We start from the raw sequence: 72,089 nt of genomic DNA, 5'->3' as shown, positions 1-72,089 counted from the left end.
CAAAATGGATAGAGGCATGGCTAGTTTCACTTCCGACAGAGAAGCTCGATAGAAACAACTACGCGTCTTGCTCTTACAAGATGCATTAGTACCTGCTCAGGCACAGTTACTGGAGCTACGACGACAGAGCAAATAACACAGCACCCGATTCGACACACAAAGACTTCCCAGCTTGGGAACAATCAATGAGTAGAGTTCTCTACTGCTTCGCGTCTTGTGTGGGTGAACAACTTCTAAGCTACATTCGGGATGCGAAAACGCCAAAAGATGTTTGGGGAAATCTGAAGAAGATTTTCACCACAACCACCACAGCCACGAAGCTCCAACTCCGACAAGAGTTGAGCAACTTATGACAACGCGACTTGTCGGTGGCTGATTACACCTCGAAGATCAAAGAGATATGCGACTCCTTAGCCTCCATCGATGTGAACGTCGAGGAAGGGGAGATGGTGCAGATCTGATGTATGGGGCCGGCATAGAACGTTTGTCTTGGCACGAGTCGATATTTTGTCTCCTTCATCGACAACTATATGCGACACACGTGGATCTACCTCATTAAGAAGAAGAGTGAAGTCTTCGACTGTTTCCAAGACCTCAAGAGTTTCGTCGAAAGGGAAATAGGAAGAAAGATCAAGTGTCTGCGGTTGGATGACGGAAAAGAGTACTTTTCTGGTCAATTCAACGGGTATCTGCAACAGATGGGAATTCGGTGCGAATTCAATTGCAGATATACGCCAGAACAGAACGGCGTGGCCGAAAGGAAGAATCGATCGATTGTAGAAGTGGCGTGGGCAATGCTGGAAGAAAGGAGCTTGCCCAAGTTCTATTGGGCCGAAGCGGTACGAACCGTTGTGTACATCCAGAATCGGATCGTAGACAAAGTGTCAGCGCATGAGTTGTATTTCGGAAGGAAGCCGAATCTACGACGCGTGAGAGTTTTCGGTAGCATTGCGTATGTGCATGTGCCAAAGGAGAAACTGAGGAAGTTGGATGCAAAAGACGATCGGATGTAGGTGGGTGTACAAGGTCAAGTACAACACTAACGGCTCGGTCAACCGATACAAGGCCTATTTAGTAGCGAAAGGCTACGCGTAGAAGCACAATGTGGACTACGACGAGACCTTTGCGCCTGTCGCGAAGATGACGACTGTCCGCGTTTTGCTCGCAGTAGCTGCAGCGAAGGGGTGGCAGTTACATCAAATGGATGTAAAGAATGTGTTCTTGCAAGTGAGCTTGAGGAACAGGTGTACATGGTACATCCCCCCGGATTTCACTCCGGAATGAACACCTTGGCAGTGTGCCGGTTGAAGAAGCCCCGCGTGCCTGGAACGCAAATATCATGCAACGATTGCATCGGGATGGGCTTTGCGACGTCAAAATCGGACTCCTCACTGTTCATCCGGAAATGTCGACTCGGGCCGGTTAGTATTTTTCTTTATGTTCATGACTTGGTCATCACCGACACCGACCTAGGTGAGATTGACCACGTAAAGCTCCAGCTTGCAGCATCATTCAACATGAAGGATCTGGGGGACCTTCATTACTTCCACGGGATCGTAGTGATCTGCACCCCGAAGGCATACTGATCAACCAACGACATTACGTGCTGAGTATGCTCTTCAAATTCGGGATGGCTGATTGTAAGTCCATCTCGACTCCTCTGGATAGAACCATCAAGCTTCGCCCTGATTCTGGAAAGGTATGGTTCCCGACAAGGTTCCAACAGATAATCAGAAGCCTTATATACTTGACTACCACCCGACCAGATCTCAGCAACCCGGTCGGGGTGATTAGTCAGTTCATTGCGTGATCTACCGAGGAGCACCTTCAGTGTGCGTAACGCGTACTGCGGTACGTAAGCGGCCCTAAGGACCGGGGGACACTTTATCGGACCGGTACAACCCCGCACTTGGTAGGCTACACCGATGCCGATTGGGCCGGCAAAGTCGTTGATTGCTGATCCATGTCCAGGTTCATGTTCTCTCTTGGGAGTGCCGCGATCGCGTGGAGTAGCAAGAAGTAGCTGCCAGTTAAGTTGTCAAGCACTAAAGCCAAGTATAGAGGAGCGGCTGTCGCGACATGCGAAGCCATATGGTTGATGCGGCAACTTAAGGATCTATAGGTGGAGGTATCTGATCCAACAAAATCTACTGCGACAACCTCAACAACATCCAGCTAGCAAAGTACCCCATCTTCCACGCTTGGACTAAGCACATTAAGGTGCACTACCATTTCGTCCAGGAGCGTGTCCTCTCCAGTGAAGTCGAACTTTAGTATGTTCCGACGGATCGGCAGACAGCCGACATCTTCACCAAGCCTCTTGGTCTGGACAAGTTGCGGCAATTCTCGGGTGCGCTTCAGTTGCGTCACCTCAACGTGCCAAACTTGAGGGGGAGAGACGTTCCGAATGACCACGGAAGGGGGAGAGAAGTTCCGGAAGACCGCGAAACGAGTCGGATGACGAATTCAATTTCGGATCAGCTGAAGAAGCCGAGGGCGGATCTGTGGAAGATTCTGAAAGCGGACATAAGGGGAGCAATCAAAAGAAAGAGCCGAAGCCAACCAAGCATGGGGGAGACGAAGCCATCAAGGGCAAGAAGGCCGAAGATGAGTTAGAGACAGCCAACTCGGACGAAAGAGAAAACCGATCAGAGGAAGCCGAGTCAGTTTAGATGTTTGATTCGGATACGCCGAATCAACTGAGGGCCAAGCGGAAGAGAAGGTAGCAGAAGAAGCGCCAACACCGCAATGGCAAGGGAGCTGAGAAGGGCCACACAAGCATGCAAGCTGACCGGAAGGGTCGAGGCACGCGGAATCGAACAGGTCAAGGAGCGCGAGCAAGGCGTGAAGCCAAAAGGAACCAAAGCGTAGATCCGGAAGAGTGGATGGAACCTCAAGTTGAGCTTCAGGGATAGTGTTGAGATACAAGCTCAACATTGGCCAGATCGGCTATGCAAGCCGAGAACTAGATTGGTTGGGATCGATCGGTTAGGCCGGACCGGTGCGTAATCCGGGTGTGTAAACCGGTGCGCAGCAAGAAGTCGTAGCGGTGTGTAAACCGTGAGGTCATTGGAAAAATATTCCGCGTAGGAATATATTTTGGGAGTTAGTGTAGAGCTCATTTATTAGCATTGAAGTACATGTCAGTACTTCTGTCAGTCCATATGGACTTGTATAAAAGTGCTCACTGAGCACATTCTATTTACAGATTGAGTATTATTTTTGAATTTAGTTTTGTGTGTTGTCTCTCTGTCTCTCCGGCGTACTGTCTGTGTGTCCAAGCTCTCCATTAAACATGTGTTTTCCTACGTTCTGTTTTCTATTGCTTCCGCACGCTATTCTTTTTACAGTGTCCCGTATTGACAATGCTCGCAGAAGTCCGTCCTCGCTTGGATTTTAGGGATGTAGCCGAACGCCATCAGCCGATCGATTCTGACTTGAGAAATATGGCCGAGTTGGCCATTCCATAAGTTCGGGTCAGTCTTTTCAACTACATTTACGGCCCCTTCTCGATTTGATCGCCATCATTGAGTACAAATTGTTGTACTTGTGCCCGCTTTCAATCTTCATATTTCCACGGCTAATCATCCATGTTGACTCACTCAGAGTCGTTCGGTACCCGTTTTCGGCTAACATGGTTATGGAGACTAGACTCCTTTTCAGATAAGGTACATGCCGGACTTGGTGTAGGGTGATCATGTTGCCATTGGGCAATCAAATGGGAACCTCTTTGGTCGATGTGATTCTGCACTCCTACCCATTGCCTAGTCAAACTATGCCGTTGCTGTCGGCTGAATAGTTCGAAAACCATTCAATATTAGGGTTCACGTGGAATGCGGCACTGGAATCTAGTAACCACGTGTGTGCATCTTGTGTACTGTATAGGACTCCTCCGATCATTGAATCATATAAGGAGAGAATTTCTTCTGATTGGGTGTCGGCAACGTTGATTTGGTTGCTAGCTGAAGAGTGGTCTGAGTCGGTTCGTCCTTGATTTCGCTCGGATCGCCTACCACTCTCTTTCCTCTTGATCGACCAGCAGTCGGAAACATTGTGGCCAACTTTTCTGCAATGTTTGCAGAATTCACTTGCTTAGCCCATTTTCGACTTCGGCCTCTATCGATGTCCCCTCGTTCTTGATCAGTTGGTGTACCGACTGGTTCTGTCGGCTTGTTCTCTCGATCGACTCAATCAAGTATTAGGCTTCTACCAACTCTTCGATGGTGAGTCCCATCGATTTTTGCCAAATGTCCTCGGTGAGAACGATATTGTCTCTTTTGCCATGCTGAACTAGACGTTTTCGGCTAGGTGCATTCGAATGGTGGAGCGATCAATGTCGTCCATAGATCTCCATTCTTCAGTTGTCATTGAGGCAGGCTTTTCGGTGTGTCGAATAGCTTCGACTTGTCTTCAAATAATCAATATGTCCTGCATCATCTCCTTCCATAGGGCAAAAGTTTTGCCGTTGAATTTTCTGATTTCAACATGTATTGATTTTTTATTTCAGGTGGCTTGTTCCTCCATATCCTAGAGTGTTGAACTTTGCAAAGGTTTGTGAGACAAAGGAGGACTTTAACAATATATATGGTCTGTCGCTAGAGGGTATTGACCTTGCTATTCTAAAAGATAAATTGATTAGTGATGTAGACTGGTTGTTAGTGTATAAAGTGTCTAGAGTGAAAGGCAAGGTGAAGCTCAAGCATGTACGATCAGAGTTGTATGACGACTCGATGAGGCTCCACCAGAAAGTACATCAACAGATCTAGGTCAACAACGAGTTGTCCGTTGCATTCGTCGGAGCTTTTGCATACAAGTATTGCAAAACCACGAAGGAAGCAACAAACCCTGAAATGTACAGGGTAGCTTGGGATATTTATGGTGAGGCGTTGATAGAACAATATTGGAAGATGGGGAGCTTGCAACAAAAAGTGGCAAGATTCTGGAGCATGGCAGTTGATGATGCAACTGCCAACTCCCAACAAATCCACAAGTTTACACTACACTGAAACACAATGACAGCCAATGTCGATGATACAACTGAGACATTGATTAGCTATATGTTGAAAAATGTCCATGATGCCTGTGAGACATTGGAGGCGAAAAAGACTGATTTAGAGAAAACAACATTGGGTGTTGTGATGGAGAGCAAAGTCATTTTGGCAATGACAACAATCAGAAATAAGATTTAGGTAGCTTTAGTTTTGCTAGTATGTAACATGTTATAAATAACTTGTACATGAAAATGTGCTTAGTGAGGCATTATTTGGAACAGGTTCCTCAACATGAGCTCGAAATTGAGGGGCCGTTGGATCCCCAGTGGAAAAATACAACTATAGATAGAGATCCAAGTTCTTTCAATGAACCTGAACCTTCTAGGTGTAATAATACTATCGTTGATTACAATTTGGAGAGCCTCCAAGTAAGTTAATGATTCTTGTTGTTCTTTCTGCCTCATTTAGGAATGATAAATCGGTAAATTTCTCGGCTGCATTCTAAGAACAATACTCCTGTCAAGAACAGGTAATTAGTTTCCTTAAGAAGCAACTACATTTTGTGGAGGGCATGGTAAGGAGCAGACAAGAATTGGACCTCAACATTCTTGCTCCCTTACCAAACGAAGGAGAACCAGGCAACGATATATTGACTATTCAAGCATGTTGCATCGCTTGCAGCTTAGGCGTAGAGGGCAAAACTGCTACTCTGTTGGTACACCTACAACCATGCCAACACACATACCATATCGTTTATTTTCAATATGCTTGTCACATTGCTGCAGTCTGTTTGGGGGATTGCAATACATCTCTCCCAGATGAATGGAGAAAACTGACAGATAAAATTGCTGCTTGTCTCTATAGTGTAGTAGCTAACTAGTTACATCTTAGCTAATTAGCTAAGTCATATCAAGTGTGGTAGCTATTTACTTGTTATGGTTCAATAGTGTAGTAGTTAATTAGCTACAACATAGGTAATTAGCTAAGCGGTATAAAGTGTAGTCGCTAATTAGCTAAGCGGTATAAAGTGTAGTAGCAAATTCGTTACAATGTAATGCTATACTACTTAGCTAAATAGTATCAAGAGTGATAGCTAATTAGCTATTGCCATACTTAAGTACAATAGCTAATTAGCCAAGGTGTAGCTAATTAGCTACTGTCATACTTAAGTAGAATAGCTAATTAGCCAAGACGTAGCTAATTAGCTATTGCCAATCTATAGTCTAGCAACTAATTAGCTAAGCAGTATCAAGAGTGGTAGCTAATTAGCTATTGCCATAGTTAAGAAGAATAGCCAATTAGCTAAGATGTAGCTAATTAGCTACTGCCAGCCTATAGTCTAGCAGCTAATTAGCTACAATGTAGCTAATTCGCTAAGTGGTAGCTAATTCACTACTACCATACTTAAGTAGAATAGCTAATTAGCTATGATGTAACTAATTAGCTATGTAGTATCAAGAGTGGTAGCTAATTAGCTACTGCCATAGTTAAGAAGAATAGCCAATTAGCTAAGATGTAGCTAATTAGCTACTACCAGCCTATAGTCTAGCAGCTAATTAGCTACAATGTAGCTAATTAGCTAAGTGCTAGCTAATTCGCTACTACCATACTTAAGTACAATAGCTAATTAACTCAGATGTAGCTAATTAGCTACTACCGATCTATAGTCTAGCAACTAATTAGCTAAGTAGTATCAAGAGTGGTAGCTAATTAGCTACTACCGATCTATAGTCTAGCAACTAATTAGCTAAGTAGTATCAAGAGTGGTAGCTAATTAGCTACTACCGATCTATAGTCTAGCAACTAATTAGCTAAGTAGTATCAAGAGTGGTAGCTAATTAGCTACTGGCATAGTTAAGAAGAATAACTAATTAGCTAAGATGTAGCTAATTAGCTAAGTGGTAGTTAATTCTCTATTACCATACTTAAGTAGAATAGCTAATTAGGTAAGATGTAGTTAATTAGCTAAGTAGTATCAAGAGTGGTAGCTAATTAACTATTGCCATAGTTAAGAAGAATAGCTAATTAGCTAAGATATAGCTAATTAGCTAAGATATAGCTAATTAGCTACTACTAGCCTATAGTCTGAGCGCTAATTAGCTACAATGTAGCTAATTAGTTAAGTGGTAGAAAAACACAAGTAACTACACCTAACTACAAAAAGTAGTAGCTAAAGAGAAGCCACTAATTAGCTGACATGTTGTTGTAGAATCTCATGGATTAAGTAGGTTGCATGAGGTGTCCGGTGCCGATGATGCAGCAACCGATGAGGAGATAGCTGGCAACGTGGCTAAAAGTAAGAGTCCTGCAATCACATCTCCTTCAGATAAGCTCCACCCTACTTTTTTGGAAGATTGTACTGAATTAGGCAACATTGTGAAAAGCCATGAAATATTGGAAACAACATCAGATTCTAAATCTGAGGTTCATAACAACAATGTTTTTGACACTTGATACAACATTTCTTCAAATCCCAAAACCTTGATTAAACCCCACTAAGCCCAACTACTGATGATGTCCCACTAGATCCCACTGTATTTGAAAAGCTAGCATAAGACGCGGCTGACGTGCAAGCCGTTGTTGAGGCGATGGAAAGGTTGTCGAAGGAGGACACACTTGCGCAATGGGTGAAAGACACAAGGCTAAATGGGCAACCGGCTAGAAAAAGGCTAAAGAAGGGGCCACGATCGAGGACATGACTAGTTACTCGGTCAAGGGGCTCTTGAATTGGAGCGAATTACTACCAATTACTGATTAGTGGGATATGACTATTAGCTATTTTCCTAGAAAATTATGAAGATTTTCTATGATCTATTTGGACAAGTAAAACCTCAGATTGGTTGTTGCTTGATCCACATTATGTAATGGAACTCTATGATGGATATTAAGATAATATTATTATTTTGTTGTAGAATATTTCATGTTCATTACGTTGTTTTGTGAGACTGTTAGCTACTTTGTGAGTGTGAATATGTTGGTGTTTTCCGATGTGGCAGAGTCTAAAGGGTTTGAATCTATTGCTCCTAAAGACGATGGCAGTTTGGAAACTGTTAATGTTGTTGCATGTTTACAGGGCCCCATCTTGAAAGTAGATGTAGCACCTGATAGAAATGATCTGACACGCAAGTGGATCAAGCATGTTGCACAAATGATCTGATTTTGCAGGTAGATGGAGCATGTGATACTAGTGGGTTGATATCGACTAGAGAAGTATCTACATGCACAGAGGTAATGCCAGGACCAATGACATTGTCAACTATACAAGAGTAAAACAGTGTGAAGCTAGACCTAATAATTGCACAACAATAATACAAGGTGAAGGACATAGTCGACCAGGGGACACCAATTGTGTCAACAGAACTTGAGTTGATTGAAATTGATCGTGTGCTACCAATAGTTGGTGTAACATAGGCTCAGTTATAGGAATGGAAACCTAAACCATTACAAGGCAAAAGAAGAGCCTTGATCTTGGAGCTTGATAAACTCTTGATGAGTGTGCGATATATGCAGGCAAGGAGGGACACGAATCAATTTCTAGAGTGGGTTGTGGAATACTTTGATTTGTTTTTTTGGAGTGAAAAACCACCTACAGATGTGTGGAAGTGTGTAAAAAGATTCTTCCCAAAGTGGCGACAACATTTCAAGGGTCAGTGGACACGAGAAAAATGTGAGCAAAAGGATAATGCAAGATTCAAAAGATTTTCTGATTTTTGGGATACTTGGCCCAAATATAATGTCGACAATATGTTGATTGTGGATACAAAACATGTTTGGCATTACTTCAACCTTCGCAGATGTTGTCTCATTGTACCCAAGGAAATGCCTGATAACTACTTGGTGAAAACATTGAGTTCTCAACTAACTGCATGGTTGTGGACTCCATACCGAGCTCGGTATGCAAATCATATATGTAGAGAAATTCCATTGACTAGCAAAAGCTTAGTTGTTTATAGGCACTTTCTAGACATTGCCAATGGTGTATTATAAATATGTAATTTGATGATAGATTAATCAATGAAGAGTTAAATAACTTGTTTCGAGTAATTATCTACTGTGTAATTTTAAGAGTAGGTACATGATTTCTGATTTCATGTTGTTGCTTTTTCTTCAAAGTAGGAAAACTATTTAAACTTGTACATGGTTCACTTGAGAGTAATAAAACCATTGCCAAAATGTATTCCAAACAATATATCAAAAAGACTATATATAAGAAAGAAGAAACACGTTCGTGTTCAGAAGTGGAAGGATCACACAAAAATGGAAGGATAAGGAATATTCACTCAAATTTTGGGGTTTAGATACTCTATTCACAAAACGTAATGATACCAGTATCACATGTTCTCAAAATGTCGTTGGAAAACCTCAAAAAATCATCATTTCCTAAACTTGGAAAAATGCTAAAATTATGCTATAATCGAAATGGTACAATGTTCACTATCACTAAGAAGTCAAGAAGTAATATATTTTGTAACAAACAATGTCTGTACACAACAATAATATTTCTAAACATAATTTACGCATATTTCGAGTATTACAAACGACACTCTCTTACATTAGATACCAAAATATCATTGAGGAGTGTAAAGTTTACAAAAATCACTTGTATCATGATCCAGAGTCGCTACGATAACTAATATACAATAGAGATTGTTCCTTGTCATCTTCGGATGTACCTATTAAGGCATTGTCTTCATCTAAAACTAGATGTTGACTTTCCATGTTATGTATAGACGATCTTGTTTGCCTTCGACATGAGACCCCTTGTAGAATAGGTAATTTCTCCTTGATAATATCTATTGTAGACTTCCTTAGACGTCTAGCTTTTGTTAGTGTGAAGTCGTAAACAATAATATCTATGTCACCAATGTCTAGGCATGAAGTGCTACGAATATTTCTTTTCCTCTTTCTATTCCCCCTTGATCGTGGACATTCCATCATCTCTAAAGCATACTTGCCGGTAAAGGCATTTTTGCTTTTACTGTTGTACCAATGCACCTTTATAGACTGGATTTGGCTTTGGTTCTCATGCATCACCACATCTAAAACCTTACCAATCCAAAATTGATCTCCCAACTCATTATCATCAGCAGGCGTAGCAATTAACATACCCACCTTCAATTCCTGCAAGTTCCCTTGCCACCTTGCTTCCGTTGTTTTTGTCGGCCTAGGTCCAACATATATGTCCCTTTGTGGTGGATGGAGCAAGCTATCATTAATCACATTAGGTGTAAGAGGAGAAGTCTGAGAATTACGACATTGTTGTATATTCACAGGTGAAGGGAATTTGCACGATCCAAGTACCAAGGACACCAATTGTCAACAATTTGTTCTCGATCTTTAAAGAACACATCCCACCATGATGTGTCTTGTTCCCTAGCATACTTCTTCGCATTGTCAATGTGATTGCGTTTGTCTTTGCAGCGCTTGCATCCAAACATCCTTTGGATTATCAGCTAGTACATTGGTGACAACTTTCTTAGTGTCAATCGACATTTGTCCTACACCATAAACAAAAGTTGAAGGCATATGAAGTAGAAACTGACACCCGCCTTCAGGCTCCCATTGGGGGGAGGATGAATACTGCTTTGCATATAATAATGTACAACCACTATGATCATTTTTATTTATTAAGAATACGTGGTTGAAACTTATATTATTTAATGGCGCTAACACTTTGGCATTTCGCTCACCACCATCTAATATGTATCTCTTGAAATCATATATTTCCTTCAAGTGTTCCACGATCGAGCATGGCGTATATGCATCACAAATGATGTCGAACAACTTAGGTAACGTAAAAGCATCATATCGTGATAACTACCTCGAGAAGTTACTGAACATCTGATCGATATGGTCATGTGTATGACCAACAAATAGAAAGTTAACTTTCACTTTCCTAAAAATTCCTTGGTTCACCAACATACTTAAATAACCAAGCACAATAGAATTTTTGTTTTCCCGAGCAGTATTGTTTAGTTGAATATATAAAACCAGTGGCAAAGACTGCCCCCAAGACATCAATACTTTTTGAATCACAATGACTATCAAATTAGGGTCATTGTGGACATTTGGGTAGGTGACGAAGACATGAGGCTTCACACTTCCATTATAGGCTAAACAGCCCACCAAGTGCATCTGCACGAGACAATCGTAGTTGACATCTTTTGGAAGACGTTTAAGATGAGGTAGACACGTCTTCTTTTGGTCCATTCCACAAAGCTCACCTTTAGACACCATAAAGATCCTTGTTGTGACATATCCACAAAAGGGAAAGAAACTCATGTTTGAAGACGAAGTCGTGAGGCAGCCTTCTCACGAGGTTAGTCAGAAAACATCGGCTATAGTTGGAGGAAGTGAGGACCAGTTAGACATAGACTTAACTGGATATGAGTGGGTAATGCAATATGTAGACTCGAAAAAGAAAGTAGTATTGTTAGTTACCAGACTACCTGGATGTGGTATGCTTGCTCAAGATCGTGCATTTAGTTATGGAAAAATCTTGTTGCTGGACTATGAAGATGCAGACTCAACTAATTTGATTGTATTAGTCAACTATACAAAAGGAGTCTGACAGATGATGGTCTCCGAAGACTACTTGTTGAAGGACTCATGCAAGCCAAAATCCTTCCGACATGCTATTGAGACAAGTACTAACTTAATAACAACACTGAGGCCATATATTCAAGGTCATGTTAATTTGAAGATAGCCTCCTTATCGCCTATTAAAGCACGAATAAGGAAATCTGCGGTGTAGTCCAGGCCACCAAAAAAGAAGGTGACGAGAATGTCAAATTCTGAGTCATCGAGTTCAACAGAGGATGAAGAGGCTCAAGCTACACTAGGAGCAGAGCTGGCATCTGGTGTGTTCTCATCAGAACAAAATAAAATTAGAAGGACTTAATACATAGAAAACTTGTGCAAAAGGGGCAAGTTTTTAACCTTCCGATAACCCATATTCATCGCCCCCCTCTGGATGAGAATACAGGACATCGCCCTTTGGAGATCAAGGAACCACATAAGCTACGCGTCCAAAACTTAAAGAAGAAGATGAAAATCAACCCTCATGCAATGGTGGTGCCTTTTATTATGATGGTGGATCCTCTTGAGTGCTCTAAGCTAGAGGATTTTGATATTAAGAAGCACGACCAATACAATTATTTTGTGATTGGAGGATCTCACTCGGCGGAGGCAAGAAGACAATGAGTCCGCGAGCATCCAAAAACGTTCTTCTTCAAATATAGGGAATGCAAAATTTATGTGGGGTTCACAACTGAGGAGGCGAAGTTGTTAGCATGGGACCACAATAATGGCAATGACTACTGGCAAAAGATGTCCTCCATCGAACGCATTAGAGTTTTTCACCACGAGTACCTCGACGGGAAAACCAAATTTGGAGCAAAATTATATCCAGATCTACGACGTCAATGTCTCCACGAAGTGGGAATTGTGGTGGACGATGTTGTGAAGTCTGATGGAATCAGAAAGTATGAGTCGTGGTTTCAACTTGCATTTAGGGATGGAGGAGTCTGGGATCTTCAAGATCAAATATTTACGATGTGGGAGAATAAGGAAGTGAAGGGTCAAAGACAAAAGAAGTCAAAAGTTGACCCTCAATTAGAACTGAAGAGTTCAACTGCGAAGAAGATTGAGCTTACCATTGAGGAAGCGGCAACTGATATGAAGCTGTCTTTATGGAGGGCAATGCAAGGGATCAAAGATGAGGAACTTCTTATATCTATGCTTTCAAGAGTTGTAGCAAAGGAGCTGAGCCTAGAGGAAATGGTTACGGAGTTCAACAAGTAAGGTCTTACTAAATTTTTTATGGTTTATCTTGTTTTAAGAAATGAATTTTTAATGTTGGTTTATAAATTTTCAGTCACAAAGTCTATATGAAAATACAAGGAGTAATGATGAAGCAACTAGGTTGCTTATCATGGGAACAAGTGACTGAAGAATATTCGATAACATCTTCGTACAAGGCGTTATCGGAATATTTCATTGCATTTAAGGATTGGGTGAGTATAACTCTTTGTTTGATCAATTTGTGGTGGTCCATCCCTTGTATCACTATAACTTTGTTGATGTCTTATTTTTTTTAGAAACCATGTCGGAGTAAGAGGCCTGGCGAAATAAAGGATATACATGACTTTCCAACATCCTTTCTTGCGCATCTTGAAAGGGCCAGAAAAGAGAAGGATCGACGCTTGGTAAGGGCGTTTGAGGTGGAAGATGGCGGCACCTTCAAGAAGTTCAACCACAAAAAAGACATCACCAGAGATCTGTACTACAATGTTTATTGTGGTGATCTAGCTAACATGATCCAGAAGCTGCCAAAGAAAGAGTATACGTTAATGGTACCTGATATTCCATACGGTTTTCGTATGGCTGGTTCAATCTACGATGACGAACCTTTTAGGTTCAAGCAGTTGGAAAAAATGGTAAAAGATTTCGCCGACTTGACCACCGCTTCCTTGTGGAGAATTGTAATATTTCATAGCATGGATCAGGGATATTCTGTGGCTCAAGCGTTGAGATCTCGTTGTCATGGAATTGAGAACCTTGCTTGGTAATGATTTTATTGAAAGCACTATATTTCAATAGGAATTATATATTGTAATTTAAACTACTTATAACTTTTTTCTCAATGATCAGGATTAAAACCAACGTAAATAGGGAACCGACTTTTTGGTTCGTCAACGCAATGGAATATATAACAGTTGGTTATTATGACGAGATCAAGAAGCAAAGAATCAAGGAGCATTCGAATGAGGTGGGATGCTCAAACCTGCTCGTATATCCAACCATGACACGGAAGCTTCGACATGTGACCACGACTGAGCGTGGGCTTGTGAATCCCTACAAGAAGGCCCAACGTTTAATGATGCGCCTTGTGGAGATGTTTTCGAATGAAGATGACTGGATATTGGACTTGTTTTCTGGCACAGGTAAATGGTCGAATATTTTTCCCAATGTGTTGAAGGTTTTATTTATATTTAGACCTATGATAATACTCATTATTTCTTATTTATGGTGTTTAGGCACCACTTCGGCATGTGCTTTGAAGCTTTTCTGAAATTCGGTCGCATTGGAGAAAGATGAGCAGGTGAACTTCATCAACATGAGGCTTCGTGCGCTTTGGGAATGCCCTGATCAAGATGAGGAGGTAGGGTCCAAACATATGGCAGATACCGAACGTTTTCAGCTTGCCCCCTGTGAACCGATCCCTCCTTTGGCTAGTGAACCTGGGGAACTCATAGAGCTTGACAATGACTTAACGGAGGACCCCACGATAGCGAGTCTATCTAGAGTGGATACTATTGTGCTAAATGTGGATGATAGTTCACCGACTAATGATGAATCCAATGATATGGATACTCTCCTAGCGATGTAGTTAGAGTTTATAAAAAAACTTTTAATGTATTTACTTCTAATCAACGATCTTTTAATCAATTCTATTTCCTAATATGATCCAATTTATTTGTTTATATGGTGTTATATTATGTTTTAATTAATGTGTTGCTATGTTTATATCTTGTGGCACATATTTATTAAATTTGTTGGACTATCATCTAAGTATATAGTTAAGATCAAAGAAAATGTATGTTCATTCTTCATATTTACCCATCAATTGTGTTTAGAAAACTTAGTTCCATGTTTGCTATTGCCAATCACTTTTTGAATTTATTATACTTATAGAATAACTATGATAAATAACATTTACTGGGACTGAAGGAGGCATTTGTAGATATTGGGGAGTATTTGCTTTATTAGAGGGGATTGTACAACAATAATCATGTTTCTATGGTTGATGGTTGTCTGGACTGGAGGTATGGAGGGCTATCAATGTGTGATATGTATAGATTATTATTACTCCATTTGTATATATGTGTTTAACCTCTTGATTTAGTGTTTATGTGTAGACAATCAAATGAAAATTTTAATACATGCTTTAATGTTAATACCAGAGAGTTATCTCTATGATGGTACCCAAAAATTTAGCATTGCCTATACCTTAATAATAGTCATATATGTTTTGGGTATATTCTTGTATGTCTAATGTAATGTAAACTAATAGTTATGAGTACGCTTTCTACTTCTAATTTTCATGTGTTGTCATGAACATATACATTTGGTATTATATCCTAATGATCTTTACTAACTATTAATCATTATGTATTGTATTCAATAATATGTAAATATCAATTTCTCAAATAGCATATACACCTCTCTTGGAAAGTTTAACCACTGTAAACCTATGTACTTTACATCTCACAAAAATGGAATTCTTGTTTGTTAATGCTTTAGTCAAATAATTAATTTGTATAAAATGAATGCGCGGTAAAAACCAACCCTAAATTTGTAAACATTGCAAGAATAAATCTAGTACATTTATATTTTCTCCAATAAATAGCATGTTCTCTCGGAATAGAGATGTATCCGATTAATAAATCAATAAATTCACCCTCTGTGGTTTATCATGTGATACTGGTGCACGTCATATTTCACAACAAGCTAAAATTGTGTAACTATAAAGGGAATCTAAAAGTGGAATGCGCGATCCTTCCATTTCTGAACGCGAACGTGTTAAGAATAGAAAGAAGACTGGATGTCAAAAAGAAGACTCCCAAATGATTTTATTAAGAAACAATAACAGAAAGAAAATTGTATATCAGAAAGAAGACAGTCTCCCAAACGATTTTATTGAACAGTTTTTCTGCAATACATGTGCTCTACTTGTTTTACAAGAAAATTGGTATGATCTCCTTGTAGCTACAAATTCCATGGCATATTGTTGTAAATACATTCATAAACAGTAGCACTAACTGTGTATAAACCTGAGCAATTATTGTATTTACAACGAAAATATCCCCAACGTTTAAGACATCACTTAGAGTATCTCCACGTCCTTGATATGTGAAGTCAGCACTTTTTTCTATTTCTCCATCAACGGCTTCCTTATCATTCAATGTATGGTACTCCCAATTCTGAATATATGCTTTGATTAAACAATAGCTCCAATTTCCCTGCACACAATGGAAGCAAAAACAAGTTAATTCTCTAACCGCAATACAATCACCATCCAACCGCGCGGCTTCGGTAATGAAACCCCAATCAATTTTTTCTCCCTCATAAGTCGCTATGATGAATCATGCCTTGTTCTTTGGCATGCAGTAATTTGTGGATTCATACAGACGATCTCCAATAAACAAATCGCAACCTCTCTGAAGAAAATATCTGGACCTCCTTGAGTCCTATATACTTTTGCCGAAGTCGAATATTTGCCAAATTAAGAGTCGAGGATTTCTATCTCCACCGACTCTATTTGATTGGTCTCCTCATTTTGAAGATTCAATATCTATCACACCCGCTTATTTGTGAGTTTGTCAATGTTGATCTTGCGAGCAACCCCCGTATCTTGTTGATGAGGTAGGGCTTCGGCTACTCTGATAAATCCTCACAACCCATTGGTTTGCAACCAAATTCTAAGATCGTCAGAGATTTTGATTGGCATATTTTCTATTGATTCATTGTCTTAGGTGAGGGTGCTAGTCTCTTTGCAGGATTTTAAGCTCTGAGATGTGTGTGTGCTCTGTTGTGACGAAAGTTCACTTCTCTATGCTTTTTTGTGTAAGAAAAATGGGAAAAAGACAGTTTTGTATCTTTGTAATACTGGTCCATATCTCGAAATGAAAAGGCTTCAAGAATAGAATATTTTGCTTTAATGACCTTTTGAAGAGCCACTTGTTATATTTGATCTTAATGGGTGGCGTGCCCTTCTATAAATAGGTGTGATAGGAATAGTACCAAGAAAGTACTATGCCAAGAAATTGTTTTGTGTTTTTTTATATATTTATTTTATTTTAAAAGTACTAGTCTATAGTACATGGTATTTACAATAATTGTCCTTTTAATTGATTATGGTCAATTGACCAAAATTGGGCTAGTCAATCGACTATCCAAGGAAGTGTCGATTGTTCAACCAACCTGGTCGTTAAAACCTATTATAGTTAAAAATGGATTAGTCGGAGTCGGCCCTTGGTATGGTTTTAGTCCAAAACCATTAACCCATTTTGGCAATATTTCACCTGTGAGTGTGCGTAACTTATATGTGCCATTCTTGTTGTTGACAATCCAAGACAACCCGGTCCATCAAAACCATAGTTTCCCTGGCATGGAGCCCATTTTTCTTTGAAACACATGTCGATAAAAACTTCTTTGTCATGTCGATGATGATCGAAAAAGGCTTTTGGTTTCCGTTGCTTTTGTTCCACGTACCGTAGAGATTGAAGTCGACTTCCCTCTAACTCCAAGAGTTGTTTCCTTTTTATTCTTTCGGAGTGCTCCACATCAAGTCTTTCTACCACTTGCACTCATAAACTAGGAATTTGAAATTTGATTGGCATAACAGCTTCCAATCCAAATCCCAATCGCAATGGTGTTGATCGAATAACTATCTTGGAAGTGGTAGGATATGCCCATAGTGTACTATGCAACTTCTTGATCCTAGTCGATGCGATTTTTGTTGAAAAATTTTCTCAAAATCATCTGAAGCGTTTTATTAGTTAATTTGACCAATCCATTGGCCTGAGGATAGTAGGGCGTACTCTTCTTATGAACTACTACATAATGATTTGTTAATTCATGAATTACTTTATTAATGAAATGACTTCCCTAATTACTAACTAGCTCGAGAGTCGATTGGGCACTCAAACCTACACCAAATGGATTCATATACAAATTTTGCAGTCGAGGCCGTTGTATTATCTCGTAGGTCTTTCGCTTCTACCCACTTAGTATAATAATCAGTAGTGACAATAACATACCAAATTCTTGATCTTGCTGCAACAGGTTTCCCCGTTCCGCAAAGAATATGGTTTTGTAGTTAGGTGCAACATGTGTAGTATAATGTGTGAAGCGTGAGCCTCCACATTTGTCCCTTGTCATGATACATTGGCATTGCAAAAAGGCCTCATTTATAGAGGAATCTAGTGATGCATCATGAAGCAACTATTTTGCATCCCATCTACCAAACCATTTTTCTATATCTTGCATCCAACCGGAACACAAAATTTTGCCTTTATGCGTCTCTTGGATCTTTTTTTTGCTTCCCATGCAATTCTAGGAAGTCGATGTGAGGGACTTTTTTGAACCGTAAGCATGTATTCAACAACCCTTTCCATGGCCATGATCTCAATGGGAAGCGATCCTGTCTCAAGGAGGAGGAATGTGTAGGGCGTTTGTTTCTTCACTTGTAGAAACTTTGTAAGAAAATGTTTTTGGACATTTTCAAACTCTTTCCACGTAGATCTAGGGATGCTACCGCCCCATACTTCCACCCCGTAGAGAAGAACCAGCGTCACGAAAGTGTCGGAAAGATATTTCTTGAGGACCCAACACTTAATATCTCCAAGATTGCATGTGTTATCAAATCCATAGTACGCTCACTTTCCCGCCTCTAAGCGGCATGTAGCACATTCATTCCATCTATGATTTGAAGGAACTTCAAGGCCAAGATATTTGAAGCTTCTCACACATTCAAGTGGCTCATTGTTGTACGTAATGCATGGTTTATCTCTTTTTTGTCTCTTCACAACCATAATCTTTGTTTTAGAGCTATTGACACTTAATTTAGTATGCATGCAAAAAATTTCCAATGCCTTAATAAGCTTTTGTGCATCTCCTAAAGTATTTGCAAAAAGCACTACATCATCTCCATATATCAAAAGCATAATCACAACATTCCCAATAGCAACTTCTTCAACACATACTTCCTTTGAAAACTTGGTAACCATTTCTTCTGATTCATCAATGCATAGACCAAAGAGAGAGAGAGAGAGAGTACTATCAGAATTAGTACGAGATGTAGAGAGAAGTGTATGGAATAGTGCTCGGCCACAACTGAGTCTCAATGTCACAATGGAAGAAATAGAAAAATAAAACAGTAGATAGAATGCACTTACACAGTCAAAACAAGGTGACATGGGATATTAACATCAAAACCCTAATCGGAAAAAACCACAGGAGCCCATAGACTCCAACTATCACTATGAGGGAGGAAGGGTACAATGGGAGACTTAGTGGCAACGACCTCGAGCTCTATCTTCGCCTACCGGCGGTTACAACAAAAAATGCTTTTTGTTTCTCTTTCTCTGTCTCTCTCTCTCTCTCTACAACTCAGGCTATCACACTAAGAATGACAATTTTGTACTATCATATTTTCCCTAAGTTATATTTATACTTATATAACTTACAGGCTATTTACAAATGTGGCCTCAACCGCCCATAAGAAACATATTTACATATTTGTCTCTCTTTCGGTTGATACCGGATCCAGCCGGACCCCTTCTAGGTTCATCCAATCCGGTTTCGAGATATCCTTCCAAATACTCTGATCCAGATCATTCTTCTTTGGCTTCTCTGATGCCCATCTGGAGGGACCGATATCTCAACAATCTCCCCCTTCACTCCCATATGGGGTCTTCTTCAGTCTGATTCGTTTCTAGCATGTGTTTAGCTTGTTGGCTGACAACACTTTAGTCAGCATATCTGATCTATTCTCCTCTATGTGGATCTTTGTCAGGACAAAATCTTGGTCTTCTACCTTTTCTCGAAGCCAGTGATATCTTCTCTGGATGTGTTTGGTGTGGGAGTGGTAGGCTATGTTCTTTGCAAGAAGGATGGCACTTTGACTATCGAAGTAGAGTCGGTATTCCTTTTGTCGGGTCCCTAGCTCTCCCATGAAGTCCTACATCTAGATTACTTCCTTGCCGACTTCTACAGCTGCCATGTATTCAACTTCCCTTGTCGACAATGCCACCGATTCCTGCAGTCTTGACTGCCATGATACCGCTCCCCTTGCATAAGTCATGATGTATCCGGACGTGGACCGGATGGTATCTACATCAACCGACATGTCTGAATCCGTAAAGCCTTCTAAACTCGAACCTCTGACTTTTAACACATTCTAGACTCAAACCTCTGACTTTTAACACACAGAGTACATTGTGTTGTGTTAACCATATGGAAATTCATGTGATCTGTCCACATGCGATTGTAAACTTCGATATATTGTAGAGTCTCCTGTATAGTACATTCGAGAATATTCTAGTCGTTAGTATATTCTAGAATTATTTTGTGGTATATTCTAAACTGGTATATTCTCGAGATATTTCTTAAGTATATTCTCGAGATATTTCTTAAGTATATTCTAGAAATATTCTATCTTAGAAATTATAGAAATACTTGTAACATCCTTGGTCCCTTTCAAGAGATTCAACACCAGTAATTGACACATCAATCTAGTATTCTCATTTCGCCTCATCTTTGTCTCCTTGATATTTATTTCTGTCTTCATGCCCTCATGTCGCTCACAACGTCTAGAATTCCTAGCCTCGTCACATCTAGCTCCAAGTTCATCCGTCACTCGTAGCACCATCATTTGTGCTCCATCCTAGTTCGTGCTTGGTGTGTCCGTGACAGGTTTACCGGAGCCAAACCAGAGGCACATGCTCGAGATCGTCATGTAGGAATGTCTTCTTGACGTCTAGTTGCTTGACCTCGAGGTCCATGCTTGCCTTTATGCTCAACACCGTCCGAATGGATTTCATCTTGACTACCGAGGCAAAAATCTCATTGAAATCCACTCCCTTCTTCCACTGGAAGCCCTTCACCACAATGCGGACTTTGTATCTCGGTGGATTTCCGACGTCTCCCGATTTCAGCTTGTACACCCACTTGTTCTGGAGCGCTCTCTTTCCTTTCAGCAGCTCCGTCAATTCATATGTGTGGTTCTCATGCAGGGAATCCATCTCATCCTACATGACACTTAACCACTTGTGGTTGTGGGTGTCTTTCTTTGCTTCTTCAAAGCTTTTTGGCTTCCCCTCGTCTGTCAATAAAACATGTTTTGCATCCGGAAATCTCCGAGGGGCCTTCTCTCTCTTAGAGGTATCTACGTCCTTGGTTTTCGACCATCGGTTCTTCTGTCCATTCTTCATCTGAATCCGATTCGAGGTCTTGTCCAGTTCCGGTGTCTGATTCTTCTTCTTTAGTCAATTCGGTTCTCAGTCTGAAGGCGGCCGGTTCATCATGGTCTTCGGTGGACATCCGGCTTCCGACCGGATATGTCCTAGAATCTTCCAACCGATTTCTATCGATCAACCTGGAGTCCACTATCTTCTTCTCTGACTCCCAGTCGACAATGGTCTTGTCTTCCATGAAGACTGTGTCTCGACTCCGGAAAACCTTCTTGTCGACCAAGTCCCACACTCGGTAGCCAAACTCATCATCGTCATATCCAAGGAATATGAATAGTCGGGACTTCGGATCCAATTTCTCTCTCTTGTCCTTTGCTACATGCACATAGGCGAGACAACCAAACACCTTCAGATGTCGATAAGACATGCCTTTACCGGTCTATACTTTCTGTGGTGTCTCCGTCCAAAGGTGATGAGGGTGATCGGTTGATTACGTAGGTCGCCATCATCAGTGCCTTAGCCCAAAACATCTTCGACAACATAGTATTTGTCGGCATGCTCCGGTGTCCTGTGGTTCTTCACACATGATTAGGCTAATGTCTTGGTATGAAAAGAGGGATGTGTTCAAGAGCTTCTGAACGCATTTTATTATATATGAAATGGACAACTAAGTATCAAGTTATGTGAGTAGGAAGTTTGAGAAGATGGGGGAAACAAAACTGTAAGATATCCCACATAGATAGGATAACATCGGATCCAACAGTATATAACTAGACCCAGAACCCATTGATACATATGTGTGTGTTTGGAGCATAGAATGATTAGGGTGATCTTGCTTGAAATGTGCGGTGGATGTGGCTGAATTGTCTGGATGGATGAGAGTGGATGAATTACCTGAAACCATTTTGAAACAGTTAAGAACGTCCGAAACGGGATGCACGGATCGGTCGCGGGTCGGTCGGGACACACGGATCGGTTGAATCATGCATGGACCGAACTTTACGTTTTTAACTAAAGTAAAGGTCATGTGTGGACGCATGCAACTGAACGTAGAGGCCATGCAACTAAAGTAAAGGTCGAATTGCTCGAAAGAATTTTGGAACGGTTCGGAATGGGACGCACGAATCGGTCGGGTCGCATGGGTCGGTTGCGGGTCGATCGGGACACACGGATCGGTTGGATCATGCACGGGCCGACCTTTATGTTTTTAACTAAAGTAAAGGTCATGTGTGGACGCATGAAATTGAACGTAGAGGCCATGCAACTAAAGTAAAGGTCATGTGCGGACGCATGCAACTGAACGTAGAGGCCATTCAACTAAAGTAACGGCCATGTGTGGACGCATGCAACTGAACATAGAGGCCATGCAACTAAAGTAAAGGACATGTGTGGACGCATGTAACGGGGGGAGAAAAGGAGAGGCAATTGTTTTCTCATGGAAGGGAAGGAAAAAACTATCATGAAAAACGCTAACCCTAATTTTTTCTTATGGAAGCCATCTCTCGAATAGACCCTAATTTTCCTTATCTAAGTTATCATTCAGAAACCCAAACTCTAATTATTTTTTCCTAAGTTATCAAAGCCATATCAATCAAGAACCCTTAATTTTTCTTTACAGAAGTTATCTCTCGCATAAACCGTAATTTTTCCTTAGGGATCGAAGAGATCTCTAGAAAAACCCTAATTTTCCTTACAGAAGCCATATCTCAAAAAAACCCTAATTTTCCTTACTGAAGCCATATCAAAGCCATATCTCTAAAAAAACTTAATTTCCCTTACGGATGCCATATCTCTCAAAAACCCTAATTTTTCTTATCTATTCATCTCTTTAAGCCTAAACTTTTGTAATCCCAATCTTGGGATAGATTGTAATTTTCTTTTCTTTGTAATTAAAATGATCAAACTTTCTCATTTCCGTTAATTCGTAAAACACAAACGCACGAATATCTATCCTCTAGCCGGAGGCCCTGCGATCCTGCCTCAAGTTCACGTGTCTTTGTCGTATTTTCGAGACACCAAACTCTCTCCATCACAGTTCGGTTCATCCTTCCGGCCAATCCATTCAGCTCCGGTGTCTTCAGTACGGCAAATTCGAGTCAGATTCCTTTTGACCGGCAATATTCCTAGAACTGCCCATGGTACTCTCTACCATTGTCTGATTGGACTGCCTTCAGCTTCCAACCGGTTTTTCTTTCCACTCTCACGTAGAGCTCCTTGAAGACAATCAGTACCTGATCCTTCGTCTTCAACAGTGAGACCCACAAATTCCAGCTATGGTCATCTATGAATGTCTTGAAGTATTGTGACCTGGCCTGGGACTTCGTGTCAACTTGGCATACATCGATATGCACAAAGCTCCAGTCGTTCTTTCCATCTTGTCGATGGCCAAGCAATCGGTGCACTTCTCTAGCTGCACGTTTTTCACCTCCGGAATGAGCTTATCCTTGGCAAGTTTACCCATCCCTTTTTGGCTCATGTGCCACAACTCACCGACAATGTCGGTTGCCACGTTTACTTTCTGGCAAAGCCGGGCATGCGTGAGGTACAAGGTGTTGATCTTCTAGGCCTAGACCACGATCAGGCCCCCTTTACTGAACTTCAGAACTCCGCTCTAGATGCTACTAGTGTAGCCTTCATCATCTAGCCGATCGGCTGATATCAGGTTCAGTTGGACATCCGAAACGTGTCAAACATCCTTCAGCAGCAACTTGCACCTGATTGACATCGCCAGCTGTCATGATATGGCAAGAATCAAACCCATGACCGTATGTTACATGGGTCGAGCTCTTACCATTAGGCTATGTATTGTAATACAAAGGATATTATTTTCATTTAAGTTTTACTATAGAAAATTGATGTATATTCCAGATTTCTCTGGAACATTCTAGAAACTTCAGGAGTACTCCAGAGAACACTATAAAAGGAGGCACAAGGCATTATTTCAAACCAAATCAGTTCAACGCCAGTCTTAAGCCTCCTAGCTATCCTTGTACATTCTTTCGCTTAATATATTGTTATTATCATCATTCTCTCTCTCTCTCTCTCTCTCTCTCTCTCTCTCTCTCTCTCTCTCTCTCCTTATCTCGACTGTTCTACACCCTCTTTTCTTCTTAGAACTAATCTGCATCTCTTAGTACTAATTTATCTCTATTTTAGTATTATTCTTGACACCAACCACACGTCTCCTATGTCGACAATTTGACATGCACCTTCATTCCCCATCCTCACACAACCGTCATCTCCCACTCTATAGGATGCGAAGCATTTCCGGTCGGGAGTCAGATGGAACGACGTTCCGGAGTCGTCTACCCATGTTGTCTCGTCGCTGACAAGGTGTAGCTTACTCTCCTCGGTGATTAGCAGTAGTTCCTCTTCACTTGTCGTGATTGCCAATGTTCCTCTTCTTTCCGAAATCTTCTTCGGTTCTGGATTGTCAGGTCCCCCTTTGGCTTTCCGGAAGTTTTGACAATTCTTTTGGAAGTGCCCCAGCTTTCCGCAATAAAAGCAAGTGGGTCTCCCTCTTGACTTCGACCTCGTCCCCAACTTCTCCCGGTTCTATTGACTTTGATTCCGGCCTTGTTGAGAATCAAGATCAACATAGTGCAACGTGTGAACACACCCTTTGAGAATCTATGATCCGTCAAAGGTCAAGGGTCACACTGCTACTCTCTACACATTAACTATGTGTCATAGAATCATATTCTATGACACATAACTAATGAGTTCTATATTCCCCATGACTATGAGTCTTCACATTCCCCAATAGAGAGTTGTTGTTGTAGTGAGTTAATGAAGAGAGAGGGTGACTTTATATAAAACACCCTTCTCCTACTTCATACTAAGTCGGTTGTGACTCCTTGTAATGCTACATTTTGTATTTGTTATTTTACTTGTGAATATACATCTTCTTCTTGAGTACTTCATTATTCATTCATCTATTCATCCTTTGTTTTCTCTTCTCTCATCTCCTTCCTCTCACACATACACATAACACACATCTCTTCTGCTGCAGAAGTATCATATCTGATTCTTTATATGGTATTAGAACGGTTTAGTAGCTCGATCTAGCGCATTCGCGTGTGTTCTGTTCTATGCCGATGTTCGAGAAGAACCGGCTCATCGCTATCGTAGTGTCGCTACATAGCTTGTATTGAAGAGAGAAGAAGAACGAAGACATCTACATCAAACACCATGAATACTCAAATGGGGAGCGCTCTCCCTAGCGAGAAGTTGGACCGAAACAACTTCTCATCTTTGGAGTACAAGATGCACAAATACCTTGTCAGCCAAGGCTATTGGAGTTACATCAAAGGAGCACAAGAAAATCGACCCAACCCGAAAGACGTCGAATACGCAACATGGGAGCAAGTGGCAAGCCAAGTAATGTATTGTTTGGTGACATGTGTTCACGACTACATGCTCGGCTACATTCGAGAAGCCGAGATGCCAAACGAAGCGTGAGAGAATCTACGAAAGATTTTCGCCGCCAACACGACCGCGAGAAAGCTTCAAGTCTGCCAAGAGTTGAACAACATAACAAAGGGATATGTCCATCACAAGATATACCTTGAAGATCAAGGAACTTTGTGACTCACTCGGCTCAATAAGCGTAAACGTGGAGGATGACGAAATGGTTCAAATATGCCTGAGCGGCCTTGCACCACGGTTCGGCATGATGAGAACCATCGTACTAGCACAAGAGAATCCTCCCTCTTTCTTTGAGCTTCAATCCATGTTGTTGGTCGAAGAAAACCCCGTTTGGACAAGGAGCAATGCCTTAGAAGGCCACATGCTTTACTCACACTTGGACTGAGGAAGAGGACGCGGTCGTGCAAGAAGAGGTTGTTTCGGCCGAGCACGAGGCGGACGAGGCCCAACTTACAAAAACAACTCTCAATTTCGGCAACAAGACGGAAACCATCGAGGAACCTTCGGAAGAAGGGGGAGATTCCATTCTAGTCTGAGCCGAAAAAACTCGGTCAAATGCGGATATTGCGGAAAAATTGGTCACCACAAAGAAGAATGTCGTAAGAAGATGTGCGAGTCGACTTCCACAAGTTGACAATTCACCAATTATGCCACCAACTTTGACTATGACAATCATGGCGTAATGTTCGTGATGACACATAGAGAAAATTCTATGTTGGCTTCTACTTCAACTAGTGCCTCTAGTTCGGAAGACGTATGGTTCGTCGACTCCAGTGCCTTGAACCATATGGTGTCTCATGAAGAATGGTTCCGAGAACTTCGAGAGTTGGAACAACCCGGCTATGTCGAAACTGGAGACGACACTATTCATCGTATTCAGCACATCGGCAATCTTCTATTCAGAAAAGAAGGTAAGAAAACTTATACTAAGAATGTCTTGTATGTACCTACCATTACGAAGAATTTGGTCTCTGTCAGCCAAATTGTTGAGCAAGGGATGCAAGTTCGATTTAATCAAGGCGGTTGCTTCATCGAGAAAGAGGGTCGACTCATTGCTTGTGGATGAAGAGAGGGCCGAAAATTCATTCTCAACTCGCACGAGATGAAATCGGCCATGTTTGCAAAAGGCACCAAGGCCGACACCGACATAGAGTTGTGGCGCAAGCGGATTGGCCACATCAACCTCCAAAAGCTCAAGGCAATGCAATCGAAAGAGATTGAAGGCATATATGCAGCATGCCAATTCGGCAAGCAACATCGGGACCCGTTTTTGAAGGAGAGGAACGTGAGCAAAGGCGTACTCGACGTAATTCATTCCAATGTATGGGGATCGGCTCAAACGGCTACATTCGGTGAATGTCGATACTACGTGGCCTTCATCGACGACTTCTCCAGACACACCTGGATCTACCCAATTCGGCAAAAGAGCGAAGTGTTCGAACACTTCCAAAAATTTAAGAATGAAGTCGAGAAAGCCACGGGCCGACATGTACGATGGCTTCGGTCAGATGGAGGAAAAGAGTACTTCTCCGACGAATTTTCGGTTTTTCTTTGGAAAGAAGGAATCAAGCAGGAGTTTTCGTGTCGATACACACCGCAACCAAACGGAGTAGCCGAACGAAAGAATCGGCACATCCTCGAAACAACACGGGTGATGCTTAACGAGAAGCACATGCTAAAGTCGTACTGGGCTACCAACACAGGCATCTATCTCATGAATTGGTGTACGACATCGGCTGTGCACGAACTTACTCCGGATGAGAAGTTTTCGGGAAGAAGCCGGATCTATCACATGTTTGGATATTCGGCTCCATTGCATACATGCACATCCCAGATGAGAAGCGACAAAATCTTGACCCGAAGTTGGAGAAATGTATCCTCGTAGGATACTCACTGGAGCAAAAGGGGTACAAGTGCTATAACCCCTTAACGCGAAAAGCTTGAGTAATTCGAGACGTCATTTTGGACGAGTCCGCATCCTGGTACGCATCAGAGACAAATTTGACTCTGATTCCGCTCGACCTGAAATCCGTTGAAATAGAGATAGAAGCCTATAAAAGTTAGCGTGCGGAAGCTTGACAAAACCAATTTAGCCGGGCAACAACAGAGAATAGAAAAAACAGGTTCAATGGAAGCTTCAGAATATTTAGCATATATGGGAGAGATAGAGAGAGACGATTATAAACTCAATTAAAAAATAACACTCTATAACTCTATACATACAATCGTGCTCAACAACACTATTTATACAAATCCTCAAAAGGACTGACAGAAGTGCTATATACTTCAATGCTCATACGAGCGGCTGACACTAACTATGAGGACTTTGACTACCTAGTAGTCTAGGAGTATAGGCTACTACTAGCCTTCCAGTTCACATTTGAATCCGTCTCCCCGATCCAGCTCCTGGTTCCGGATATCATCTAGCTCTTCGTTCCGGATACTGATCCGGCTCCGGCTTATCCAAACGATCCGGATCCAGTTGAGCTTCCTCGCTCAACACTCCCCCTCAAGCTCAACTTGAGATAGGATCGTGATGTCAGTGTCTGCAGTAACTGGTCCTTTCCTCCGGCTCCTTTTGACGTCCTCCCGCATTGCTCGCGCTCCTCGTTCAATCCAGTTCCGCTTCTCGTGACCCGTCCGGTACTGCGCACCTCGACCTCCTTGTTCGGCTTGTTTGCTCAGTGGGCCCATCTCAGCTCCTTCACTGTTATGACTACGGCACTTGTCGATCCATCGGTTCCTCCGTGTCGGTGTCAACTTCCGATGCCTTCTCGTCTGCTTGGCCTTTTGTTGATCCGTCTACTCCGAATCTTGAACTAAATCGGCTTCCTCCGATTCGTTCCAACTCTTGTCCGAGTTGGTAGTCTCCAACCGTCTTCCGTTTTTAGGCCGTTCACAACATCAGACCATGTCCGGGTCTTGGCCTTCTTCTTCCGGTCGGCTCTGTCCTTCTTGACTCTGTCGCCGTTATCGTTTACTCCGACTTGTTCGGATGTGCCGACTACTTTGGTCTACTTGGCTTCCTTTTTCTGCTCATCTCCCCATGTTTGAGCTCTTCCTAACTCTCCGACTCCTTGTCTGGTGCCATTACCTGTTTCCGTTCTTCCCCTCAAGTGCGGCACGTCAAGATGCTGAATGCCAAGCATCTCCGAAAAATGTTGCAACTTGTCTGATCCAAGCGGCTTGGTGAAGATGTCGGCTACCTGCTAATTCGTGTGAACATATCGAAGTTCAACTGCACCACTCAGAACCCGCTCACGCACAAAGTGAAGTCGACGAAAGAGGGCATGTGCACAACGTTTCCTTGATCCTACACCTGGAAATACATGCACAAAATCCAATAACATTGACCTCGACCTTGCTGTCTCAGGACATGCCCAATGAAGTGTCACCGAGTAGAAGCCCTTTAGACTACTATTTGACCAGCCATCAAAAGTTATGGAAAATCTTGATTCTCATGTAGATAGCAAATCTATCACCTTATGGCACAACACCACATACATTTCTAAGATGGAACGTTTAATCGTGTGCCTTGTCTTCACTTGATATCTAGGCACAATTTGATGTATGAACTCCTTAAATTCAAGTGATTCCACATGTGCATGGGGCAATGTTCCCTTGACAATATACTTCGTGATGGTACCATCAATTTTATTCTCTAAAACACGAGATACTTTAGCAGACTCAATAGAAGATTGAATGTGTCGCAATATACCTGAATTTTGGTTTGAATCGCTTGATAGACGATGCTTTTCTGCTAAATGCTTTGCTATAGTACCTGTGGACGTTGTAGAAGACCAACAAACAGCACAATGATGGCATCATCGTCGAGGTGTGCCATTATCCATATAATATATGATGTGAGCATTTGTCCATGATGTGTGTTGCTTTTTTCTTGAGCTGCTTGTAGTTGTTGGCCCATGGCTAACATTATCTGAAGATGACTCCATTGTTGCATGAGTTTGAGATGATGATTCCATTTAATGTTGTTCCTATAAACTCAATCAGCTCATATCAATCACTCAAATAGCACATATCATTCCTTCTTTGCTATAAGATGCTATATAGAATTGAATTAGATTACTAAAAATTCACGCACAGAATTTCCTGATTTAATCAACACATGAAGGTCATCATGCATCAAAAGATTAAAGAGAGACCATCTGTTTTAACGCATGACAAGGAAAGATACACTAGACTATTGAAATTGGCAAACATAATAGATAGATTTCATGGACACATTCTATAATTACATGATCCAAAGATCTTATTATATATCCATTAAAATGACATTTCTGTCTGACAATATCAATCCATTGTCCATATAGTTAAAAACAAAGACCAATTAAACACCACATTTCTATTTGATAATATCAACCCATTATCTAAGTTGCATGAAAAAAATGTATGTTTACTCTCACCAATATATATTATAATCATGAAAAGGATATTATAATAATATGCAAGGCATACGATGGGATACAATGCTATATATTAATGGTATACATTGTCTATCCCAATTTCATGAACTTGCATTTATTGATTGTGTACAATCCTGAACATTGATTTGTCATCACAAAAATCCCAAATTTCAATTAACGTATGCAAATGGCCACCAAATGAAATAGCAAGACATCCTTTTGTTACATTGCCTTATAACACTCATTGTGCATTTCATCTAATGTCTAGACATATACATGTGTGACATGGTCGCAAGAGTAAGTATTTTTATTACAGTCTCATAACTTGAGAATGGAGGTTTACCACCATAAGCATTATGAATTCCCCCCATTCCTAAATATTCAGAGATCTCAGAAGTATAATGTTGGAAAATTAAATGTTTTGGAAAAACAAATAGAGATAAGCCTATATTTTGTAGGTTTTCACCCTCTCCATGAACAACATTTGTTAGTTAGAGCATATAATAAAAACCTTTAAACATTATTAATATTGGAACACTCCAATCTCCTTATCATTAATTCCACACATTTTTCACCCTCTTACTTTACTTTTTTATTTCACAAAAATCTCACTATTTTGTACATCAAATCATCTTCATATTTTTGGTCTCAATCGAATACTAGAGTCCAAAAATAATGTAGATAACGTTCACAAACATTTCCAATGTGTAGCTCAGGCATGTCTAGCATGCAGCTAATGTCTATCCAAGTGTGCAGCTAAGATGTTCATCGAACATCCTCTACAAGTCAGTGGCATTAGCTCAAAAATGTGAGGGAAGGTTAATGTACCAAAAATTAGTGCAAGAATGTCCTGAAATTAGTGCAATAACAAGCATGTGGTGGCCCCTCTTATTGCCAAATGATAACGAAAAGCTTAGCCCAGGTAGGTTATGCTAAAAAACTGTATAATTGAGCCTAGTTACCAAGCATGTGGTAAAATGTTCTTGAATATTGTTTGCTAGAAGCAATGGCCCCTCTGATTCCCAAATGATAACAGAAAACATAGCCCAGGTAGGTTTCACTAAAAAGCTATGTATGTGAGTAGGTTTCACTAAAAAGGTGTGTAACTGAGCCTGGTTATCTTTGAATTTCTAGAATCTCCACTATATGGGTTTCTGTTAAATTATTTACATACTATGCAAGAATTAACAAGAAAGATATCTCCATCACTATTAGCGATTATAGTTAACCTAGTAATTCCTGATGAGGTGATTCATTTGTTTGACATTTTGACAATGGAGGATTCAGTGATTCATACCACGAAAAGAGGGTACAAACAAGTTTTGGCAGTTACCTAAAACAAAGATAGGTACAAACAATTGCTAATTTCTTCACTTTTGGTTATTTGCCATATTATATGAGACTAGTAAATCAAAGAATGGAGCACAAACAAACTTGAACATGTTTTTTGAGACTAGCAGACAGCACACTCGTACATAAAAATGTAAGCAGACAAAACTGATATATTTCCCATAGTCCAAAATTTGTCTCTAGATGTTGGGACCCACATACCAAAAATAGAGTTAACGAAGCTTGAAGAAAGAACTTTGATGCATAAAAGAAATGGACGAACAAATCCATTTAAGTTGTAACACAACCAAACAAGTCAGACTTCAATCATTATTAGATTATATCTTCTAATAGTTAATTCAACGATATATTGTAGGAAATCAAATAGCAAATACATTATCTCTACATATCTCTATAGCTCACATACATCTAAAATAGATGATACATCCTCATCTATATCAAGTTTACCTTGGGAATCTTTCTAGAAGCAGGTGGTCCTTCAGAAAGAGTAAAGGATCACATCATGGATATGTACACACGAGCTCACGAAAAGCTAACAAATCAGAATGTATCTTAGGTAGTATTGAGTACAAAATACACATCCATCCCAGCATATCATAAAGAAATCATTCAAATACATTGTTTCCTCCTTCAATAATAATATTCTTGAATATTTCCAAGATACAGAACCTATGTGTGTGAGAGAGGGTGTTTGATTGATACCTGTGTTATAATAGTAACAATAAGAGGTTGAGGTAGAAGAGTGTAGTGGAGTGGAGTATGGAGGTATGATACTTGAGGAAGATAGAATGATAGGAAGAGGGATGAAGTGGATGTTAGCCTGTTGCCGCCAGCACAATGCACTTCCATTTCGAACTTCTTGCATTGTGCACAGATGAGTCGGTGAGTCATGACAGTCTGACAGAGGGATGAGGTTTAATTTTTAAAATTAAAACTTGAAAGTGAGCACTGAGAAGTGGGAACTTAGAGAATGGTTTGAAAAATTAGGGCCCAAGGGCTAGGGGTATGTATGAACCTATAAACCTATAAACTGAACCACATATATAAGGAACCGATAAACTGCATAAACGGATAAACCATCAAATTTAAAACCGAACCGAACCAAAACCAAACCGACCTAACACTTTTTTAACCAAACCAAACTGTGTATTTATATTTGAACCGATAAATTGTTAAGCCACGGTTTAATGGTTCGGTTCGGTTTGAGCCGAAACCGTGCCCATTGCTATGTATATTCCAGATTTCTCTAGAACATTTTAGAAACTTCAGGAGTACTCCTGAAAACACTATATAAGGATGCACAAGGCATTATTTCGAACCAAATCGGTTCAACTTTAGTCTTAAGCCTCCTAACTATCCTTGTATATTCTTTCTACATAATATATCTTTTGTCATCATCAATCTCTCTCTCTCTCTCTCTCTCTCTCTCTCTCTCTCTCTCTCTCGTGTTCTACACCCTCTTTTCCTCTTAGTACTAATCTTCATCTCTTCATACTAATCTCCTCTCTATCTCAGTGCTATTCCTAACAACAGTGTCGTAGTGTAGTCCACACACTACGTGAAAACCATAAAATAATATATCCGATTTTAGATACATATAAATAAATAAATAATATATCAAAATATTTATCACGTGCATAGGGCAAGATTTGAACCCTACACCTCCACATAGATAAACCTCAACTTTACCATTGTAATAACTTATCTTTAGTGTTATACATATAGATTTAATATATATAAGACCTTTATTTACACATACCTTTATTAAAAGGTAAAAATCATGTATTCTTTAGGGTGTGAATATTTTATTTACACGTGACATTAAAAGTGACTCATGCACATCTAGAGTGCATGAGCCCTATACTTAGGAAATGACAAAGCATCACATGCACATTTAGTGTGCATGGACACTTTTGGTGAAAATCATGAAGCCATGCTTAGCCTCTTCCATCTTTATATAAGGAGGAGAGAAATATGTATAAGGTTGTTGATTAATATACAAGGATTGATCAATCTAATATATTCGTGGGATTCACGAATTTTGCCATCTAAATTACTCTTATAATCTAAATATTTTTTTAAATACACTAAACTCGTGGGATTCATGAGATTGCTCTCTTACTTCTCTTTCTACTATTCATAACTAGCCTTAAGTTGTATTCCTCTTCCTCCTAGTCCAAAACCTCGGCGGTTCCCACCCGACTCACGCAACGATCCGGAGCCGAAAGGCACGACAACGGTACTTCAAGCGAGGAAGTCTGGTTTATCACCCCTTGGAAGGCGTTCATATGCTCTACCATGTTGGCGTCGTCTTGATACCAGAGCGTCACTATCTTTCAGAATACCGAGACCCTATTTACGGCGTTCTTGTTCTCCAACATTGTGCCAATCTCCTCCCAAAGCTCCTTGGCCTTGTTCTCTTCATTAAAGTTATTGTAAAGGCTCATATCGATGATGCATTGAATGTGTGTCATCATTTTCATGTGCATTATCTCCCAGTTCACGGCATCGATCTTATCCGGTCTTTTATCCCCAAACTATACCGACAGCCAAAGATCTTTCACCACTAACATGTCCCTCATCTTCAACTTCCACACTGGATAGTTGGAGCCGATGAGCTGGAACATGCTACTGAATGTCTCTTCCTTTTTTTCTTCCCTTTGTTGTTTGCTCTAATACTAGTTTGTACGGAATAGTGCTCGGCCACAACCAAGTCTCAATGTCACAATGGAATAAATAGAAAAATAAAACTGTAGATAGAATGCACTTACACAGTCAAAACAAGGTGACACAGGATATTAACGTGGAAACCCTGATTAGGAAAAACCATGGGAGCCCACAAGACTCCAACTATCACTCCACAGGAGCCCACGAACATATTTGTTATTTTATTTTACTAGCACTATTTAGCTTAAAACTCTATTTTTATTTTTATTTTTTACTTTCGATGAATGGGTAAATATCCCATTTTGTTGTAAATCATTTGTCTCATGGGCCAATTTTGGCCTTAGAAGACATTAATATTTCTTTCTTTCTTTCTTTCTTTCTTTCTTTCTTTCTTTCTTTCTGAGGGAGGAAGGGTACAATGGGAGACTTAGAGGCAATGACCTCGAGCTCTATCTTCACCTACTAGCGGTTACAACAGGAAATGCTTTCTGTTTCTCTCACTCTCTCTCTCTCTCTGTACAACTGAGACTATCGCACTAAGAATGACAATTTTGCACTATTATATTTGCCCTAAGTTATATTTATACTTATATAACTTACGCCCTATTTACAAATGTGGCCTCAATGGCCCATAAGAAACATATTTACATATTTGTCTCTCTTTCGGTTGATACTGGACCCCTTCCGGGTCCATCCGATCCAGTTTCCAGGTATCCTTCCGGACGCTCCGATCCAGATCATTCTTCTTCGGCTTCTCTAATCCCCATTCGGAGGGACCGATATCTCAACAATCTCCCCCTTCACTCCGGTATGGGGTCTTCTTCAGTCCGATTCGTTTTCGGCACGCGTTTAGCTTGTCAGCTGACAACACTTTGGTTTCTCAACAAGAAGGGACAGAGATTGTGAGAGAATCATGATAGAGAGAGAGAGAGAGAGAGAGAGAGAGAGAGTGTGTGTGTGTGTGTGGAAGAGAGAAGTATGATAACATAGAATTATATTATATGAAAAGAGTACAAGGATAGCTAAGAGGCTTAAGACTAGCGTTGAACCGAATTGGTTCTAAATAGTGCCATGTGCCTCTATTTATAGTATTATCAGGAGTATTCCTGAAGTTTCTAGAATGTTCTTGAGTAATCTAGAATATGCATGAATTTTCTGTAATGAAATGAAAATGAAAATAATATTTTTTGTACTACAATTGTTATCCTAATAGTATGGCCTCAACCCGCGTAACATAAGGTCGCAGGTTCATTTTTTTGGGGGGCTATATCATGACACTATCCCCCCTTTTGAATGACGAGTTTTATGAATCGTGACACTATCCCCCTTTTTGAACGACGAGTTTTACTAATCGTGTTTGACTAAGGACCTAGTTTATTTGGATACTGCTCATGGAAATCCTCAAGAAGTGCTCGATCGTTTGCCACATTCTCATCTAGTTCCCAAGTACGATCGCTTGGACTATATCCTAACCAATCCACCAATATAGTAGAGCTTATACGAACTATCTTGGAATGGAGGATGGCAGCAACTTTGTACTCATGTTATTGGTTTAGGGTTAGGGTTAATAATTATGATGATTGATGATGATTGATGATGAAGATAGAAATGGTGGGTGTGATGATGAGCATTGTGGGGTTGATGGCGATAGAGATGGCGAAGATGTTGCATTGCAGGGTGGGGGGTGGTGCCTAGAATGGCTCCACCCCCCTCCCATGGGGGTTCAACATAAGGGAGAGAGAAAGAGAAAGACACGTCAAGAGAGAGAGATTGAGAGAGAACTTCATATTCATTCATTCCCCATAAGGGGTTAAATAATACAATGGCATTATATACATAGGGGTACATGCCCCTTTAGCCATACACACTTATGACTCATTCACACCCTTTCCTATCTGTCCACACTCATGCATATACTCACACTCGTACTCATATACATTACACATTGACACAACACTATAATCTTTCACCCTCACTCATCACACTCAAATCTTTGTATGGTGACACATGGCACGCCCGTGGGACAGTGCATTGCACGTTGATCCCACATGCCTTGATCATCATCTTTATTTGGTTGACTCCCTCGATCACAAAACTTGACCTAAACATCTCCTTCGGGTAGCAAATCTTCATCGACATAAACATTCCCGTTCTGTCAGCACATGAACTTCATCATTGGTCCAAAATTATGTTGTGTGTATGTGTGTTCTTCCTTTTATTTTGTGAGTTGTTGTGAGTTGATCTCGTCCATTTCGTCCAGATTGATGAATTTTTAAAATTAGGTATTATTCCCCCAAGTTTTTAAATTTTTGTTTGGTACCCTCAAGGTTTTGAAATTTCGTTGATGCCCTTCGGTTTTGAAAATTATATTACACTCGAGTTTTTGAAATTCGATCCAGTACCCTCAGGTTTTGAAATTTGTCGCATACCCCTATTTTTCTCTTTTTCCCTCTCTTTTTATTTATTTATTTATTTATTTATATTCCTCCATTCCTCGTTTTCTTCCCGCCCTGATTTCTTCTTTATACTCTTTTTTTCTCTCCTTCCACAATTTCTTCTTCTGTCTTCATTCTTCTATCTTTCTTCTTCTTTGTCTTCCTTCTTCCTTCTTCTTCTTCCTATGTTTTCTTTCTTCGTTTAGGCTTTAGGCTTTAGGCTTCTTTCTCTTTGTCTTTGTTTCTCTCTTCGATGAAAGGGTGAATACCCCATTTTTATTGTAAACCAATTGTCTCATGGGCCAATTTTGGTCTTAGAAGACGTTAATATATCTTTCTTTCTTTCTTCTCTTGTTCTTGCGTTCTTTGTTTCCTTCTCCTTCTCCATTTCTCTTAGTTGGTGTGGCTAGGGTTTAGGTCGGTCCATTCATCTCTATTTGGTTGTCCGTCGCTCGTCGTCGTCGTCGTCATCATCCATTGTTGTCGCCCGTCATCCGGTCATCGCCACTATTGTCTCTATCTAGCCCGTCTGACCGTCGCACTTGGTATCTCATTCTTGCTTGTCCAGCCGTCCTCTGTTCAGCCATCAATTGTTTGTCCGGCCCGTCTGGTTGTGTCTTCCCAACCATGTTTCCGGACGTTGTCGTTCGGCCTTTGTCTGGTCAATACCGCTTTGTCCATCAATGTCATTGTCGCTTAGTTTCTGTCTCCGTCGTTTTTCCTTATCATTGTCATTGTTTGGCACCACCGGCACCGTCATTGTATGACTCCATCTGCGTTCAGCCCGTCTATCGCTTTCTCAGTCGCGTAGTCCATCGTTGTTCGACCATTGTCCAGTCGGCGCTCCTTCGTCACTAACCGGCCATGTCCGGTCATCATCATTGTCGTTCGTCTTTGTCCAGCCCTTTCAGCCATCTCTCCACACTCTATACGGCCCATCCGGCAACCTCTGTGCCTTCCGACCACTCTTTGCCTACTCTTCAACTGTTGTGTAGGGTTTAGGGTTGCAGTCTCCCGCCGTTGTCCAACCTCCACCATCTAGCGTTGTCCAGCTGTCCGGTCGTTTGTCATGTATTCTGGCATTGCAATCGTTTTGTTGTTTGGCCACTACCGTCATTTCACCCATCTCTGTTGCTATTTTATCCATTTTCTCTGTCTTCGTCATTGTCCATCTCTTTCATCGCCGCTCAGCCGTCGTTCGTCTTCGTTGTCTAGTAGCGGCTATCCGACCATCAGTTGTTTAGCCACCACTCTTTATCTGCTGATTTTCGTTGTCGCATCTCACACCATGCTTTCTGGCACACGCATGTTGTTGCTAACTGGCCACTCACACATACATCATGTTATTCTCGCACTCTCACATAATGTCATCATTTCCCACACTCGCGCACATACATCGTTGCCATTTCTCCCTCTACTTCATCTTCTCCTTCTCTGCGCACATCGTTGTCATTTTCCACTTCTCTTTCAAATATGTTTGGGGATGGTAGTCAGAAGAGAGGTTGCAGGTGACCTTGAGCATTGTGAAGAGATGCTTCCAAATTTTGGATATTAATTGAGGTCTGCAATGACTGATGATGGTGTCGGGAAGACCATGGTGTTAAAAAACTTCATGCATAATGATACTTGTGGTGTCTTCACTAGTGATCTCTTTAGTGCAGGGCAAGAAATGTGTCAACAAAAAGTATATCGATCAACCACTATTAAGATAGCGTTGAAGCCCTTAGAATTCAGAAGATCTATGAGAAAATCCAAAGAAATAGATTGCTACGGCTTGATTGGTGTTGAGCAAGCAAGCTCAACATGGGCTGGACCGGCTAGACAAGCAGGTAGGCCAAACCGGAATCGATCCGGTTGGCCAGGCCCACTTAGGTTGATAAGCCTAAGCTCTAGCCTGGGTTTCAAACCGAATGACGGAGCGGTTGTGGAAGCCGTCCGGAACGTCGCACGTCCCAAGTAGACCTATTTTATTAAATACATCCTACATAGGAAATTAGTGTTAGATGCTTTTTAAGAGCATTGAAGTACATGTCAGTACTTCTTAATAGCCTTGACAGAGGGGCTTGTATATATAAAGTGCAGATAAACACTATGTATGTAAGTGAGTCTTTTTTTAAATTAAAAACTTTTTGAGTCTACTCACTCAAACTCTCTCTCTCTCACCTTTAGTCTGTGTTTACCTAATTGTTATACTTCCGAATACCGATTGTGTTCTCTGTGTCTTTTGCACGTTTCCTTTTACACTTGGAATCAGTAATGGCTCCAATAAACCATACAGATGATGTCTAGGCATCTTTGCCCTGCAACATGTATCAGATGTCCGAACATAGTCTTCGACAAATCTTCACATATGGGGTCACTAGAATGATCAGGTTACTAAATCCAAGGTTTTAGTACCACCAAAATGTCTAACCGTATATGTATCATGAAAATTTTGTATGAGGGTGAAAGCATGCGAGTGGAAACACTATTATAGCTAATTAGCTACTAAAATGGTCACAGCTAATTAGCTATTTGTTTAGCTAGTCTTTTTGTGGGAAAATCATAAGGATGGTTTACGAAATTTTATGTCTTATTAGTTAAATACATGTCATTTAATTGATGAGAATACTCAAATATTTGAACTTTGGTTTCTGACGTAGTGGAACATGGGGAATAGTGCCATCATCTAAGGTCGACTTGAATGTCATCAAATTCTTGATAATCCTGAGTTCGAGTTCGAACTCCAAACAGATGGAGTACTCTAAGCATGAACGCAGATGAAGCCCCCGCAGCAGCACAAAAACTCTGAGATCGACATTGCACCTTCAGAGCTACAACACACGAGCTAGTCGATCCTCATCCAGGTATGTATCAGTTACATATTAAAAAAACTTTTTTTTTCCTAATTTAAGGATGTCTCGAAGATCGGGGTGTAGCAGTAGGTGGGTTTCTGATTGACAGAATTTCGTAGTACGGTTGATTTCTGCCTTCAGTGATGATTAGGGTTTGTGTTTCCCTTAAGTGGTTTAGGGTTTCTAATTACAAATTTCAGATTGCAAGTATCTGGTTACAAATTTCTAATTACAAATTTCTTATTACTGTCGCAATCTGTTGTAATTTTGCACCAATTCTCATGACAAATTCTGATTAGGGTTTCTGATTTTTTTAAGTGGTTGATTTCTGATACATGTTGAAAAGAACAAATTACAAATTTCAGATTACTGTCTCAAAGTGTTGTAATATTGCACCAAATTCACATTAAAAATTCTGTTTTTGCACCAATTCTGATTATTGATTTTCTATTTCAGGTGGCTCGTTCCTCCCTATCCTAGAGTGCTGAACTTCGCAAAATTTTGCGAGACAAAGGAGGACTTTCACAACATATATGGTCTGTCGCTCGAGGGTATTGACCCTACTGTTCTAACAAATAGATTGATTAGTGAAAGGCAAGGTCAAGCTCAAGCATGTACGACCGGACCTGTACGACGACTACATGATACTGCACCAGAAAGTACATCAAGAGATCCCAGTCAACAACGAGTTGTCCGTTTCATTTGCCAGAGCTTTTGCATACGAGTATTGCAAAACACCGAAGGAATCTCGTGACCCTAATATGTGCAGGGTAGCTTGGGCAATTTATGGTGAGGCATCGGTAGAAAGATGTTGGAAGATGGGGAGCTTGCAACAAAAAATGGCAAGATTTTGGAGCATGGCAGTTGACGATGCAACTGCTTACTCCCAACAAACCCGCAAGTATACGCCACACCGACACACAATGAAAGCCAATGTCGATGATACAGGTGAGACATTGATTAGCTATATGCTAAAAAATGTCCATGAAGCCTGTGAGACATTGGAGTTTTTTAAGACTAATTTAGAGAAAGCAACATTGCCTGCTGCGATGGAGAGCAAAGTCACTTTGGCAGTTACAACAATCAGAAATAAGATTCAAGTACCTATTGTTTTGCTAGTATGTAATATGTTATAAATAACTTGCACATGAAAATGTGCTACTAAGGCATTATCTGGAACAGGTTGCTCAACATGAACTTGAAATTGAGGGGTCGTTGGATCCCCAGCGGAAAATTCAACTGCAGACAGAGATCTAGGTTCTTTCAATGAACCTGGACCTTCTAGGTGTAAATACTGTCGATGATTACAATTTGGAAAAGCTACAAGTAAGTTAATGATTCTTGTTTCTTGTTGTTGTATCTTCCACATTAAGGAATAATTAATCGGTAAATTTCTCGGCTACGTAAGGAACAATACTCCCGTCAAGAACAGGTAGTTAGCTGCCTTAAGAAGCAGCTACATTTTGAAGAGGGGATGGTAAGGAGAAGACAAGAATTGGACCTGAACATTCTTGCTCCCTTACCAAATGAAGGAGAACCAGGAAACGATATATTGATTGTTCAAGCACGTTGCATCGCTTGTGGATTACGTGTAGAGGACAAATCTGCTACTCTGTTGGTTCACCTACAACCATGCCAGCACACATACCATATCATTTGTTTTAAATATGCATGTCGCATTGCTGCATTCTGTTTGGGGGATTGTAGTATAGCTCTCCTAGATGAGTGGAGAAAACACACAAGTAAAATTGTTGCTTGTGACCATAGTGTAACTAATTAGTTCCATTATTGCGAATTAGGTAAGCTGTATAAAGTGTGGAAACTATTTAGCTATTATGGTTGTAGTGTAGCAGCTAATTACCTAACATGTAGTTAATTAGCTAAGTGGTAGCTAATTAGCTACTACCATACTTTAGCTGAGTAGCTAATTAGCTACCACTTAGCTAATTAGCTGCTATCATAGTTTACTACAATAGCTAATTAGCTACTGCCATACTTCAGCTGAGTAGCTAATTAGCTAAGTGGAAGCTAATTAGCTACTACCATAGTTTAGTGCAGTAGCTAATTAGCTACTACCATAGTTTAGTACAGTAGCTAATTAGCTAACTGGTAGCTAATTAGCTACTACCATAGTTTAGTACAATAGCTAATTAGCTAATTGGTAGCTAATTAGCTACTACCATAGTTTAGTACAATCGTTAATTAGCTAAGTGGTAGCTAATTAGCTACTACCATAGTTTAGTGCAATAGCTAATTAGGTAAGTGGTAGCTAATTAGCTACTATCATAGTTTAGTGTAGTAGCTAATTAGCTACCACTTCGCTAATTAGCTACTACCATAGTTTAATACAATAGCTAATTAGCTACTACCATAGTTTTGTACAATAGCTAATTAGCTAAGTGGTAGATAATTAGCTACTACCATTGTTTAGTACAGTAGCTAATTAGCTACCAGTTAGCTAATTAGCTACTACCATACTTTAGCAAAGTAACTAATTATGTAAGTGGTAGTTATTTAGCTACTACCATAGTTTAGTACATTAGCTAATTAGTTACTACCATAGTTTAGTATAGTAGCTAATTAGCTGAGTGGTAGCTAATTAGTGACTACCATAGTTTAGTACAATAGCTAATTAGCTGAGAGGTAGCTAATTAGCGACTACCATAGTTTAGTACAGTAGCTAATTAGCAAAGTGGTAGCTAATTAGGGACTACCATAGTTTAGTACAATAGCTAATTAGCTAAGTGGTAGCTAATTAGGTACTACCATAGTTTAGTACAATAGCTAATTAGCTAAGTGGTAGCTAATTAGGGACTACCATACTTTAGTTGAGTAGCTAATTAGCAAAGTGGTAGCTAATTAGCTACTACCATAGTTTCGTATAGTAGCTAATTAGCTACTATCAAACTTTAGTTGAGTAGCTAATTAGCTAAGTGGTAGCTAATTAGCTACTATCAAACTTTAGTTGAGTAGCTAATTAGCTACTACCATAGTTTAATACATTAGCTAAGTGGTAGCTAATTAGCTACTACCATAGTTTAGTACAGTAGCTAAGTGGTAGCTAATTAGCTAATACCATACTCCGCTAATTAGCTATTTTGATATACTTAGGGAGCTAATTAGCTATTACTGGTAGCTAGTTAGCTATGGGCATATTCTGAGGTAGGTAATTAGCTATTCGGTTATGGTCATATTCAAGGGTAACTAATAAGCTAACTAACTAAGCTCAAAAGTCAAAACAAATGTTGAGATAAATGTAAGTACCTGAGGTACATCAAGAAGATGAATGGGATGCTCCTCGTATTGACTCCTTCCAACACGTTTCCTGCATAAATCCTTCTTATTGGGTGAAACCCTACTCTCATTAGTCCAAAATATTGTGATTATATCCTTGATTTCTGATGTTATGGGTGTCGTTGGCTTACATCTTGTTGTTAGCTTTAGCAGACTGGTTCCTTCACCCGAGGAAACTATTCGGCTCAATGTATTGTACACACTTTTTCTACTAACACCAATTACCTTAGATTAGATAGCACACTGATAATATCGTCAACATCACTATTAAGTAACATCATTAGACTAGACCTTTTTAAGACAAGATCATCTTCTGACCTGCTCATGGATATGAAACTATTACGGAGATTATTTACTAGTACAGATGTTATGTTTCCATTAAGACCATCACAATCAACTAAGTCCTTTATCGATGGATCATTCAATATTCCATAAAGTATTACCTTCTTGTCTTCATTGTTGATGTGCTTGGTTTGAACATTGAAATTGTCTACAACCTTTCTCTCTATGATAGTAGTCTCATTACTTCCATTCTCAGTGATATTTAGACCTATATCCCAACCAATACTATCTTTACCTTTAGTGAGTGTGGCTTTCATATCCTTCAACAATTGACGATGTTTTCTTTTTTTTTCTGCCCAATACTTTCGTATCACTTGTTGTGTCCTGATAGCATCATCCCTATCCTGATGATCATTGAGGGGTAATTCTAAACACCCTCCTTCCCCTTCCATTTGGCTTGACGGGTTTAAACCCTAATTTTCCCGAAAAAAAGACACGTATTAAAGATGGCTATGGGCAACAACTATACACAAAAATATTCCGCAATACACAAGATTATATAGAACAATACACAAGATAATCAATAGACAGAATAGTTATTCAAATCCAAGACTAAACAATGGCGGTAATCTAGGGCCGAATAGTGGCGGCAACTGAGTGTAGAATGGCGGTAGTGGAGGAGTGAACTCCGTTTGATCGAACAGTTTTGACGATCCAGGACCGAACAATGGCGGCAACTGAGTGTAGAAGGATGGCAATGGAGGAGTGAATTCTGTCGGATCGAATAGTGGCAAATGGTGCTTGGAACGCACAATGACAACAACTGAGAGTAGAATGGCAGTAGTGGAGAAGGAGTGAACTCCTTCGGATCGAAAAGTGGCAGCAATACACCACCGAACAGTAGCGGCAACTAAGTGTAGAATGATGGCAATGGATGAGTGAACTCCGTCAAATCAAACTATGGCAGATGATGCTTAGAATGCACAGTGACGACAATTGAGAGTACAATGGCGGAAATGGAGAAGTAGTGAACTCCCTCAGATCGAAAAGTGGCAACAATACACGATCGAACAGTAGCGGCAACTAAGTGTAGAATGATCGCAATGGATGACTAAACTCTGTCAAATCGAAAAGTGCCAGCAATCCAGGACCGGTCACCGAATAGTAGCGGCAACTGAGTGTAGAATGATGGCAATGGAGGAGTGAACTTCGTCAGATCGAACAGTGGTAGATGATGCTTGGAACGCACAGTGATGGCAACTGAGAGTAGAATGGTGGCAGTGGAGAAGGAGTTAACTCCGTCAGATCGAAAAGTGGCAGCAATATACGACCTTCACAGTAGCGGCAACTGAGTGTACAATGGCGGCAATGGAGGAGTGAACTCCGTCAAATCAAACAGTGGCAGATGATACTTGGACCACTCAGTGTCGGTAACTGAGTGTAGAATGGCGGCTATGGAGGAGTGGACTCAATAGGGTTTAGCAACAGTGGTAGTAATCTAAGCCAGAATACTCAACCAAAGATGGCCCACGTGATGTGGCAAAGGATCATGCATAATGGACCTAGGAATTCAATATATAATTTATGGTGCACATATCAATTTATGTTGCACGTTTATGTTGCACATTTATGGTGCTCATTTATATAATTAAAACTCTCTACTATTTTCAATGGTAGCTTTTTGCATAGCTAATTTATTAATGGTAGCTTTTTGCAAAAATGACTATTTATCAATGGTAGCTTTTTGCATAGCTAAGTAGCTATGTCAAGGACATAGCTAATTGTTTCCACTCGCATGTTTTCACCCATGACTCGAAGATGAGATGAACCATTGGGAACATACAAAAGATTTTTAAAGAAGAGTAATCCATCATGCCATTGAATTATCAATAATCCGTATATGATTGTTGTGACCACAGACATTATACTCGATGGGATCAATCTGATCTAAGATATCTTTAGCAAAGACATCTGACTTTAGACCTTGACGTATTGTATGAATAATGCCGGAATCCAATGGAGTATCAAAAACCGAAGTTGTTTGAAGCCATGTAGGACCCAAGATTACCTGCTTTTGATTATCGAAGGTTGGATCACCAAGACGAGATGCTAGATACGAGCATCGTGATAATGCATCTGCCTTCCCTTCTTGCTTGCTTGGACAAAATGTAATCTTGAAGTCGAAATGAGTGAGAAATTGGGCCCACTGAGTTTGTCATCTATTTAATACATGACCATTCTGTAAATTGGCGAGGTTCTTGTGATCACTGAATACATTGATTTGATGAGGAGATCCTTCTAGAAAATGTCTCCATTGTGCAAAGGAATCCACTATCAATTATAATTCCATGTACCTCATAGTTGATTTCAGCAATATCAAATTTACAAGAATGGAAAGCCACGACATGTAGCTTCTCACCGTCGCCTTGTTGTGACAAAATACTACCAAGTGCGAAATCCGACGTGTCTGCTTCAATAATAAATAGTTTTTGCAGATCAACATGAGCTGGAATAGGAGCCGATGTAAATGCTTTTTTGAGATCCACAAAATCAGTATCCTCGTCATTAGCCCAAACAAATGATTTCCCCTTCTTTGTGAGTTGTGTGAGAACATACGACATTGTATATGCTCTAACTCCCAAAATTATATTACTAATCAAAACAGACTAATATTGATACACTGCTCTCAATCCCTTTTTATAGGCGACACTAATTGTCCCTTTCAAGATAGTACACTTGCCTTTTCAGCAAGAACCTAGAGTTACATTAATTGTCCTATTTTTAACTTTTCTATTTTCTACTTAGCAAAAATATAATATCGACTACTATTTTTTCACATTCGTCCGACTCCAACTCCAACTCCTCTTGTCCAACTCCGACTCCTTGTATCGACCTTTACACTTCGGCTAGCTGATCAGCTAATAGTCTGCACCAATTCCAAGGCAACTTTCCTCCTCATCAAAGGCCTAGGGTGAAAGGCAACCCTGTTCTGCCTATCGGCCATGCAATCAACACATTTCTCTAGATGCACCTTTTTCACCTCCGGTAGGAGTTCTTTTCCAACAAGCATCTTCATTCCTCTTTGGCTCATATGGCCTAGCCTCTAGTGCCATAGCTCACTAGCTATGTCAACCATTACATTTGCCTCACCTTGGCACAATCATGCATGCATTACATATAATGTATCTTGCTTTCAGGCTCGATCCACAATCAGGTTTCCCTTGTAGAATTTCCACGTGTCATTTTGAAAACCACCATTGAGCCTTAATTATCCATTCGTCCAGCCGATATCATATTCGATATGATATTAGGAACATGGGATACATTTTTTACCATAGTGAAGAATTGTCCCCCTTTGTCCTTTCTGTAAAGCCAACAGTTCTTCTGGAAGTGCCCTGGTTTCCCACAATAGAAACACATGAGCCTTCCCTTCGACTTCAACCTAGATCTGGACATGTTTTCATTTTGGGGGCCTCTCTGCTTGCCCCTCCCTCTACTAGGGTCACTTTCTATGACTAAGGCCTTATGGTTAGAGTTGGATTCTTTATCCTTTCGTCGAGCTTCCTCATTTAGCAAGCTCGACTTCAGCATGTTTAGGGTCGGTTGTTTCCCCTGCGGTGCTGAGTTACCCAAAGTCACCACAAACATCTCCTAGCTATCTAGAAGAGAGCCTCGCAACAGCAAGGCGAATACCTCATCAGCTAGAGGTACTTCTAGAGAGGTGGTTTGATTAATAAGCCCTTGAAAGGCATTCATGTGCTCAGCTATGCTTGAGCCATCTTGATATCTCAATCTCACTATCTTCTTAAAGACTAAGACTCTATTTAAAAAAACAATTGTCTCAAACATGCTCCCTATTTTCTTCCACAAGTCATTTCCTTGTGTCTCATCGTTGATGTTGTTATATAGACTCATGTCTATAAAACATCTAATATATGTTGTTGTCTTTAGACGCATGACTTCCCAAGTCGATGCATCAATCTTGTCAAGTTTGTCCTTGCCATATTGTACCGGCAACCACAGATCCTTGCCTACCACATATCTTTCATCTTCGACTTCCAAACTGAATAGTTTGGGCCGGTAAGCTTGAACATCCCACAAAGGGATTTGTCCATATTCCTATGCTCTGATACCAGTTTATCGTGAATATGGGGTCGGCTACGACCGGCAAGCAAACACAAATAAAAGCAACAAGAAATAGAAATAACAATGATAGAGACACAGAGTTTTAACGTGGAAAGCCTAAATGGTAAAAAACCATGAGAGCCCATAGACTCTAAATAGAAATACACTCACTATATGAGAGTGTGTACAACAAGAACTCAAAGGCCACAACGTTGGTCTGATCTTCATCACAATATAAGGATATACATAGAAAGCAAGAGAAAAATAGAGAGAAAACTCCAACGCTTGGTTTGTGCTGAGTCATCGATCTTAATAGATTAGATTCACAAGTCAACTGTTACACTAGCTTGACCTCCGTAGCACACATAGTTCACTGCACTTATATCTTCACTCACACACTTCACTACTATAATTTTATCTTATTTGTATTTCTTTGTTAATCACGATATTCACACCTATTGCCCTAGCTCTCTCTATCTATCTATATATATATATTTTTTATTTACTTATTTATTTATTTATTTATTTATTTATTTATTTATTTATTTATTTATTTATTTATTTATTTATTTATTTATTTATTTATTTATTTATTTATTTATTTATTTATTTATTTATTTATTTATTTATTTATTTATTTATTTATTTATTTATTTATTTATTTATTTATTTATTTATTTATTTATTTACAAATATATCCCTAAATCGTCTTCAGTCGTATCACCTCTGTGTTGCCCAGAGAAGTAGAGCCGAAGTATTGTAGATTCGGAAGACAGTTCGGAAAGAGTGTGAATATGTATACCGAATAATTAGGATAATTAGGAATATTAGTAGATACGAAGATATATTATGTTAAGGGGTCTTAGATCCAGAACGATGTACCAATCTGGATGGACACCATTTGGTATCAGAACCGGCTACCTATATAAGGAGTCCGGATTGTATTGTTCGGGGGCACAAGTAATATAATATAATTGGAAGATTTGGGTACTTGCCATCTTGTGTACTAAATTGTTCTATCTTACGCGTGTATGAATGTTTGTTGTTGACTTGTATATGCTATCCAGATTGACAATACGTGGATTATTACCATACCTCCGATCACATTGTATTTTGGTATATAATACCTATGTGTTTGTGACTAAGATCTAGTACAAAATAAACACAATTTGACGACCACAAGGTTCTGCAAGAAGCAGTGAATGACAGAGGATGGATGTCGTCTAGACAAACCAACGACCTAGTAACCGAATGGGATAAGAGACTAGAAAACTGATTGTGGAAACAACAAGCATACCAAAAAGCAGTAGAGGAGATTCGACAGGACCAGTCATTTCCCAGAGTGCTTCGGAGGGTAGTGGAAGTGTAAGGAGTAGTACTAGAGACTAAGAGGATTAATACTAGAGAGAGAGAGAGAGAGAGTACTATCAGAATTAGTACGAGATGTAGAGAGAAGGGAGACAGACAATGAGAGAATCAAAAGAGAGAGAGAAGGAGAGAGAGGGGTGTGTGTGTGTGTGTGTGTGTGTGTGTGTGTGTGTGTGTGTGTGGAAGAGAAACGTATGATAATAGAGAGTATATTATATGGAAAGAGTACAAGGATAGCTAAGATGCTTAATGAGTGGCGTTGAACCAAATTGGTTCTAAATAATGTCATGTGCCTCTATTTATAGTGAGGAGTACGTGTGGGTTAATTCTAAAAGGAACGAGGGTATGAATTGTAATATTCAATTCCATGATGTGTCATAACTATTAAATGTGTTATTACTTGACCACATCAAATAAAGAAGTCTAATGTGAATACACTAGAGTCTAGGGTTTCTACCTATATAAGGGGCTAGCTACCTTCTTTTCAGGAGAGGCTTGACTTAGTTTGAGACTATGATAGTGTGGCTATGTCTCTTGTTAGGTACGCATGTGTATTCCTCGTAGAACCCCAAGGTATCACTCATATCAACCCTCAATGGTATGGGACATCGAGGAGGTATCGATCCGTCTCATGTCGTTGTTAGGGGGTGGTCGGGTGGTTTAGTACCCCTCTTTCCTTGTTTTGGTCTATAATTCCTTATGTCTTGCTTGATTAATGAGTTAGACTCTAATAAAAGTCTAGCATGAATGGGGGATGTAAAAGAGTGACATTTGAGATTGATTACATGTTGATGCACCAATGTTGCAATAGGCTAGAAGAGCCATGGCTTTCATTCAAACAAAGTTTGCACATATTATACATTGAGACAACAATCAACACACAATCAATGGACTTAAACTCACACAATCAATGAAATTAAATTGAAATTCAACTTAGAATTGTGAAAATAATATAACCCGATGAACTGTCTACCTCAAATTCTAGTAGCCAATTTATGAATGTTTATGATTTGAAGTATCTTGGTACAGGAAACCATCAAACCACCAATGGAATAAATGTGTAGGTTTCTGCAATGCGTATGCAATTTGCACGAACAGTTGTACAATGAAGATCACCCCAATTGTTAAAATAGCACACATAATAATACAAGGGTGTAGACTATTATGAAGTTAGTTTTTGTTTGAAAGAAAAGCCTCTTGCAAATATGTTGGATGCTACGATGTCTAAGAATAAAGCACGATATAAAAGGGCCAAGTATTAAAAGAGGAAGGAGCTTGAAGGGATATAAATTAGATGCATTTTTCAAAAGTAGAAAAAAGCATAAAAAAGCAAGACGTGGATATAAAGATTTAGGTAGAAAAGAAAGCTCATGACTTCTTCATCGGATATCCAAATTTCAAAAGAAAGATAAATAAATAAGCTAACAATGAGAGCTTTTCAAAAATATCTTGTATGACAAATTTGGGATTATAAAGCAGAAATAATGATTGTCATGAAGACATACATTTTGGCCTTACAAGGATTCGAGCCCAAGACATCTTGGCCTATATGTTAGACCTTTAACCATTATAATAACATATATGATGTATAATTATAATAAATGTATTATTAGTTATTATAGATATTTAGAGTATTCTAGAACATTCTAAAGTATTCCATAACATTCTAGAGTATTCTAGAACATTCTAGGATATTCCATGATTATATTAAATATCATAAATATCTAAAATATTCTAGAACATTCTAGAATACTCCATAAGGACCTATAAATAGGTGTCTATTCATTCATCACAACTCATTTGGTTGAACACCAGTTTGTAGCCTCTTAGCCTACTCTTTGTAATTCTTGCTCTCTTATAATATAAACTCTCTTTCCATTTCGAGTGTTCTCTCTCTCTCTCTCTCTCTCTCTCTCTCTCTCTCTCTCTATACCTTCTATTGTCATCTTATCTTTCTCTCTCCTATTCTCAAGTCTCGACAATGATATAAAAAAAGCACATCACATAGACTCAAGTAAATTTTTACAAAAAAGAAACAAAAATAACACAACCAAAAACCTATAAATAGGAGGGTAATCGTACCCAAAAGAGGGAGGAAGAATAAGAAAGTTAGAAGAAGTGCGAAAAGGCTTAGTAGAAGAAAGAGAGAAGAAGGAAAGACGATTATGAATTAGAGTCATTGAGATTAAAGTAGTTCTTTGATATTGTGATTATTTTTAGAGTCTAAGAAGATTGTATTGTTTTCATAATAGTATATTGAAGTATTCTTTTCTCTTCTCTATATTCTCAATATCTCTCTTTATCATTTACCAACATCCTTGACAATTTGGTTTTTTTTTGAAAGAATGATAAACGAGCTCTGAGCCACAATGACCATTACAAGTTTCGAGAATCAAGTTGGCATATGGTTATAGAGATTGGTCAATTCCAAAATCAATATATTTGGATTTAGTATTGGATAAATATAGAGAAGAGTTTCAGAGGATTTAGTGTTCCAACAAAAGTGGTACATTCACAAAATGGTTTCAAAGAAAATATCTCAATTTTATTAATGATCTAGAGCATATTTATCATATATTTGAGGTTCATGTATATCAAGGATACTTTGATACATACATGACATCTAAGATTTATTACATGTTGATGCACCAATGTCACAAATGGCTACAGGGCCATAGTTCTCATTCAAACAAATTTTGCACATATTATTCATCGAAACAACATTGACATGTGAGGTTTGATAATAAATGAATAGACTATACACACCATGTAACATGCTACAAAGACTATACACACCATGTAACGTGCTACAAAAACTATACACACCATGGTATACTCCTGTTAAGGATAAATTTTTCAGACATCTACAAAGTTTTGAGAAGTTCAATCAACTTCTAGCAAAATAATCAGTTCAGCAACCATTTGCAAAGTTTGTCTGCCCTAACGATTTTCATGGTTCTCTTCGGCAGTCCAGTCTAGGACTTATAACCAACAACATAAAAAGGATATAGTTGTCATAATTATGATAATGCACACACTTTCCCATGATTTATCAAGAATTTAATGTCACATATCCTATGAGATCACTGCCTATAGGAATTTTCAGACTTCCTTTTATTCCAAAACATGCATCTTCATGGTGGCAAGCTCGCACTATACCTGAAGGTTTCTAGCGCATACACACACATCCATGCCATTTCCAACTTAAAGTAGGCACAAAATAATGTACTGTATGCATTATCAAGTTGTTCAAGTATTGTTATTACACTGCACAATGTTTTACGTCTTGGAATTTGAGCTTTAATATGACAATCCCTCCGCATTGCGTCTTTGAAGCACACAGTTTGTTCTAATGTAAATTTCACTGAAGGTGTGATGTTTGTTCCAAGCAATGCATTGTCAAGTTCTTGAAGTGTTGTTACCATATTGCGCAATGCAAATCTTGGAATTCAAGCCTTGGCATTGCATCTTCCAAGCACACAAAGTTTTCTTCACTGCAAAATTCAAATGCACAGCGTCCGGTCTTGTTTGAGGATCCTCTCATTATAACTGAACCTTTAATTTTGGATTGGCCCTAATTGAAATATCTCATCCTCACATTGTAATGAAAGAATCCCTTTACTTATATACCATATATCTTTGCTTGGGGAATGGTAGCAAAATATTTCCCTTAGTATCAAGCCTCACACACTCTCCTTGCTCCTTGCAAGGAGCATACTTCAATTTCATTGCTTCTATCTTTTCAGCATCCTTTTGCAAGCCTGCTGCACCAAAAATATTTGACATTAAAACATATGCCGCTGAACAACTATCATCTAATTGCATTGTTTGACTAAAAACCAATCTTCCAAGCTTCACATTTCCCCATTTTTTACAGGCACCCAATAATGCAAGCCAAACCGCAGAATCATCAGAAGAAGGCATGACCTTAATTATCGCCATCGCCTTATCAAAGTTGCCAACGCATCCAAACACTGACACCATGCAAGTATGATGCTCTAGGTTTGGTATAACACCATATTTTTTGGTCATGTCGTTGAAAAGTGTCTGGGCCTCAGCTAATAGCCCAGAGTGTGTACATGCACTTAGAACTGACAAGAATGTGACGTCATTGGGAGGGAGCCCATGACTTTGCATCTCTTGGAAACAAGTTAGTGCTGCATGACCCTCCCCTTGTTGGGCATATCCTGCAATCAATGCATTCCAAGACACTATATCTCGAAGAGAAAGTTGTTCCAGTACTTGCTTTGCTTTTGTAAGCATTCCGAACTTGGCATACATATCTACCAAGGCATTCCCTAAGCCAATATCCTTCTCCAAAAGACCTCTGGTCACAATGACTTCATGAATAAGTTTTCCTTTGCTTATAGCCCATGTGCTTCCACATGCCTTCAAGACACCCACAAAGGTAATGGCATCAGGATAAAAGCCCTTTTCCTGCATCTTATCAAAGGTTTCAAGAGCTTCATGGCCTCGGTCTTGTTGCGCATAGCCAGAAATTAATGCTGACCATGAGACTACATTGTGAATTGGAAGACCATCAAGGACATTTTGCGCTTCAGAAAGTGCATTGCATTTGGCATACATATCCACCAAAGCATTGCCAAGCACAACATCTTTCTTTAGTAAACCCCTATACATAACCTCGGCATGCATCTCTTTTCCCTTTTCTACATCCTCAGTGCCTGCACATGCATTTAACACCGACGTAAATGTGACTGCATCTGGAGAGAGGCCCTCATTTTGCATCTGTTCAAAACATTTTAATGCTTCATCACCTTTCTGTTGTTGAGCATACCCAGCAATAAGTGAAGACCAAGACACTACATCATGAATAGGAAGCTCCTTAAGCACTTCTTTTGCTCTTTCAAGTGCGCCACATTTAGCATACATATCCACTAAAGCATTTCCAAGCACCATATCTGTCTTGAGGAAGCCCCTAGTCACAATCTCATCATGTATTTGTTTGCCCTTGGCTATAGTCCCAGTGATGCTACAAGCTTTTAGGAGAGAAGTGAAAGTAACAACATCAGCAAGGAGACCCTCACTTTGCATCCACTCAAAACAATTTAATGCTGTGTGCCCTTGCCCTTGTTCGGTATATCCAGCAATCAATGCCGACCACGTCACCGTATTCCGAATTGGGAGCTCTTTGAGAACTTGATGTGCTTTTATAAGCATTCCACATTTGGCATACATGTCGACCAAAGCATTTCCAAGCATGATATCCTTATGAAGCCATCCCATAGAAACAACATCTTTGTGAGTCCTTTCACCCTTATCAATATCTCCTACACAAGCACAAGCCTTCAAAATACAAGTTGAAGTGACTACATTTGGGGAGAGACCTTCACTTTGCATGCATTCAAAGCAATTCAGTGCTTCATATCCCCGGCCTTGTTGGACATACCCACCAATGAGGGCATTCCAACAGGCCAAGTTTCGGATCGGAAGCTCTTCAAGCACTTGTTGTGCTTTCAAAAGCAGACCACATTTAGCATACATATTAATCAACGCACTTGCTAGGTAAGGATTCTTTGAAAGTAAACCTTTTTTTAGTATATCCTCATGTAAACTTCTGCCTTTATTAAGATCCTTCGTCTTTGCGCAAACCTTGAGTAAGCATAGCAAGATTGTAATTTCTTCATCTTTCTTTCCAGAAGTTGGTAGCAGAGAGCCTGCTTGTCTCTTCATAGAGAATTTTGTTGCTGATAAATCATCCATAAACCATAGGATGATGCCAGCAGAGCACCTCAAAAGGGACTTTGAGTTCTAGGCATTTGATATTTCTTCTACTACTGACTTCAGTTGGAAGTGACATTTTTCTCAGAGTATGTGTATTGGAGGCAAGGGTGAAAGAAAGATATATGTACATATGTATATTATTAACGTCTTTTCAACTCACCAAAATGGGCCTATAAGACGGTTTAGCTAAAACGGCTTAGTGGCTTAACGGCTCCGCTCGTCTTGGCTTGAGCCTTGCCAAACTGGCTCAAACCGTTTAAGTCATTTATGTGATTTAAGAATTAGGGTTTAGAAAGTTAGAAGTTAGAACTTGAAAGTTTGACAGAGAGACTAACAGGAAGCCATAGGCACCGGACTGTTGAGTGATGAGAGAGGGAGGGACAATTAGAACTTGGAAGTTGACAGAGAGACTAACAAGAAGCCATAGGCAACAGACTGTTGAGTGACGAGAGAGGTAGAGGGAGCTTGCATAGTGGACGATCAAAGGACCTCCTTCTTGTTATATACATTCTTTGGAGAAGGATTGGATCACCAAGAGTTATAGGTCACCATAGCCTCAGGGCTCGTGGTTTGGGTGGTGGGAGGCAAGGGATTCGTGGATGTCAACCGATCAATCATAGTAGTCTACGAAGAGGGAGTTGTGGAGGTGGGACTTGGAGTTGAATTTGGACTCACTGGTGGTAAGGCCGAGGGGGTGGGAGTTATGAGGAGGAGAAGAAGAGTAGGAGGAAGTGGTAGCGATAGTGGTGTTTTTTGGGTTTCTTCAGCTTTTTTGTCCTAAACCGGTTTAGGGATCGGTTTGGTTTGGTTTGATTTAGGTTTGAGAACCCCAAAACAGTTTAGACTTAACCGGTTCGGCCTTATCCAAGCCTAAACCGAACCGTTGCTGATTCCTACAAACCAGTAAACTTACTTACATCTTAAACTCTTTCTTGTCTCAAACCATGGTCGTGTATACGTATGCAATGTGCATCATGCATGCCTCCACCAAAAACCTTGCTCCTTCAGCTTATGTGTCTACTATGGGCACTTTGCTAGAAGTGCTTTTGGCTAGTTCACACTTGTCACCCACATGTGTGCCCCATATTGTCCATCTTGAATGTGTCTTGCCCCATCTACGATCCCTCTCTACAAGTGACTTACTGTAAAACTTGGTCTTTTCAATTATTTTCTCCCACATCACGGCATCCACCTCCACCAAAGCGGTACATCCTCTTGCGTGTGCGAAATAATGGTGTGGGTGAAGGAGTTGTCATGACGAGGCTACTTGTCCAATATATGAATGGCCTCCTCTTTTATTCAAAGCCCATATGATTATGTTGCAAACCCGTAAGGTTCACTTAAATACAATGGGTGTTTATCCTTCTTCATCCAACTCCACCATGACCATTCCTTGCACCACAACCATGCCAACCATCCAATACAACGCATTCTTTTCATGAATCTTTCATGACAATGAGTGTTTGCATAAATATGTTGACCACTTTCCCCCAATTTAACTTTTCAAACATCATAAAGGTGCCTCCCGCATTTCTTGTATCCCCAAGATCACGATGTCGTAATGTGTGAAACTCAATAGTGGAATTGCGTTAAATGTAAAATATATAAAATATTCAAGGATAGGGCTAAGGTATGACAAGAAGGAAATGAGACAGGATGAAGATCAAAATAACAGAAAACCATAGCTCAATCATCAAGAACTTGCTTTAGGAATAAAAAGGAAAAGGTTGTTTTCTAGACTATGAGAGATTAAGCAAATGTTTTCGTGAAGATTTTTGGCAACGATGTGAAATTTGGGTAAAACGGACAAATCGAGAATGTGCAATAGGCACACGCTTGAAAGGGATGATGGTCACACGTGTACACCAGCATGTTGTAAATAGGAATGAAAAGAAAATTGTAAAATAAAGGTTAGATGTCAGGTTAAACACATATAAGTGTGAAGTGCACATGCACACATGGGTGGGAGAAAAAGTTCATTGCATGTGGCCCTCCCTTGTACTATAAAAGGGACCAAGGGGTCACAAAAGGAGGATTCGACTTCTTCTTCTTCTTCTTCTTGAGGGTTTTTTTTAATTCTCTCCTTTGGGGGTGTTAAGAATTAGGTAATTAAGTATGGGTTAATTAGTACCTAATTATGTGATTAAGTTAATAAGCAGAAGAATAAGTGATATGTGTGTGTATGTGTGTGAGGGGAAGAGAGAGAGAAGTACACTTTATGAGCAATACAAGATGGGGGATGATTAACTCTATATTAAATTAGCATTATCCTCATCAAATACAAAAATACCTACAATAAGGTATATATAAATCTCATGTGCAAGGGTGCACATGTGTCAGGATAATATAGGTACAAAAGTGTAAGTCCTATATTAAATGTACTTGGGAGTGGAGGATCTAGAATATCCCACTTAAGTACAAGGGCTTATTTAAGGCGTTATAGTCAACACTTCTAACTAGATTCTATCTAGGTAACTACGAAGTTACATGGTTGACTAACTAACTAAACTAAGTTGAGCTTGATCTCTCAACACGCCCCCTCAATCTCAAGTGTGAGGCGTCCGACATCCCCTTTGGCTTTCGGCGTTGTCCGGCTTTCGATGTCGGCTTCTATGTGGCTTCCATTCGGCCTTCGACTTTGTTCGCCGTGGCAATCTCGGTTCCCTTGATCTCTCAACATGCCTCCTCAAGCTCAGGTGTGGGGCATCCGACATCCGGTTCTGCTTTCGGCGTTGTCCGGCTCTTGATGTCAGCTTCTGTGCGGCTTCCGTCTGGCCTTCGGCTTTCTCCGTCGTGGCAATCTCGGGTCCTCCCCCTCAAGCCGGTGATGAAGGCTTGTAGTGTGTGGGCGAAGGCCGACTACTTCCATCCATAATGGGTTACGAGCCGCTTCGGTGGAGCTTTTGGGCTCTTGCTCGGCCACTACCTTCATCGCAAAGGCATAGTGATGGGCCATATACTTGTTGTAGCCGAGTCGAGTGACAGGATTCTTCTCTCTAGAAGAGCGTCGAAGTTTTTCGCTCGCCGATGTGAGCGCCTTCTTTGCTCTGGGTGTCCGCATTGATGGGTACACCGAACTCACTGTCTAGTGAGGGAGCCGACACATCCGAATCACTGTCGTCGGGGTGAGCGACTTCGTATTCGGGCATCTTACCTTTGCCTTTGTCCAAGTTCGTACTTGGCCGCGACCTGCTTGGGTTGCGTGGGGGCTCTTGTGGCCCGCTAGGCCTTGCCATAATCGGACTTTCTTCGAACATGTGTTCGAAGTAATCTCCATCTTCTACCTCTCGTTCGACGGATTCCAGGTCGAGCAGAGTCAGAGTCGAAGTTGTCTCTAGTGCGTACCAAGATGCAGACTCGTGGAAGACTACGTCTCGACTTACCTGAACCGCTCGGGTAGAAGGGTTGTAGCACTTGTATGCCTTCTTCTCGGACGAGTATCCTATAAGGATACATTCCTCTGACTTCACGTCGGGCTTCTATCGGCTTTCGTTCGGGATGCGTACATTCGCAATGCTTCCGAACACCTTGAGGTACGACAATATCGGCTTCCTTCCGACGAGGAGCTCGTATGGAGTTAGCTCATGCACTCCATTAGTGGTGCACCGGTTCATGAGATAGATGGCCGTGGATGTCGCGTTCGCCCAATAGAAGTTCGGCATGTGCTTCTCATGTAACATGGCCCATGCTACCTCGAGTATTTGCCGATTTTCCTTTCGGCTACTCCATTTTGTTGGGGTGTGTGTCGGCACGAGAATTCTCTTCAAATGCCTTCACTTTGGAGATAGGAGGTGAGTTCGTCGGAGAAGTACTCCTTTCCTCCATCCGATCGTAGGCATTGAATGTGCCAACCGGTTTCTTTTCCGACTTGCCCCTTGAGCTTTTGGAAGTTGGAGAACACTTCACTCTTCTTCTTCATCAGGAAGATCCACGCGTAGCGTGAGTAGTCGTCGATGAAGGTGACATAGAATCGGCATCCGCCGATTGTCAACGTTTGAGCTAGTCCCCATACATCGGAGTGTAATGATGTCGAGGAGGCCTTTGCTTGTGTGGCTCTGCATTGGGAATGGGAGTCGATGTTGTTTGCCGAGTTGACACGCTTCGCATACTCATTCGACTCGAATGTCGAAAGTTCGACGACGACTCCCTTCGTTTGCATCGCTCGAATCCATTGGAGGTTTATGTGGCCGATTCTCTTGTGCCACAACTCAATGCTTGTCTCGATTTTGAGACCTTTGGCATACATGGCCAATTTCACCTCTTTGAATTGAGGATGAACATGCGACCGTCTCTCTGTCCCTTAGTTATGAGTTGACCATCTTTTTCAATGAAACAACCTTCGTTGTTGAAGCGGACTTGCATGCCTTGCTCCACGATTTGGCCGACCGAGACCAAATTCTTCGTTATTGTGGGCACGTGCAAGACATTCTTCATGCAAGTTTGTTCGCCTTCTTTCCCGAATGGGACATTGCCAATATGCCGAATGGGATGTGTGGTGTCGTCTCCCGTCTCTATGAAACCGGGTCGATCCGGCGTTCGTAAATCACGAAACCACTCTTTGTGAGATGTCATGTGATGTGAGGCGCCGAAATCAATGAACACACGTCTTCCGAGTTGGAGGCGCTTGCAGAGTTGGAGGCCGACATAGAGTTCGCTCTATGCCTTATTACTAATTGTCTGTCGTAATCATCATATTTGGAGTTGACGGCGTAATTTGTGAGTTGTCGACTTGTGGAAGCCGACTCGTTTCTTCTTTTTCGGCACTTCTCCTCGTGGTGGCGCAATAGTTGCAAGTTGCGGGCCTCGTTTCCCGACCTTGTTCAGCATGGAAGCTCCCCCTTCTTCCGAAGGTTCCTTGATGGCTTCCATGAAGGTTTGAGTTCCCTTCGTGTGATGGGCCGAATTGGCCTCTTCTACCGCCATGACCTCGTCCTCGGCCACCGTCCGAACTTGAGAAGAACATTTGTCCTTCCGACATCTTCATCTTGGTTCGGACATGGTTCTCCTCGACCAATAACATTGATTGGAGGTCGAAGAACGAAGGAGGGTTTTCCCCCGCCAAGATTGTCATCCTCAATGAGTCGAATCGTTGTGTGAGGCCGCCCAAGCATACTTGAACCATCTCATCTTCGTCGACATTTATGTTGATGGAGCCAAGTGAGTCGCAAATGCTCTTGATCTTGGCGGTGTAGTCTGACACAAACATGTCTTTTTGCCGAATGTTGTTCAACTCTTGTCGGAGTTGAAGCTTTCGGGTGGTCGTGTTGGCGGCGAACATCTTTTTCAAGTTCTCCCACACCTATTTAGGCGTCTTGTTGTCTCGAATGTGGCTAAGCATGTGGTCGTGGACACATGTTGCCAACCAATACATGACTCGACTAGCCGCTTGCTCCCATGTTGAGTAGTCGGCGTTCTTTCGGTCGTGTCGATTTTCTTGAGCGTCGTTGATATAGCTCGAATACCCTTGGCCGACAAGGTATTTGGTCATCTTGTACTCCCAAGATGAATAATTGCTCCGGTTTAGCTTTTCATTAGGGGGCGAGCTACCCATTTGTGTGCTCATTTTGATGTAGTGTCTTCCGTTTTGCTTTTCTTCCTTCGATCACGTACACGTGCTACGTAGTGGCACTACGATAGCGGATAACCAGATTTTGTTGTCGGCGTCTCGAAAACACAATCACGGAGTCAAGTGGGCTTAGTGGATTTTCTAAACCACACGCTTTGATACCATGTTAAGAATTAGGTAATTAAGTATGGGTTAATTAGTACCTAATTATGTGATTAAGGTAATAAGCAAAAGATTAAGTGATATGTGTGTGTATTATGAGCAACACAAGATGGGGGATGATTAGCTCTATATTAAATTAGCATTATCATCATCAAATACAAAAATACCTACAATGAGGTATATGTAGATCTCATGTGCAAGGGTGCACATGTGTCAGGATAATATAGGTACAAAAGTGTAAATCCTATATTAAATGTACTTGGGAGTGGAGGATCTAGAATATCCCACTTAAGTACAAGGTCCTATATAAGGCGTTATAGTCAACACTTCTAACTAGATTCTATCTAGGTAACTATGAAGTTACATGGTTGACTAACTAACTAAACTAAGTTGAGCTTGATCTCTCAACAGGGGGATAAGTTGAGATTTGAAGGTCTTTCCTTCTAAATTTTGGTTTTGGTGGAGATGGGCTTTGACATCCTCGCCACTCTCGCGCTCTTGATCTCTTTCTAGTTGCTAAGCCAACACCACTACGCGAGGCATCTGCTCACAGTAGCGAGCCCGTGAGCTCCCCGACCAATGGCTCACCGTAGATCCGTTGCATCTTGTTTTGTCGTTGTAGTTTGATTTGTTGCGACTGGGTTGAAGCCGCTATTGGAAATCCCTTCTCAAATCAGTTTAAGTGGAGATTTGAAACATTGTTGTGTTGTCTTCGTTTGTGTTTCCCGTTGATTTGTTTCTCTCTCTCTCTCTCTTTGCAAATATTTTAGGAGATCTGCAAAAGTTTATGAAGGCATTGGAAAAAAATTGCATGCATACGAAATTAAGTGTTAATACCTCTAAACAAAGATTATGCTTCGGAAGAGCCAAAAAGAGATAAGCCATGCATTATGTACAATAATGAGCCACTTGAATGTGTGGGAAGCTTCAAAAATCTTGGCCTTGAAGTTCCTTCAAATCATAGATGGAATGAATGTTCTACACTCTGCTTAGAAGTGGGAAAGCAAGCATATTATGCATTTGAGAACACATGCAATCGTGGAGATATTAAGTTTTGGGTCTTCAAGAAATACCTTTTTGACACTTTGGTGACACCGGTGCTTTTCTATGGGTTGGAAGCATGGGGTGGTAGCATCCCTAAATTTACTTGGAAAGAGTTTGAAAATGCCCAAAAACATTTTTTTACAAGGTTTCTACAATGTTGAGCGGACAAGCTCAACCGGATCCAGATCGGCTGAATAAGCCAGAGCTGGATCGGTATCCGGAACCAAGAGCCGGATCGGATTGTAACCGGTAGGCCATTAGAGGTCTATGATCCTAGCCTAGTACGTAGGCATATTTCTAGGAGTCAATATCAGTCACTCATATGAGCATTGAAGTACATGTCAATACTTCTGTTAGTCCTTTTAAGGAATTGTATTAAAGTGCTCACTGAGCACATTGTATGTACATAGTGTTTTCATTTTGAATTAAGTTCATTGTTCTGCTCTCTCTGTCTCTCCCGCTCTTTGTCTGTGTTTTGTGAAGCTTCCGTTAAACTTGCACTTTTTCTGTAGCTATCCAGATGAACCAGTTTGTCAAAGCTTCCGCATATTAACTTTGACATGGTATCAGAGTGCGAGGGTTGCAAACCTCTGCTGTCGACAACTGCTTGAAACAAACAAACCCTAATCACCGGTAAAGAACAGAAGAGATAAGAAAGATTAGGACAGAAGTATGGCGAGCTCGCTTCCTATAGAAGTATGGCGAGCCCGACATGGGAGCAAGGAGCGAGCAAAGTGTTGTACTGCCTCACGTCTTGTGTGCACGACTAGATGCTCAGCTAGATCAGGGATGCAAAGACACCGAAAGAATCTTGGGAGAATATGAAAAAGATTTTCATAGCAAGCACGATGGCCCGAAAGTTGCAGCTTCGACAAGAGCTCAACAAAATCCGACAACGAGATATGTTGGTTACCAACTACACCACCAAGATAAAGGAGATTTGTGACACGCTCGATTCCATCAACGTGACATTGGACGAAGACAAGATAGTCCAGATCTGCCTCAGTGGTCTAAAGCAACGGTACATGCCAATCCGGACAACGATTTGCACCCGAGAGAAACCATCGTCCTTCGTCGATCTGCAATCGATGTTGATGGTTGAAGAGAACCACGCGAGTGGATCGAGGACCACATAATCAGACAACCAGATGTTGTACACGGAGACGGATCAGCCCCGTGGCCGTGGAGGACAAGTTGGGTCGACACGCAATAGCGGCAGCCGACAAGAGCAGAATCGGAGGCAAGGAGATAGTGCCGACAGTAGTTCTGGACCCTCCACGAGCAAGGGGAGTCAAAGTGGCGCTGGAAACCAACAATAGAAGGCCGACACAAAATGTTGGTATTGTGGCAAGAAAGGCCATCGGGAAAGTGAGCGCTGGAAGAAGCGAGCCGATTCGGATAAATCCAGATTCGGTAAGATTTGACAAGGGAACGGACAAAGCTCGCACTACGTCGAAGGATCCGAAATTGGTAAGACTGGAATGCTGGTATTGTGGCAAGAAAGGCCATCAGGAAAGTGAAAGTTGGAAGAAGCGAGCCGAAACGGATAAATCCGGATCCAGTAAGATTGGACAAGGGAACGGACAAAGCTCGCACTACGCCGAAGGATCCAGAACTAGTAAGACTGGAAAAGGGCTAGCCTTTGTGATGAAGCACAAGGCAAACTCGATGAAGAAGAACACTTCTGAATCGGAGGAAGTGTAGTACGTTGACTCCGGAGTGTCTAATCACATCACGAGCCATGAAGAGTGGTTCTCGTATATGGAAAAGACGGAACAACTAGGAGTTGTCGAAACTAGAGAAGACACCCCTCACCCGATCGTGCTTGTCAGAGAAGTTCCCCTCATCCATGTCAGATAGAGAGGGAAGCTCATGAACAGGTTGCACATTCTGACAATTACAAATAGCCCGGTGTCAATTGGGCAGATCGTCAACCAAGGGATACAGTTGCAGTTTATGCACCTCAGGTGTTTCATTGAGGAAGAGGGCCGGATCATCGTGCAAGGGCACCAGGACGGGAGGATGTTTATCCTCAACACCAATAACACCGAGACCGCTTTGTTCGCAAAAGTTCAAAAGGTCAAGTCGGATATCAACCTGTGGCATAAGCAGATCGGCCACGTCAACTATCAAAGGCTTCAAGACCTGCAATCGGAATAGGTTGTTTTCGGATTGCCAAAATTTAGTGGCCGGAAGGCCCAAATTTGTGAAACATGCTAGCTCGGGAAGCAACACCGGCTTCCGTTCCCCACCGAAAGAAATCGGAGCCGTAACAAGCTTGACTTGATACATTCGGATGTATGGGGACACAGGCACAAACAGAGATGCTGAGAACCACTTGTGTTGGGTAGATAAGTTTCTATTAATCAAAACATGCGCGTAGCACTGTGGGTGATTACAACCGGATCAATGCCGGTGATCGAGCGTAGAGCTCTACAGTGGTTAGATACAAAGATACATAGGCACGCAGAAGGTCGATCCCCTGGTCGGGAGCACTCGGGCGTCTAACGCGAGCAGGGGAAGCGCCTTCCGGTGATCTGTCGTCGGACTCCTCGTCTCCCCTCCTCTCTGTTTTCTTTTCTCCTCCCCCATCAAACAATCAAAGGTCGCCCTTTTATCACAAGGAGCGACCATTACAAAGCATTCACGACCTGTCGCTTTCCCTTCCTAGGTTCTACCCTCCTGATTCGCCCTCCTCGTAACTCTCCCTACTTACGCGATTTCTGCATCCCTATTAATGCCCTACCTGGTACACCTCCTTCTACATATGCCTAGTACTTACACTATTTAATTCACTAGGGGTGTGCACTCATGCACACCAGTGTCCCTGCGCGTTTCACATTGTTTCCACATATGGCCCGGAATCATCACGACAACGTAAAGAGAAGGGGAAGAAGAAGATGTCGGAATACGACACTGGTAGAGATGAGCCGATTGGAGCGAATCTGACTGTGGACAAACGAAGATGGACCTTCGGGAACGAAGTCCGAGTCGGCCAAGAGGGCCTTGAAATTGGCTAACGAGAAGTTACACAGGTCAAACCGCCAGAAGAATCCCGTCAAACAATATGGGTATAATGAATACATGGCGCATCACTATGTGTACATGACGAAAGTGGCGGAAGTGCGTGAGCTACAGAGCTACGCAGAAGCGGCAAAGGACACACATTGGCGTGCCGCGATGGAGGAAGAGATGCGAACACTCGATGCCAACGACACATGGGACCTGGTTGACCCTCCCTAACATTGCAAACTGATTGGTTGCAAGTGGGTTTACAAGGTAAAGTACAATGCTAACGGTTCAGTCAACCCTTACAAGGCCCGGTTAGCGGCCAAAAGGTATGCGTAGACCCATGAAATCGACTACGACAAAAGCTTCGCTACGGTAGCGAAGATGATGACGGTCCATGTGGTACTAGCGGTTGCTATGGCAAGGGGGTGGCATCTTCATCAGATGGATGTGAAGAATGCATTTCTTCAAGGTGACCTTGAAGAACAAGTCTACATGACTCAACCCCCCGGTTTTCAGTCGGAGATGAAAAAGTCGATAGTGTGCCACCTCAAGAAGTCGTTTTACGGCTTGAAGCAAGTCCTCGAGCTTGGAATGTGAAAATCACGCATAGGTTCCATAAGATGGGGTTTGCGGCCTCAAAGTTTGACTCTTCATTGTTCATTCGGAAACGTCCAGAAGGTCCAATATGTATCTTACTATATATAGATGATCTAGTTATCACCGAACCCGATTTTGCTGAAATGGGCTGTGTAAAGTCCCAGTTGTCGGACGCGTTTGAAATGAAGGAACTGGGGGACCTTCATTATTTTATTGGGATCGAAGTGATCCATACCCCCGACGAGATATTGTTGTCACAATGACACTATATCCTGAAAAATGTTGTACGAGTTCCGCATGACCGATTGGGGATCAATCTCCACACCCCTGGATCGGAACCTGAAGCTATGTCCTGACTCTGGACCGACTTGCAACGAGCAATGGTTCCGACAAATTGTTGGAAGCCTTATATATTTGACCGTCACCCGACCAGACATCAGTTATCCAGTCGGGATGATAAGTCAATTTATGCAGAAGTCGACCGTGGAGCACCTTGAGTGCGTGCACCAAATACTGAGGCATGTTAGCGGCACTAAGGACAGATGACTGTTATACCGACATGGTATAACTGAAAAGCTAGTTGTATATACGGATGTCGATTGGGCTAATGATGTGTCGGATCATCGGTCCACCTTCGGATTCATGTTCTCTATTGGTAGTGCGACTGTTGCATGGAGCAGCAAGAAGCCGCCAATGGTGGCTCTGTCGAACACTGAGGTTGAGTACCGTGGAGCTACCGTTGCCACTAGTAAAGTCATTTGGCTACGGCGGCTGCTGCAAGACCTCCAGATCGAAGTCCCGACTCCGATCCTAATCTACTGCAACAACATGAGCAGCATGCAGCTAGCCAAGAACACTGTGTTCCATGCTCAGACGAAGCACATAGAACTGCATTACCACTTTGTGTGTGAGTGGGTCCTTACCGGCGAAGTCGAACTCCGGTATGTCTGCACGGATCGGCAGGTTGCTGACATCTTCACCAAGCCGCTTGGATCGGACAAGTTGCAACACTTTTCGGAGATGCTCAGTCTACAACATCTCGATGTCCTACACTTGAGGGGGAGAACCGGAACATGTAATGGCACCGGACAAGGAGTTGGAGAAAAGGAAACAACCCAAACATGAGGAGACAAAGGGAAAAAGGAAGTTGAATTGACTGAAGCAGTTGGCACATCCGAACAAGTTGGAATAAGCGTTGACGATGGCAAAGTCAAGAATGATAGAAGACCGGAAGAAGAAGGCCAAGACCTGGACATGGTTCGATGTTGTGAAGGGCCTGAAGACCAAAGACGAATTAGAGATAGCCAATTCGGACAAGACCGGACTAGCCTAAACACAGGTGTCTATCCGACACTTCTCCAAAGGGGTGGTAAGGATTGGATGCTAGGTTACACGCATAAGATGATTACAATTAAGCACGGACGGCAAACAATACGAGATACAGATAAATACGCAATAATCACTATTGTATTACTTCCGTCAAAACACTTTACAAATCATCGGATCCTTTTATAGGCATCCGGCAAGGTTACAATCGGGGCGCTTAGGCAACCGACATCCGAATCGGTCCGGATCCGGATCGGTACAACTGTACCGGATCCGTCCCTCCGAATAATAATTCTACTATTATTTACTTCCTATTATCCGATCCGATTCCGCCTTCCCACTTGTCCTTGCTCTTCTGACCGGCCAACACATGGCACGCACGTGGGAAAGTGCCTTGCACTTCGAATCCACTCCTGGCCTCAGTCTTCCTCCAAAATATCGAGCACACTCTGCTCGATGGTGTCAAGTGGTGCTTCTTCCTCCTGTTCCTGTTCCTTGCCTGCCTGGTCTCCGACCTCCGGTTGGGTGGGCTGTTCTGTAAAAATTTGTTGCTCCGGCTCTGCTTGATTCTGTGGTGCCGGTGCTTCCTCACCTCTTCGTCCGGGTTCTTCCTGTTCTCCCTCCGTTCCTGGCTCTGTTCTGTTACCAGTGTCGCTTTCTTCGGTCTCGACTGGTCGACTCGATATGCCTCCTTCCTCTGCTCTGGTGTCTTCCGGTCTCAGCTCTTCTTCTTCTCCGGCATCGGTCCGCTCCTGCTCTTCTTCAAGTTCGTCTTCGGGTATTTCTCGTCGGGGTTGTTCGGTGTCGGTTGGTTCATCTTCAGCCGATCGCGTTCCCTCACCAATAGTGGTTGGCGTCGTTCTTCCCTTAGCTTCCTGTCGTAACCGGTCCTGCTCGTATCTCTCCAACTCCAACTGAGTTGCGAGCTGCCCGTCATCCAACCTCTCTACCAACCCTCGGATTTCTTTGAGATGTTCTTCCGCTAAAGTGTAGAAATCTTCCGACAATTCTTCCCGAATGGCGACGATACTTTCCTCATCCATCTTGTAGAACTTGTTACCGGTCTTCCTCCGATTCTCGGCATCCGCTCGGAGTGTCTGCAGCTCAGCTGCCTGTTGTGACCATTCCTTCCATAGCTTTTCCGTACTTTCATTGATGCTTGCCTGAGCTCGGGTACTCCATCCTGACATGATGAGCTTGATCCGGTCAACCCCTGCCTTAGCATGCGCATAAGCTTCCTGCTTTTCCTTCCTTGCCCGTTTTATAATGTCGGCCATTATCTGAGCCTGGGCCTCGTAATCTGCTTTCTGCTTTTCATAGGTACTCTGCAGTTTGCTGATCGTGAAGGTCGATTTTTCCTTTTCTTCATTCATGATCTTGGTTAGGTCCAGCTTTTCCCGCCTTAGCGCCTCTAATTCCTTCCTTCTCTCCGTTGCTTGGGCTATTTCCGTCGACAATGCTTCCTTGTTGGCACTGACCTCATCCATCGCCTTAGCCAGGTCTAATCGGGTTTCTTTGAGCTGCTCTTTCAGCTTCTCTATTTGCCGGTCGTAGTCTGCTGCCCGTTTTTTGTTGTCCGACTCGGCCTGCTTGTGATCTCGATAGAGACGGTCGAAGTCCTCCGTCTTCTGCTTCAGGCGTCGGGATGCCTGAGCTCTTAACCGATCGTCCCGGTCCTTCTGTTGTCGGAGTTCTTCCTACAGTCGTTCTATCTCTTGCTCGGCATGTCGACGTAGTCGGTCCTTCTCCTTCTGCAGCTTCTCTTTTTCTTCTTGCAGTCGGTCATTAGCGGCTCGACCTTTCCGGAGGCCTTCTTCCAGTTTTCGTCTGTCATCCTCCACCGCTTTCCGCTGCTCCCTTTCTCTTTCCCTTAATGCCTCTTGAGCTTGTAACTCCTCTCGTAAGGTTTCTATTATTTTTTCAGTCTCAGGGCCGGTTTGCAAGGCTACCGGTTCCGGTTCCGGTTCTGGTTGCTTCCTTGTTGTCCCGACCGGCTCGGTGACAGCTTGTGCTTGTTGAATTCCTTCCCTTGCCTGCAACAGCTCCCCTTGCATTTCCTCGATCTGTGTTCGGAGCGCGACCAACTCCTGAGTTGTTGTATGCGTCAGCTGTTGCCGACACGTTTCTTCTTTCTCTAACTGGTCCGCTACTCCCGATAATTGCTCCGAAAGCCATCTCAGCCATTGTGGCTTTGTTCTTCCGGTGTCGGGGTGGCCTTGCTCACTTAAGCCAGGCTGATTTTCCGGCCTCTTCTCTGGCTCTGGCTCCGGCGCTTGTTCCTTCTTCTTCTCTGGGATGACCGGTTTTCTGAAGTCCGGCCCAACCGGTGTCGGTGCTACTTCCCTGGGTACGGGTTCCGGTGTTGTTTCCGCCTCGGCTACTGGAGATGGTCCTTGCGCCCTCTGCTGAGTTCTATCCACTGGTGGAGCCGGTCCTTTCGCCCGTTTCTCCCGACCTTGTCTTGCTGGGAGTCTTACCAGTGGTTCGGATGAGTCTTCTGTTTCAGTTTCCTCCTCCGGTGCGGTTACCAGACGGACCTTTTGTCTAGAGACCTCTGGTTCCGGTTCCGGCCGTCGCAGCGTTATATGGATTGGTTTGCGCGCTACCGGTTCCTCCTCGGCCGCTTTCCCTTTGCCTTTACCTGCCGGTTTTGCCTTTGTTGCCGGTTCCTGTTGTTGTCGGGATGGTCCTTCCCCCTGCTGTTCTGCTTCTTGCTGGGTCCATCCGGGGGTGTGTTTCTCCAAGATCTGTCGGCGCTTTGTGACCTTTTTCGGCGTCGTCTCCTGTCGACCTCTTTTCTTTTGTGTGATGGGGAGCACCGGTGGGACTAACACCGTTAGCCATTGTGCTATCCCGGCCCATGGCTTTTTTCCTTCCACAAGATTTCTGATGGCCTCCTTCAATCCTTCGGTTATGAAATGGAGCCAGTCTATTTGTAAGCCCTCGTACGCTGCTATTAAGAACGCTGCCCGGTACTTGGCTATGGCTGGGGGACGGGGATTCACGAATCCGTATTCCATCATAGCGCGGGCCACTTCTCTGAACAGCAGGTTCTCTCCGCCCTGCGTTCGGTACGCCTTGCTGCTGATAGAGTATTCCCCGAAATATTCGAACAGGATTTCACTGGAAGGGTTTTCGATTGTCTGAAGTCCTCCTGCTTTGATCCCCGTGAGCACCTGCACCGCTCCTTCCGTGACTTCTGATATATCAATCGATGTTGCCGCCTGCTCTGGTTCTGCGTGTGGTGGAGCGTCGGCGATCCGCAGTAATCCTTTTAACCCGTTCTCCCTCATCCATTGGCGTGCCTCTTCCGACAGTACCATTGTTCCGAATTCTTCGTCTGCTGCTTGTCGTTCGGGATCGCGTTGTGTGTGCTCTGTGCGTCGGGTCGCTCTTCTGTGCTTCTGCGCCTGTATGTAGGAAAATTCATAAAAAGTGAGCCCTTCGCAGGCCTGTGTCTTATATAGTGGGTTGTGCCTCGAGCCGCCCTTTTTCGTTTCCCGCGCATGTTCCTCTCCCGCCATAATTAGTATGTCCTTTCTTGTTTGCCGCGTGTGAGTGCCCACGTTCCATGCTTTAAATAGCAAGTCCGCGCACGTCCTTCTTTAATGCATGGCGCCTCTTCGTTGCATGGTGGCGCTCCCACCTCTTGTGATCTCCCCATCATTACGATGATTCGCGTCGATTTTGCCCACGTCATTTTTTATTATTTTTATTTTTATTTTTATTTTTATTTTTATTTTTTATTTTTATTTATTTTTTATTTTTTATTTTTTTTCCTTTTTCCTTTTTCCTTTTTCCTTTTGCTTGGACCATGTCATTTGCTGGTCCCCCCCGATTTGTTCGGGTCGGTTCGTGTGGATACCGGATCCTTCTGTTGGTTTTCCGGGATAGTCTTCGTCAGTATCGGTGTCGGTTCTTCCTCGGTCCGAATATCTTCAGCAGCGTCTGTCGGTGTCGGTTCCTCATCTTGCCGGATTTCCGGGTTTCGCTTGAACGGGTTGGCTGGCATATTTCCTTTATACGGCTTTAGCCGAAATCCATTTGCCCACTTGCCGATGACATCTCCAGACAACGTGCCGAGCTGATACGACCCATTGTACTCCTTGGTGATCCAGAACGGTCCGGTCCATCGAAACCGCAACTTTCCCGGCATGTTCCCCATCCTTGTCTGGAATAGTAGCACCGGTTTCCTGACTTCGAACTCCTTTTCATTGCCACACCGGTGTCGGTCCACGAAGGCTTTTCTCCTCCTTTGCTCCAGTTCGAGTTGTAGTAAGCTGGCTATTCGGTTTTCCTCTAATTCCAACAGCGTTGCCAGCCGGATTCGTTCGGACTCGTTCTCACTTAAGCGCTCCTTCACCTGAATCCGTAAGCTGGGGATCTGGAACTCTACCGGCATGACCGCTTCTAACCCGAATGCTAGTCGGAACGGGGTTGTCCGGATGCTGGTTTTGTACGTTGTTCGGTACGCCCATAGCGCGCTTTGCAATTTCGTATCCCAGTCGGTCCGGTTCTCGTTGACGATTTTTCGTAGGATGTTCTGCAGAGTTTTGTTCGTTGATTCCGCTAGTCCATTAGCTTGAGGGTAGTAGGGTGTACTCTTTTTATGTACCACCGCGTAAAATGACGTCAGGCTTTCTACTACCTGCCCGAGAAAATGTCCTCCTTGGTCACTTATAAGCTCGATCGGGCATCCATACCGGCACCATATGCATTCGTACAGAAACTTTGCCGTGGATGCGGCCGTGTTGTCCCGTAAGGCCTTTGCTTCTACCCATTTGGTGCAATAGTCGGTCGCCACTATGACATACCGATTTCCGGTTCGCATTGCCGGTGGTTTGAAGGGACCGACAAAGTCCAACCCCCACTTTTGAAACGGCTCTAAGGGCAAGACCGGGTGGTGTGGCATCCGGGCCTGCTCTGTGGGTTGGCCCAGTCGTTGACACAAATCGCATTCTCTGCTATACTTCACGGCATCTTTTAGGGTGGTCGGCCACCACAGTCCGCTCTGCCATATTTTCCGAGTGGTTGCGTCGCCGGCAATTCCACAGTGGGCTTCCCTGAGGATTAGATCCTTCTCATCGCTCCGCACTGCTCGTCTCCAGATGCCATCTGCCCCCTTGTGATAGAGGGTGTCTCCAACCAAGCAGAAATGTCTACTTCTTACTGTTACCCTTTTCCTTTCATCGCGGTCCATGTTCTCCGGGGGAACTCCGGTGCTCAGGAACTGGTGCATCTTAGTTAGCCATGTGTCTTCATCGGCTACCGTTGTATCCGTTGCCGGTTTCGTCGTGATCCGGAACAATTCGGCGTCGGGAAACTCATCCTGGACGCCGTCCCCTGCTTCTCCGGATTCGAGTCTGCTTAGATAGTTCGCTACCGCATGCTGCGCCCCGGGTCGGTGGAAAATGTCGAATTCAAATTCCTATAGTAGCAGTGTCCACCGTGCAATTTTTCCCGTCAGGGATGCCTTCGAGACCAGGTAGAGTAGTGCCGAATGGTCGACATGGAAGGAAAACTTCCTTCCGAGCAAATAGTGCCGAATGGTCGACATGGAAGGAAAACTTCCTTCCGAGCAGATAGTGCCTGTACTTTGTGACACTATACACCATTCCCAATGCCTCGCGTTCCGTCGTAGAGTAATTCCGTTCGGCTTTTGAGAGTTTCCGGCTTGCGTAGTACACCGGTCGGTACCATTTCGGCTCTGTGAGTTGCATCAGAACGCTGCTGATTGCTACGTCCGACGCGTCGACGAAGACGTGAAAGCTTTTACTCCAATCCGGCGGTTGCACCACCGGAGCTTGCGACAGCATAACCTTCAACGCTTTGTAGGATTCCTCCTCCGTCTCTGCCCATAGGAAGGGTACCCTATGTACGGCGGTATGTAACGGTGTAGCGAAGTCCGCGAGGTGCCGTATCATCCGGCTATGCCACCTTATTTGGCCCAGGAACCGACTTAAAGCCTTTGCGTTACTTGGTGCTGGTGCATCGAGAATCGCCTTGACTTTATCCGGATCTACCGCGATTCCTTCCTTACTCACCACGTGCCCTAGCAAGTTGCCGCTTGCCACTCCAAAGACGCATTTGGCCGGATTCAGGCTCAATCGGTACTCGCGGCACTTCTCCAAGCACAGCCGGAGGTGATCGAGATGCTCTCCGTGCCGGCTGTAGACCGCGAAATCGTCAAGGAAGACCTGCATAAAACTGGGGATATATTCCCCGAAAATTTCCATTATTATCCTTTTGAAGGTCGCTGGAGCCGTCTTTAGTCCGAGCATCATCACGACCGCGACGAACACTCCCCATTCCGTCACGAACGTTGTCTTCTCTTGGTCGGCCGGGTTCATTCGTATTTGGTTGTAGCCGCTAAATCCATCCAGGAAGCTGTAAACTTCGTGCCCGGCTACCGCATCTAACACCCCATCCGTAAATGGTAGTGGAAACGCATCGGTCACTGTT

The 72,089-nt window shown here is 42.0% G+C and overlaps 2 protein-coding genes across 2 annotated transcripts; both read right to left on the bottom strand.

Annotated features, from left to right (window-relative positions):
* Positions 1-44,552: 44,552 nt before the first annotated feature.
* Positions 44,553-45,303, bottom strand: LOC147869132 (uncharacterized). Its single transcript, XM_087318562.1, has 2 exons — positions 45,037-45,303; positions 44,553-44,888 (listed from the first exon to the last, which is right to left on the bottom strand). The coding sequence occupies exons 1-2, from the start codon at positions 45,301-45,303 to the stop codon at positions 44,553-44,555; spliced, it is 603 nt and encodes a 200-aa protein (XP_087174688.1).
* Positions 45,304-50,972: 5,669 nt separating this feature from the next.
* On the bottom strand, positions 50,973-53,933 carry LOC147869131 (pentatricopeptide repeat-containing protein At2g40720-like). Its single transcript, XM_087326673.1, has one exon. It carries the CDS (start codon positions 53,897-53,899, stop codon positions 51,794-51,796), a length of 2,106 nt encoding a protein of 701 aa, XP_087182799.1. The 5' UTR covers positions 53,900-53,933; the 3' UTR covers positions 50,973-51,793.
* Positions 53,934-72,089: the final 18,156 nt, after the last annotated feature.

This window comes from Azolla caroliniana, unplaced genomic scaffold (assembly GCF_043228905.1).
Source record: "Azolla caroliniana isolate FFs.n. ecotype wild unplaced genomic scaffold, voAzoCaro1.0.p SCAF_1, whole genome shotgun sequence".
NCBI classification, from domain to species: domain Eukaryota; kingdom Viridiplantae; phylum Streptophyta; class Polypodiopsida; order Salviniales; family Salviniaceae; genus Azolla; species Azolla caroliniana.
The sequence above is the reverse complement of the archived record's forward strand: the minus strand, read 5'-3'. Positions and strand labels throughout refer to the sequence as shown.

Excerpts from the sequence above, each read along its gene's own strand:
- LOC147869132 (XM_087318562.1), bottom strand. The coding sequence starts at position 45,303 with ATGTCGTATGTTCTCACACAACTCACAAAGAAGGGGAAATCATTTGTT. Across the intron at positions 44,889-45,036 it reads TTGCTGAAATCAACTATGAG|TGGGCCCAATTTCTCACTCA; the intron begins GTACATGGAATT and ends TGACAAACTCAG.
- LOC147869131 (XM_087326673.1), bottom strand. The coding sequence starts at position 53,899 with ATGGATGATTTATCAGCAACAAAATTCTCTATGAAGAGACAAGCAGGC.